This window comes from Lepidothrix coronata, unplaced genomic scaffold (genome assembly GCF_001604755.1).
Source record: "Lepidothrix coronata isolate B3197 unplaced genomic scaffold, Lepidothrix_coronata-1.0 Scaffold208, whole genome shotgun sequence".
Taxonomy (NCBI): domain Eukaryota; kingdom Metazoa; phylum Chordata; class Aves; order Passeriformes; family Pipridae; genus Lepidothrix; species Lepidothrix coronata.
The window spans coordinates 349,137-420,954 of record NW_016690388.1 but is presented as its reverse complement, the minus strand read 5'-3'; the positions used below and the strand labels follow the sequence as shown (position 1 = coordinate 420,954).

Here is a 71,818-nt window from a genome sequence, read left to right as displayed (position 1 = left end):
TATGGCCTTCTACTTTCTGCAGTGAAGTTGTATCTCAGACAAGCCTATTCTTACTGTGGCAAGTGCAACAGGTGGGCGCAAAAGTAGACGTGACAAACAAATGTCAGAAGGGAGACGAATGCCCTTACAAAATTGCAGCCCATACTTTAATACCTCTGTGAAAAGCACTTCTATTTGTAACCAAAAACAAACCAGAAGAGCTCTGTTAGTTTGTATTCAGAGACTGATCAATCTCTTGATTTCTGCAAAAGTGACATCACTGATTACTTCCGCATGTTTCTCTGTCAGCAGCACACAGCTCAAGTGCACCACTGCTCAGGTGTGAGCAGCAGCAACAGCCACAGAATAGGCAGAATCTCCTCATATTTTCTTTCTAAATGAAAATGGATTGTGGAAGAGACAACTCTGAGTGGCATGTCAAAGTGAGACAGTAAACCCTCCAGGCCCAGTTGCTCCTTAGTTCTGCTACAGGTCTCCCAAATCATTTTATCTCAGTGTGCTTCAGAGTACCCCTTTAAGATACTCCTTCATACAGCCACAGCAAGGAGGAAGCCATGAAGAGGAGGGAGGAAAGCTGTGGTAGAGACACAGCCACTCCATCAGCTCCCCACAATCAACACCATGAGAGAGCCTTTGAAAGGACAGGTCTACAGGCAGAAACATTCAGCATTGCCTACCAGCGTAGGTTTCACAATTAGTCCTTGGCATCCTTTTAGGGAAAGGAAAGTTCTTTCTGTATTTCTTTTTGTCCTGCAGCTCCTGTTTCTGAGCTGGTGGAATGTCTCCTTACCACATCTTGTTTGTAACCCTATGCTATGCACACACACATGCACGCAAACAAACACACACACACAAAACCACAAAGAAACTTCTTATTTGCTTTTGGGACACAGATTAAAGAGGGATTCTGTTCAAAAACTAGAGAGACCTGTGCTCCCAGGACAACAGTCTCTTCAGAGCACTAATTTCCTCCTCCTTCTTTTCCTATGTTTGTCAGCGGAAAAAATTAGCAAACCCTATTTACAAATATTTTTGCCTCTTGGCCCTCTGCCTGATGCTGTACTATTAAGGCTGTCGTTGTTCCACTAAACAATTGCAAATGTTTTTGCATGCATGCATTGGCTTGCTTTTGAGTTCAGATATTCTTATTCCACCAACTGCCACTGCCACCCTTTGCTTAATTCAAGATGAATGCTCTAGTCTTTGAGCTTGTCGGAAAATTTCCTCTTTATTACACCACCAAAATAAATAACAATTGTAAAAGTCCTCCATTAAGATGTTTCCTTGCAAATAGTTTTTCTGCCCCAGCCTCTCCTTTCATGATACAAAATGCTCTGCTGACATTGGAGCATTATGCCCCAAAGTCTTACACTTGCATCAGACAAGGTCAAAGAGGCTGTAGCCAGTGAAAGCTCAGGGGAATTTGGGCACCCAATTACAAAAACTGTGTCTTGGAGAGACATTTTCTCATCTGAAGCCTGATCCCAGAAACAAGTAATCTCCTTTTCTGCATGCCCAAAAATGTCTGAGCAGCTTGGTGTCTAAGCTGAGTTATGATCAAGGAATGAAATATTTCTCCTCCTCTTTTCCCTGAGTCTCCTGACCTATTAACCATTCTCAGAGCATATTTTCAGGATTCTCCTCCCTCCAAAAGGTCGTGGTGGCCAACACTTTCTTTTGAAGTGCAGAATGAAGTAGTAGACCTTGTTCACCTTCCTTTTTCTTTAACCCCCCTCCCCACATTGTTTAGAGAACTGGTCCAGAGAGGTGGGTACCTGCTTTCCCTTCTCCATCTGCTGGGACTCAGACTCTTGAGGATGCCCTTAAGGAGTATTTTCCACCCAGCTGGGGACCAGATGTCCAGATAGCCTTGTCCCTCATCACTCTTGCCAAACCTGGGCCAGCATTGCTTAGAAGACTATGTTACACATGCCCCATCATTGCCATAATGATTACTTCTTTCTGTGTGCTCTAGTTAGTGGAGAAGTCTCTCAGGTCTACTCCATGCCCATACAGGCCATTTTGGTTAGAGATTGATGCATTAGTGTCTGATGAGCAAATAGCAAATGTGGTGGTAATGATATGTGCTTCAACACAAGCTGTCCAAATACACAGCCCATGAATGGCCTTTCTTTTCTGCTGCACATCAGCTTGGTACTCAGACAAAATATGGACTATATACAAAATTATAACAAATCCATCCAAAAAAAAAGAAAATTCACAGATGCTCATTCAGTCTTTAATTTTTGTGCAAGTAAATTCATGCTTCCCTGTATGGTGTTTGGTCCCAAATGTGAGAATGATACAGTTTACTAGCTTTTCAACAGCAGCTGAAATAGCCAGTGATAAATGGATGTTGAAGAGCAGTCAAAGCAAGCAAGTTTCATATCTGTAATTGCAAATGGTAGCATGGGAAATGTGATTCTGAAACAACAAAAGAAAGATTTATGTCTCTAACGAAAACAGATCCAATGTCAGACCCAGCATAACTTTCCAGACAAGATAAAAACACAAGCATTATCTCCAGAAATTACTTAGTGAAATATTCTGAATAACAAGTGCAATTGACAAAATTGTTTGGGCAGTTTGCAAATAGGAAAAAAAAGGAGGATATAACAGATTTATTAATCATTATTGTTTATGCATCTAGCCTTGCTAGCAATGCAATATAGTAAATTAAAGCACAGTCAAGATTTCCCCACACCATTTGGTTATTGAACCTTCATCATAGTCTGAGGCACTGCTGCTTTTAGGCCTGTCCTGCCGAGGCCAGAAGTGTTTCTGGGATCATGACGTGCCAACGCATAAGATCTATGTGGTCTTCAGGAGGAGTATTCTAAGCACTGACCTTTGTCTTTGCACCTGAAAACTGATGGTATGGGAGACATAACTGCAAGTGCATAAAGGCTTGTCTGTATGGCCTAGCTTAGATAGTTTACAGTTAACCCTAAGAGGGAAGGGGAACCACACAGCTGTGAGTTCAGGTAGCAGCACAGTATTTTGAAGGACCACTGACTCTTATCTCAACCACATACCAAAGCCCAACACCCATCCGGTCCCTGGCTGGAGCATGTGGAAATCAGACCTCTTCCTTTGCTATGTGAAAGTGTTTTATATCATTGCCACCTTCTTGGCTCTCTGGTTTGTCAGCACATCCAACTATGCTGATTTAATCCTACTTCTGCCCTCAGGAGGGAGGGGACAAATTAAAATGTGCTCCTCCTTTTATTTGGCTGTTCAGTCATAGCAAACACGAAGTAACCGACCACACTTATCTAGACAAAGCCTTTCTCTTGGAGTTGGACAAAGATGTTTTTTCTCCTGAATTCCCTCACGCTCACTTGTCAAACATTTAAGTGAATACTCATCTTGACCAGAAGGATAACAAAGCTTTTTGTCCAGGTGTCAATACATCTGGTGGAAAGACTGCAACATGAAAAATTAGTTCTGATTCTTTCCATGCTGGGAAAATTCTAAGTGTCCACTTAAGGAACACCCATGCTGGGACAGGCTGTGAGGCAAAAGTTTGGAGACAGAGCCACAAGGACTATTGAATATCTTGGCCTTCACCATCCTGCCCATCTGTTCAAACTCTGCTCAGAACTGTGTCTTTAACTAAACAGTGACAACTTAAGACCAAAGTTTGTGATATTTAGATTCATATTAAGAAAATGTATGATTTGCAAGAAACAGGAATTGGGCAGGATTTAGATACTGATTCAGAGTCACATGAACACAGAGCCACCCAGAGACTCTTTTTATTGTGTTTCCAGACTGTGCCACAAAACATAAAGATGGAGAACACTTTCAGAATACAGACAAAATCTGCTTGAGTCTTGTATATCCCCTGTGAAAGAAACACAGTTATTCTCAGCAGGGATTAGAGTCAAACCTTATTCTGTAGCTAACTCTCCCAGTCTGGCCTGAGTTGCCCCGTTGTGACCAACTGTCCTTAATTAATGAAAAGGAGCAGGCAGATACCCACTTTGCCAGCTCCATCATTACCTCCTTTTTATGGATGCTGCCAGACTCTGCATGCATCTTAGGACAAGCCTCTGTCATGCCCAAGAAGTGGAATTTAACCTTCCTGGCATCACCACAAACGAGGCCTTATAGCTTAGTGCTCTAGGGCACTAAAGCCAACCAGCCAGCTCACCCTTTGCGTTCCATTTCTTTCAAAATGACACTGGTGTAATTGTCCTACCTGGAAATGGAGGTGATTTAATGCCTTAAGAACTGAGTAAAGCTCTGTAACCTTGCTCCAGCCCTATTCAAGCACTATTCCTAATTTACTGGAGTGAAGAGGACTGTGTGGGAGGTGCTTCAGTCCAGTTTGACAAAACAACTGTTAAATATCAACAGTAGTTAAAAACATGCAGCCAGTCAGCACCTGCTCCATCCTTGTTGCATCCTCCTGGACTCAGGCTGTGCACTACTTCAAGTCCCCCTTAGGGTTGCATCCCACCTTCCCCAGAACAAACATCAGTTATCTTTCTTGAAGAATTTGCATAATCTCTGTATTTTACGGCTGAGGCAGAGCCCAGAGACTGAAATCAGGCTGGGTGCTGAGAGCAGGGAGCTTAACAGAGCCTGCCCAGCACAGCTTGCAGTGTGGTGAAGCAAGGCAAAGGCAGATTGGCTGTACACCGGCAATGTGCCTAGGGTGCAAGTTAATGCTGTTATTAATTAAATCTTTCTCCTCCCTTGTGGAAACTCTCTGTCCAAGGATCCTCTGCAGTCCTCTTCAGCAGCTTTGTGAGAGACACCCCATCACGACATCCGTTTACAGCACTAGCTTTTAAAAATGATCCCAAATGCTTCTATCAGTTAAAAAACAGAACCTGAGATATTGTAAGTAAATCATATTAAGTAATTTCCTTTGCAGGAGAGGAAAGGGTAAAGCCTGAGGAATTTGCCCACAGCTTAAGCACTGGTATTGAGGTCTGTCATTTCTCTACCAACCTTTCACACTGCTCTTTTTCAGGTCTAAATCAATCCCAACCCTCTATTACCCTTCACAGATACATCATGTAGAGCCCAAAATGACAAACGGACATTCAGACTACCTTGCTGGGAACAATTTTAAAAGATTTTTTCCTCCTCCATCCCAGATTACGTATGCAGTAGCTGTATACACAGACCTCCACCATCAGCTATTAGCTGGCTGAGAAATGGGGTCACCCCATGATGCACCCCAGTAGCTACAGTTCAGTGATACAGCTCATCACTAAAGGAGAATTGTTGAGTGCCGGGTACACTTTAGCATATAAAACACTCCCCACCAAATTCAGCTCAAAAAAGGTAAAGTGAAATGAAAAGGGTACAAACGATCACGAGCGAAGCATTAAATCAGCTGGGGCTGGACTCCTTTTTCAACCTTATTGCAATGCAGCTTCTGGAATAAAAAGATTGCGTTGAATCAGTGCAAGTGGAAAACTGGTTCGACCCAAAAAAAAAACCAAACAAACAAACAAGAAAAGCAGAGGAAGGAGAGAGCTGTGTGGTGGGAAAGATTCTTTGAGTAATCTTGTTTTTCCTTAATTGGAGAATTGGAAAAGTAAATTAAGAGGTTGGCAAATTTTCATCAAAACATTTCAATAGTCAAAGCCTAAATTCTGGCTTGAGTTTTCTTTACAAATGACCATACCTTCTGAAGAAATGTCAATAATATGAGAAAAAGTTGATTTTGTTTTTATTTTCCACAAAAAAGCCACATCTTCAGTGCAACTCTCATTTCATTCTGTACCAATCACAAGCTCCATGGGCAGATATTTTCTCCCTCAAATAACTCCTCTCCATTAAAACTTTCTTGGGGAAGAAGGAATAAGACAAAGAAGGATAGTAATGGAGTCCCAATAAGGGGTAGGACAGAAGAAAAGAGGATGAAAGTACCCAGCAAATTGACGGAGAGAGAGAGTAGGAAGTGTGAAAGAAAGAACAGTGTTGTTTTTGTCTCCCCCTTTTCATCACCGTAAGTTTAATTTTCTTAATCCATTATAGAAAGCTCAACATGTTTATGGTTTTAAGTGGTAAAGACAAAGCCTGGGAAGGGAAACAGAGTAAAGTAAGTTGTATTAGGTCACAGTCTGTTTCATCTCCTGAATCCAAGTCCACACCTTTGCCTACAGTACTTTGGCTTTTACTGTCATTCACTGATCTGCTGCCCATTAGCTTTCTAAGCAGCCTGTAACAAGATAACAATATAGATACAGAGAGATATCTACAGCCCACACAACTTTTCAGTTAGCCAAAGGAGATCTAATATTTTGAAAACTCCTACCCACATACAATAGTTCAGAGCAATGCTGTTTGGGAACAGAGAGTTCAGGAACAGGGAAATGTTTTTGGTAAAAAATTTTCTCTTCTACATTTCTTTCAGAAGAAGACATTTTTACAGACAACCAAAATGGATTCATGCCCTGTTTTCTTTGCAAAACATTGTTTCTTCCCTGAAAATACATGTCAATTTTTGATATAGGCACTTAGCCTGTGCATAGTATTGACTACTTTTTCGTTAATACGCCTGCGCAATTTATCCCTCAAGATGTCCTTATCACAAAACCATCCAATCATGCAGGGTAACTGAAATACTACAAATGAAAACAAATATGAGAGTTTTTTCTGGGCCACCCCTTGCCCTGCAAAGCTCCCTTAATCCTGCCTGTGCAGATGGGAAGCAGTCTGACACTGCTGCCAAAAAAACTTTCAGAGCTGCTAGCAGAACTTGTTGGCTGTCAAAGACCTGGCTTCAACGCTACTGGACAAGTGGGCACAACAGGGCAGCACTGGGAGCACTCTAGGCACTGAGTATGCACCAATTTTTGGAGGGCAAAATAGTTATGAAACCTCATTGCTGCTTGGCTGCCCGGCTGATTCAGGTGCATCCCTGCAAGCTCTGGTGGCTTGTGAAGCACGTGGGTGAAATGTTTGCTTTGTCTTGACTTGGCCCCGTAAGCACATGGCAAACATCCCTAGTACACTGGGTTCCTCCTCGAAAGGGTACGTTCCATTCTCCTAAGAGCTTGGCAAGGAGCAGCAGTGAGCTGTGGGCATTTGTGCCCAGCTCAGCTGAGTGACGTGCCTGTGGTGCTGGTGCCCAAACCCATGGCTCGGGGAACAAATGAGGCAGCAAGCTCTGCTGGGGACACCATCACCCCGACAGCTGGGTGGCCTTTTATGCAGGGACAGCCCTGCTCAGAAACCAAGTGGTGAGCTTTTCTTTCAACCTTTGAACAGTCCTTTGGCAGAGAGCTGAGTGTTTCAGTATACAACTTCTGGAGTCTGGAAGTAGTTCAGATCTGGACTACAGCATGCAGAGACACTTTTAGAGTCATAGGGCATGGGGACTGTGCATGGTTTAAGCAGAAATCTTCTAAGCAAACTTGCTTCTGATTTAGTGGTTCCAGACTGCAAAACGTAAAAACATAAATCATCCAATTAGCCATAGAAAGAATTCTAGGAAATACCTTTCAATGTTTTACCAAAATCCTCTGTTATTTAACTGCATTTTCCTCCCTTTTTTTTCCCCCAAATATTGCAGATGAACATACATTTCCCAATAAGATTTCAACAGGTTTTTACAGAAAGTGAATTTACCACTCCTGGCTGTGGGTACTTTTGGTGAAAATCTCAGGGTTGCAGTCATGTAGCCATGGAAGAGAAATGATATTTTGACTATCTAAATGCTCATAGGCAAGCTACAAATAAATGATTATACACAGAAATTACAAGCAGCATTATTTCAAACAACAAACACATTCAAGAACATCCAGGCAGGCTCACAGATAGTTTGCAAACAGATAAAAGGCCAAACACTTCCATTCAGTAACTTGTTGTAGATTATTCACGCAGCTCTAATAACAGTCCCCTGTCTCCATGAGACTGCATCAGATGCAGTCCAAAACTGGGATGGTGGTGAAAGCTTCCACTCTATCAGTATGAAAACCCAGAGTCCAAGCTGGTTGTTTTACCCATTCATTTCTACAAAACAAAAGAAAAGGATGGGATTATCTTCCCAGAGTTTGGTTTGGAGTTGCTTCATTTCAGTGGTATGCAGATATTTTCCCTGTGGTTTCGCAGGGTGACCAGGAACACCTGTTAACTTTGAAAGAAAAACACAAAATCCCTGAAAAGCTGCAGTTTTGTTTGGTTAGGTACGATTTTTTTCATCCTATTTCTATTTTTTACGTTATGACAGCAAACACAGCTTGCAACGAACATTGTTTGGAAGCTGTAAAAAAACAGTAATTGCTGTTGATGGGTGGCTGGTTGCACAGCTATGACAAATGGCCTCCCAATGGCTACACTTAATGCAGCCACCAGGCTCTTGGCCAAACCCCCTCAGCAGCTCACTCCCCCTCACCAGCACTCCTCAGAGGTGGCATCCACCTCCCAGCTGTTCCCCTTTCCCCTGCTGATGCCATGAAATACTCCCACACCATGCCTGGGTCTCAGCCAGCTGGGATGCACACCACGAACATCCATCAAGCAAGAGCAGCGGGCACTCTCCCACAAGGTAGGGAGCTGAAAATGAGCCCTGCCAGCCTTTGGGGGGCTTCTTTCGCTAGAGGCAGTTGAGGATATTGATTTCCCTGGTTCAAGCCCGTCATCTTCATCCTTCGTGGTCAGTGTGGCTAAAGAAATTGTTTAGGTTGGTGGCATGCACTGCTATTCACCTTGAAATGCTCCTGTCTTTCTCCTGGACTTGTTGGTCACAGCTTCACATTTTCCATGAACCAGACAGTGATTTGACCTCCTTCAGCCTGGGGGTTTTTTAGCAGCAATTCATCTACATGACTGTCATATATGGGTCAATTTGGGAGCTGAATGACCATATTACCATAGCCCTGGACCCAAACTCACATCACTGGCTCTGCTCTTCACACCAAAGCAGTACAACTATAGTGCTTCTATACTGGCTCTGTTTAAAGCCTGGCCCACTCAGCAATGCTGACAGAGGCATTGCTTGAAGGATTTGCTAATAAACCTGAATTAAATGCTACACAAGCTTGTGGCTTTTTGCTACAAGACAAAAACTATGATGCATTTGAGCACTTAAACAATGCATCCGTGCTGCCAACCAGCCTGCCAACAGTGTCCAGGGGCCTGCCCCTCAGGGCAGGCATACGAGGGGATATGTAAGTCATCGGGGGTCAAGTCAAGGGTGCACATTTGTCCAAGTCAGTCATACAAAACTTAGCTTATTTTTTGGACTCAAATGGGTGAAACCCAAAGGCATCTTTTCACTGCATGTCAACTGGGCTGGTAGAAGAGCAGGAGAAGTGCAGGTGTGGGAAGGGCTGACAGAGATGTGTCCTGCCTCAGCCAGCTCCTCTGCTAAAGGAGCACGGCACATGCAAGGCACTTTGAAAAAAGGCTGTTTATCTAAGCAACTGTTCTGCATTTCCTCCATTTCTCATACCAGTGGATTCAATGACCTTACCTTACATGTAGTATGGGAGAAATCTATGGTAGTTCTCCACATCCAGGAAGAAATGCCATGAAGTCGTTATTGTCTGAGGGCTGAGCTGCCTGCCAGCCCAGGTAAGAGTGTCCATAAAGATTTTAGCCCATGGGCTCAGCCAGTTCAACTTAAGAGAGCTGCCATGGTCAGGTGAGGAGATCTAGAGTGCTTGCAGGGAAAATCAAATTGTATTACTCTAGAAGGGGCAGGGGCTTCAAGGTCCCTCTTTTCTCCCACTAGCATTTTGGAATACTTACTGTCCTCCCAGGACAATATTGTCCGAGATGGTCATGACTAACTTGCTCTGATCAAGGGTGAAACTTCTGCAAGGAGATCTATCCATCAAAGCAGCCACACTTGCATGGATGCCATTACCTAAGGGTGGAAACTGTCCTGTTCAATTAAGTCATACCTATATATGAGGCAGAGGCTCACAAGCTGCTCCTTGGGTCTATTGATTTGTGTTTCAGCAAAGACAGTCTCTGGTAACAGAGACTAGAAAGTGCCCCATGTGTTCCAGCAGAGCAGGCAGCACCATTAGAGAGCACAATTGCTTACTCTCCAGCAGGTCTTTGTAAAAACGATGAAGCAGGATGTGTTAAAAACATGTTAACTTGCTGAGATTGCTCTCAAGTTCCTGTTAGACCTAGACTTTTACCAGCTGGCCTGTTTTAAAGAGAATCAAATTACATGCCAAACTGTGTTTAAAATCTTAGGCAGGCCAATACTTTTTCTAAGCTGCATTAAGTCCCCTCCCTTCCTCAGCTCCAGAACTGAACACAAGGCTCCCTCTGCTGAATCTGCCACACAACTGATGTCTGCTGGATCCAGCATACTGAGGGAGTTTCTAAAACCCTCCTATCTCCTACACCTTCAACTCACTGCCTAGGCAGGCAGCAAGCCATGGAGGACCTCTAGCCCTTCCACAACTGGGGAAGAGCTGGAGGTGTAGAACAGGACAACACAACAAATTTTTCTCAGATAAATGTGTACGTGTGTATGTATATACCATGCCACGAACACTTACAAATCTCCAAATTCTATTAAAGATCATTGGTGCAGTTTCACTGAAGGATGCTCACTCAGTCAGCCTCAGTGTGTGGGCTGTGGAACTGCAAGCAACTGCTCTAACACTCCTCTGGTTAACTGCAGAGATGCTATTACCAAGACTGGGATAAAACAATCCCTAAGTTTTAAGGCAGATGTTGGAGACTCCTTTATCAGATGCAGAACAAGTGTTGTCCCAGCTAGAAGCTGAAACATGGTATGAACTGGCAATTTTATTTTGTGATTCTTCCATGTTACCCCGGGAAAATAAAAGAAAAAAATCACAGTTTAGAAAAAAGTAAGAATGACCTGCTGTATATGTAGAGCTCTTTTTTTCCTCACTGTTACATCACTCCTCACTTGGCTACACATCTTCTTCATAAATGTACTCTGCTGGTTTCAGAGCCTTACATTTCTACATATCCTTCACTTCCATCCCTCTCATGTCATGGTTCTTCAAAGCACAGTCCTTTTCCACCACTAAAAAAAAAGCACCTTACACTTCCCCAAGTACATTCTTATCTTGCCATACCCCACAGAAAAATTTGAAGTTACACTATCCATTCCCTGTTTCCTTCTTTAACCACGCCCAGGTCTTCTGGTTTCCGTTTCTACCAAATAATCTAGCTAATCTCTGTAAGAAAAATCTCATGCCTAAACTTGCTAGGAAATCCAATTGAGGCATTAAGCCCCGTATTAGATTCTTTCTCTCCTTAAGTCAAGCATTTGGTACCCACAAATTAAGTGGATTAATCACATGCCTTCTATAGGGTACCGTACAAAAGAGTAAAGTTCCAAAGTACTGTTGCCCATAAAAGCAGTGCTGCGGGACTCCAGATTTCTGTGACCTGTACTCATCCCTCATGCTCAGAAATGTCAAGATACATCTTCAGAAGGTGCTGTGGTTTTTTATTTTTTTATGAAGGCTATTTGAGCAGACGAGTGATTCATGGTATTCAAGCTTTCTGATACCTCTGTTCCTCAGCTCCAGACCTTCAGAGCTCAGTGCTGTAGCAGCAGACTGTCTGTAAGCTGAGCAGGTTTTCCCCTCAAAATCCATCCACACAGCTCCATAACCAGAGAGGAAGATTGGGAGCAACCTTTTTGCCCATTCCCTGCCCCCTAGCCAGGCTGAGTAAGTCTCCTCTGTCTCTAGCCCTCCCTCACTGTTTCCAAAACACACACTAGCTTAAAATGCCAGGTCTGGAAATTTAACAGTAAATAGTAATACCCTGCCCCTATATTTTGGCAACACGGTAACAAGATAGCAGACAATATCCCTGTCCTTGAGATATTTATACTGCCAGCATGGCTGCAAAGTATTCCTATCTGTATCTTAAAAAAGAGGGAGCTGAGGCACAGAAGGATTAAAGGCTATAGTTAGACCACCTACCAAGGCATCTGTAAGAGACGTATATTTTTGTGAGTCAAAAGACTGAAGGAGTGTTTAGACCTCCTGTTGCCAGGCCTTGGCTCCCTATAAGAAGTCATTAAAAAGAAGCAAGAGTTGTATTTGGTTCCCTTCTCTGAGTAACTTAGCACAATGCAACACACCACCTCATTCACCATATAAAAAGTTTGTCTCCTGCCTGGAGAGCAAGAGCTGAGAACCTCTCATTGCTCCTTTTAGCCCAGATCCTGGAGCTCATCTCCCAGCAGACACAGCTTGGCATGATTCACCACATGGCGAGTGCTGGTAGGAACAGATTTAAACCCCACTACCTCTAACTCGGTCCTTCACTGTCAGTGACATTTCATTAGCTTGCCACTTCAGGAACAGAGTTTTGCACAACACAACCCTGCTGCATGCAGCCACTTCCAGCCCAGAGCAGAGCAACTTGATTATACCTTCACCCATTCACTTACTTAGTCTAGATCTCGAAAGATAGTCACCATGGGTTTCACAGTTTGTTTATAAAAACAGCATTGCTCCTTAAATATACTTCCCAGCTGTCTTTCCAAGCCGGCAAAGTGGTCATTCTTGCAGGTCAGTCCAAAGAGGGTAAGAACACAGACACTAGACAAACATCCCCATCCCGGGGCTTATCTCTGCTCCTACTGCATTGTAATGGTTTGAATCAGGTGTAAGACAAGAAACGTGCTGTAGCCCTGGGACACCAGAGGGTGACTGTTACCAGCTTCATTTTACAGACGAAGCCAAGGCTTGTGACGTGAAGCTGTAATGGTTTCATTCAGGCCTTCCTGGAGACCAGCTTGTAACCAGGAAGGAACTAGGAAGGTGATCACGGAAGTATTCCATGCTATTCCTTTACGTAACTTGAGGTATAAATAAAGCCAACAGGAGAGACCTCCCTTTCTTCCTTTCCGGCGAGGTTCGAGAACGGTGGGTCCCTGTCTCGGTCTGGCTTATCTGAAGCTGAGGCCTGCAGTGACTGCTGTTATCTGCCACGCGTGAGGAGAGAGTGCTGGGCTGTGTCTAGCCATCCTGCTTGTTCAAAGGGAAGTAGTGAGATTTTGCTAATTTACCTTCAGTTGGCTGGTTGACTTGTTTGGTCTTTATCCCTTTTTGTCCTTTTCCCTTCTCCCTCCCCCTCTTCCCTTTTTGGGGAACTGTTTGGGATTTCTGGAGTTGTAGTGTATAGTATTCTCATTGTATATATCTGTCTCATATGTAAAATATATATATATTTTTGCTATAGCTTTAGCTGCTTAAGTCGTTTTGTTTTTTTTTCTCTTCCCTCTCTGGGAAGCGGGTCCTTGTTGTCGAGTTTCGGGGACTTGGCAGGAAGCCAGCCCGAAACTTGCACAGAAGCCATCTGCCCAAGGCAACAACATATTGGCAAAGCCAGGATGAGGTGAGTTTGTCTAAAACAGCTGGGGGAGATGTCTACAATGTTAAAGAAGTCAGGAGCTCAGTATGGTTTAACCAGTCACTAAACTCCCTCCTGCAGCTTTCCACAGTGCACAGCCCATATGTTGGTGAGGTTACTCAGACTCACCAAGGAAAAACACTCCAAACATCACTTCTCTCTGTCACAGTATTGTCCTTGTACTCCAACCTCCGCTCATTTGTTTGCCAAGTATTTCCTGTGGATCCCATTGTGATTTTTCCTTGCAGGATGCCCTGGGAGGAACAGCTGCAGCCTGCTGACGCCACCTGACTGATGCAAGGAATGCACAGGGGCTGGGGAAGGGAGCAGGGCCAGGAAGGGCCATGTTGTCCTGGGAAGCTCCAGAGTCTTCATCCTCAGAGAGATGGAAAACCTGACTGGGCATGGTCTTGGTCAGCCTGCCTGAGGTGGCCCTGCTTGAGCAGGGGATTGGACCTTCCAACCCCAACCAGTCTGTGACTGTGTGAAGAAATGAGGGAAGAAAGAAGGAAGTGAGGAAGCAGAGAAAGGACATGACTTCTGGCTGCCCGGGGACCAAGCAGAGTCAAATGATGTCAATGAGACATTTCCCACCTCTGAACTGATGAGAACCTCACATGTTCAGCCTCACAGGGTCCAAACTAAAACCCAGGCAGAGATCTCCTCCTCTCCTAGTCCCCCGTGGGTACCTCTGTTCTAGTCCTGTCCCTGTCACACCACTGTCCCACCACTGGTTATTTACCCTACAAGAGCCATTCCCTGCTCTCAGGCACTGCAGGCCAAAGACATCTTCCATAAGCCAGTGCATAAATGGGCCTGATTCAGCATCCCTGAAAGACAAAAGTGTTCTTGTACTTCATGCCTGAACAACCTGAAACACAGATTAAGTAGTACCAGGTGTTACAAAGACCATGTCTTTACATCAGCACTTGGGAGCCCTTCTCTCCTTGATTCTCAGCATTTTGGTAGCACAACACTTTGGGACCAATCTATTTGGAAGCACCAAAGACAAACCATTTTCAATCCCTTCCAATAAGATTATTCATCATTTCCATCTACAGAGACTCATATCTGATAGGCCATGAGCATATACACAGATTCCAGGCATATTGCCTAAAAAATGTACAATCTAGTGTAAATGGAAAGGTAAGATTTAACCTTAAATGAGCAGAACACTCATTCGGGTATAAGCAATACAACCCAGAGACAACTCTGATAAAAGGTAACCCCTTTCATCCCAAGAGACAGCTATGCACCAATATATGCCATAGCCAGGTGTGTTTTGCTAGCGAGCCAGAGCCCCACCTGCAAGCAGCTTAATCAGCTCTCCCTGCGTTAACTTGGGTCTCACACTGCCTTGGTGGTTTTCTTATCATTTCACTGCTGATATCCTGAGGCTGGTTTCGTTTTGAGAGGTAAGAAGAGAGCTTTTAGCTCTCTCAGGGTAGCAGCAAAATCCTGACCCAGGCATTTAGACTATGGTGGCAGAAAGGAAAAAAGGTGTAATTTGATACCCACCTTTTAATCCTTTTTGAGCCAAGTTCACAGTTCAAGGGAGGGCTGAGCACTTCGAATGAGTAAAGTCTGCAGTGTTAAATCTACAGTCTTCTTCCACGGGAAAAAAACAGTCACGTAATCTTCCTCATTTCACGAAAGAGCCCACTGAGGATACTTCCTCTCCTTTTCCCTGAAGTGCTCACATGCTAAATGACACACAGGACAGTATACAGGAAAAAAGGTCAGACGGTATTAACAACAGGGGAGACATCTATCTCGATTTTCCTTTCCTGAGAACTTAAAAATTCCCATAACTTCATTGCTACAGAGCACCATCCAGCAAAAACCAGTGCAGCACCACTGATTTCAGTGAAACTTTGGTTCATTCGGAAACCAGGACTGGTATCAGCAGAGTTTTTTTATTATGCTTATTTGGAAGAAGAGAAATAGCATCGTCATTGTGAAACGCATGCTGAATTTCATCAGAACATGCAGGCCCTGGAGGAAGAGGCAGCATAAGACCTGGGTTGTTGAGGTGAGAGAGAGAATTCATTTCATGCCCCAGCACAAGGTTGCCAGCAGTGAACTGGGGCCTTGTAGGTTTAAAGCCAGTATGCACGCACAGAGTATGCACAGCAGTTATGTGGCTAATGTGCCCTTTTTATTTCAAAGGTGGCAACCCAAAACTAGCCTTAAATATAACCTTAACTATATATAATATTATATATAATGCATTTTAATCTGCAACAAGTATGGTCCCTCAGCATGAACATATTTACATGCCTGGCCATTTCTCAGCGTAAGTAATACCTCACTTGGGCTTCATTTTTCCTCCTGTGAACTTCACATCTGATAAGCATTAAAATCCGGTCAAAAAACAGAAAAACTGCTCCTGCAAGAATAATCTTGTCCTCTGGAGAGACTCCTTGTGACTCTTGGCTCCCCTTCCCAACTACAAAGCTGGGGGACAGGCAGAGGTGAGAGATGATAAATTTTACCCTCAGATGTTGATGTCAGCAGGATTTGCATATGAGGACAGAAGTCAGCCTGGTGTCTTTCTGATCATGGCATTCAAGATGTCTCGAATCAGACAGGACTCTTGGTTCACCTGCTGCTCAGCTACAATAAGATCAATTATGATTATTTTATCTTGCTTATGAAAGCTCAAGTAGAGAAGAACTACATTGAAACAGGTAGGCATATGACAGTGTAAATGAGGGCAGAGACTGGGCCTCTTTTATAAAAGCAAACCCATAAATGCCCCTAAAATAGAGAAATGTGGTATGAGAAGCCAGACACAGAAATGCTACTAGAAAAGAGAAAGGTTGGTTGGAACTGTTGGATTTCACTCTGTCTTGACTGAAATTTTTATGAAACCCTTCATCTGCTGCACTTTTTCATGTAATTGCAAAGCCAATTTTGCTCTCCAATACAATGGAGTCAGTCTAAAGTTACTTTATTTATTTCAGAGTGGTTACTCCAAACTTAAATTTAGTACAGAATTTAGCCCAGTTTAGTGCACCACCACTGCCCTAATTTTCCAGCTGTCACCTAGCATAGCACATTTGTTTAATCTACAGCTGCTGTTGTCTCGACATTCCTTCACTAAAAACCCTCCCTCCCTGAAGTCTCATCATAGCAGTGCAGGCATCTCTGGTCCTCGGTGACCAGCAGACACAGGTCATTAGAAGTGACCTGGAGATTTTTAGTACAATGAATGTGGGTATATGTGTGAAATAGGGAATATAAATGAGACAGCAAGGCCGCTTGAAGAGCCACCACCTCCTCCATCCAGTCACTGGGAAGGCCTAAATATAAATAGGCAAATGCAGAAAAAAAATGGGATTCAGGGAAGTCTGGTTGTGGTTGGCACTATCATTACCCAGAGGCAGTGCAGGCACAGATGGCTGTTCAGGCTCCTGATTCTGCATTCACAGTCTTGAGTTTACCTCCTACTCAAGGAAAGAAGCATATTCCTCCAAAGGGCAATGTCCAACAACTCAGTTAAGCTGTTATCCTTCTTTGATTTACTAGGTGGGGCTTCAAACTCAGGTGTCAGAACAGGAGGAGGTGTGAAAAACCTCAGTGTGGAAAACCTATTGCCTAGTGGCTCTCTCTTCTCCCTCCGGAGCAGAGAAAACATGCGGGGAGGCTGACGGACATCTGGAGCATCCTCCTGGCACAGAGAGCCCGGGGCCGCGGGAGGGCAGCATTGATTTGCTTTCCGAAGCGCCGGGCGTAGGAGCACAAATAAGTCCATTCTTCAGGGAGCTTGTAAAATACTAACCGCGAAACTGCTGTGGGTTTTTGTCTTGGTGAACGTGTGAAAAGTTACAAAGGAGTGTCGCTAAGAAAGTGTAAGTACAGCCTTTGCAGATTTTTGCTGCATGAAGGCAGCACCTCTCTTCTGGTTTATAAACCATTCAAGTCAAATTTATGATGGTGAAGCCTTCTTGGCCAGGGGGCTGGGACAAGGAACAGATTCCTCTAAACATCACTGTCCCAAAGGCATATTAACTATAGACAGTAAATAGCAATAACCACCTGTGGCCACTGTTTTCTGTGTTTCTTTTGAATACATTTCTCTCTCATACAGTTTTATGCATATGAGAATTCTCTTTGTCATGACTGTGGGAAGATAGGGGAGAAGTGGAAGTCCCTGCAATGTGCACCCTTCTCTGTCCTTCCCCAGGGCAAGCTAAGAGCTGCCAGGGCTGCCAGGCCACACATCTCTGAGCTCTCCCAGCTGCCTTCAGAAAGCGACTCAAGAAGAAAAAACTGAAACCTGCCCCAGAAAGGATTAGTGAACTAAGTGCTCAACTGATGCTCAGAGAGGAATTATGGGGAGACATAGGTGTCTCCCCACCAAACCCATTTCAGGTTCTCCACAAGCAGAAGAGCCATCCTGGTATCACCACCTCCCAAAGCCTCATTGCCCCCCAGCCTCGTATAGGGGCAGAGCCGGTGTCCCCATGGTCGCTCCCACCTTCCTGCATCATCAGGATGAATCCCTTTGACACTGGGAATCACTGTGCAGCTACTACTTCACCCAGGGAAGAAAAAGTCCAGTAATGCCAGTGTTGACACTTCAGAAGGATGATTACTTTTAGGCTGTTCCCAGTGAGAGAGGATTCAAACTAAGGGCTTGAGGGTTTCACAAATAACTTCATTTTTTTGCACAGTGGGAGCAAAGATATTACTATATCCCTTCAAGTAAGAAAATCTGGTGTATAATAGACACATATAATAGTCTCGCAGCCATTTTTAAGAGCAAATTCAGAAGTAAGGGGAAACAACAGCCAATATGTGGCAAATCCTGGTGTCTGTTCTCAGGGCTTCTCCATCATTTGTAGTGTTTTTATTTGAAATAAGTGTGCCGTGTTCCTCCCCCCCTTTTTTTACAGTGGTTAAAGATCAGCCAGAAAAGAAGTTGGCTTTCCAATGACACATTGTTCTCCAGCCATGAGGCTTCCTGTCTTATATTCTCCCAGAAATACATTTCACAACTGAGGTAACATTTAATCCGAATGTTCCTCAGATCTCAAAAATTACTTTAGTTTCCAAATTTTTTGCACAGCTTTCTGACACAAAAGTTACTTGTTTTGCTAGTAGAGACTTATGACGATATGGCATTTATAAGTAGATCATAAAATGCTGATGGAAAGCATGTTGTGCCTATCAGCAACATTATCATGGGTGCTGTGAGAACATCAGTCAAGGATGTTTTATCAGTTGTGGTAAGAAACCCTTTGACCTTTGGGGCCCTGTAAGAATTGCCTCATCAGTTATTTATCTCGTAATAAGTTATTTGTGTAAGTAATTTTAAGACAAAGCCTGACCTTGTTTCCTTTGCATAACTCAAGCAGACAATTCCAGAGTGGGAAATAATTTCCCTATTGAAGTTGGTGGGAGTCTTTTTATTGATTTTAACGAGGCTGTCATCAGGCTCAAAGCAAACACATCTGTAGCACTTCTTGGGTATGTTTTCCTCATGATGCCATTTGAATGCATCTTTTGGAGGGAATAGATGGGCCTAATTTTCCAGCCATCATCATCAGCCAGGCTCGAGCAGAAGAGTGTGAACAAGGACAGCTGGATCACCAAGAACTCCTAGGCCCAAGGCCAAATTTGCTAAACAAGCTCCATCACAACACAGGCAAATGTCTAGTTGTTGAAAAAGGCAGCATGAGAAAGGAAGTGTATAAGATGAGAAGGTTATTGGGACCCCATATGGTTTCAAGCAGCATAAGGGAGTCACCAGCCCTCCTTCACTGAAGCAGAGACAAGGCAAGGATTTTCTTAAAAATATCTGAAAATAACCAATGTATTAAACATGAACATGTAAAAATGTTTACGTGAATTTTTATATGAAGAATCTTAGTGATTATTCAAAAGACTAAAATTTCAAAATCTAAAAAAGTCCTATTTCTTTTTCCCTAGGCCAAGTGAGAAGCATGCTTTCTATGTTACCTGATTGATAGGGGCAGTTCACAGCTCTACCATTTCACTTCCTTTTGCTTCTGTTTCCCAAGCATAAGACAGAGCTCATCAGTTTGACCCAGACTTTGGAAATTTATTTTATCATTACTCTTCTAAATACAGCAAGCCTCTCATCCCATTTTCAGGAGACACTTCAGCACCAAAGAGACTAATTACTTTACTGCCTGCCCATAAGGCTTTATCTCTTGAATGCCCACTTCATTCTTGGCTCACTGGGTGAAAGATGCCAAGGACTACATGCTACTGTTTGACAGGATGTGGCAGGATACTTCTATGGCTACAGCAGGTCTGTGTGTTATAAGAGACAGCTCTGTAGTAAGAAAGATTATGTGTTTAAATAACCCTTGAGTACTTGCCCACGGCACTGAACCAGGCAGAGCCTTGTGCTGCTGTGCTAAGCTGTAGCACACATTCAATGGTTGGACATGATCAGGCCAGCTCATATCACCAGTTCTGGTCTACGCAAGGCCCCCAGGCTACAATGACTGAGTCTGATCCATCCTGAGTTCTGTGGTCCTATCAGGAAAGTGAAATAGCTTTTGTTATGCAAAGCAGAAAGTAGCCGCCCTAACAACCAAAAAAGATCTCCCATTCAGTAATGTTCAACCAAGAGCCTATATCAGAATAAAATAATAAATTGTGACTATTTTTTCCTTGGCACTGGATTATCCATGCTTCCTGTGGTTGCCACAGCATCACCCCCTGATGCCATAGCTCCCTCCCTGTTTAAGATTCCCTGACCGGCATTGCCAGAAATCCTGTCTGTCCTAATCCTCTTGACCTTACTTGACATGATTGAAATTGTATCTGAGTAAGAGGTATGGTCAATGTCTCCAGGGAATAAGTTCCTCTTTAAAGCAGGTGCATATCTTACCACTGCTTCTTAATGAATGGTTCAGGATCGGTGCTTCTCTGTTTCAAATATAAGCATTAATTTAAGAGTGTAGGAGCTATGGCAGCCTCAGACACAGAAATCTGACTCATCCTAGCTGCACTCTGTGCATGTAGGTCATATGAAATGCCATCCATTAGAATGCACAATGCCGTATATTAATTTCAAGGGCCAGTGATTGCTGCTTTTCATGTATTGCCTGGGGATGAGACGAAGTAAACTAGTTCATAATAAGCTTTAATTAAACAGAAACCTAGACATTGCCCTACTTTTCCAAACACCAAGAAGAGTGAGTCATATTTCCTCCAGGCAAGTTACTATTTTCCACACCAAGTACATATAAGGTGTCTCCAGAGCTTGTTATCTCAGGATTTCACTTTCATGTCTGTGCTCAGACCTTACAGGGGCAAGGTCAGACCTTACAAAGGTCTGAGCACAGCTAAGAAAAGCTATGGTTTTAGCTCAGCCATGGGATATTTCTCAGTACTCTCTGAACCACTTTGGGATTTAAACAGGTGAAAACACAGTGAAACAAAACAAAAAAAACCCTTCTCTTGGTGGGCTACCCTTTAGTGGCACAGTTCACACTAGATCTAAAAGTCTTGAGGGATCCTGCCTGAGGGATACATAGTCACCTTGTCCATCCCTCAAACAAAACCAGCCTGAAATGTTGCGTTCTTAGAGAACATGGAATCATTCTCAAGGCCCTGTGCCAAATTCAGCCCTAGGACAAACAGTGAAGACATGTTTAACTGGTAAGTGGTTGGGCTCTGCCATGTGGCTTCAGTGGAGTCACTTTGAATTTAACCTGGTGCTCCTGAGCTGAATTTGATCCAGAGACGCCAAATGATGTATCCCAAACTGCATGTCTGAGACATCAAAAGAGGCAGGAATTTAAGACAGATGTTTTCTTGTGCAACCCCAGAGCTGCCTTCAGCCCTCCAGGGCTAGTGACCCTTGTGTACCAAACTCAAGAGACTGATCCCACTGAACAAAGTGGAAAAACTTATGATCATAGAATATCTCAAGTTGGAAGAGACCCACAAGGATGATCAAAGACAGATCAGAGTTTGACCCCATGCATAAATGACAATACTTTTCCCCTGCCTGGCCCTGCAAACACAGACTCCATATGCACCACAGGGAGTACCTCAGCCATAATGATCCCCACACACAGAAGGTGCAACACACCATATATTTCAATTTGCACTTATTACCTCTTATCTGTTCATATGATTTATTTTTCTGCTCCCCCTCCCCACAGCAAACTGTCTAGTGATGAGTACACAAAATGCCCTTTTCTCACCAGTCAGGTGTCAGTTGGAGTACCTGATCTGTCTACCTGGGTTTATCTCTGGATTCATAGGCAGGAATAAAAGCTTCTTTAATAGCAGGAACATGACAGGTGTAAAAGAATAATCTGAGATTTACTTCCAGCTTTGGTCAAACAAATGCACAATAAAAACAGACTGATGCTGAGTGAAAATTATTTGTCCTGCAAAAGTAGTTTCAAAATAATCAACAGCAACTATGGCTCTGGCAACAATTGATATCAGATTTGGAATAACACGGGTCATTCAGGACAAACTTGAGAAAATGCTTTGGTCTTGTCAGAGAAACAAGTCTCCAAATAATAAGGACCAATGTTTCAGGCTCTCTGGATATGCTGAATGAGGTGTACATCCTCATCCAGTTTATCAATACTGAAATTATCTACTTGGATTTTATTATTTATTGATTAATCCAGCGTGAGATCTAAGCTCACAAAAAACTAATATCGCTAAATATTTCAAGCCTTGATCCTCATGTCTATGTGGCAAGAAGGAGAAAGTGAACCCCCTTCTTCCAAAACATGATGCATTTACCACTGCCAAAGGCTCCATCCCTAAACTAGAGGAACTGAAGTATGAGTCAGTCCAGCAGTTTCCATCTCCCCGTGCAACACTTCATGAACACAAGTGTCAGGTAACTTTCCTTCACCCTCCTGCACTGTCAGGAAAACCATGGAAATAAGGTGAAAATTAAGGTTTTCTTTATCTAACACTGACAATCACAGGGCGGAAAACAGTGTGTGTGGGGGGAAGAAACTTGCTATTCAAAAATCAGCAAATTTTTGAAATAAACTATGTGAAATATCTGGAAATGTATGGTCAAGCTGCCATTACCATTGCCATTCTCTAACAGGGCAAGAGTATATTGTAAATGTATTTAGAAAGTTACATTCCCAGCCTAAACTTTATAAAATTATTGGTTTGGTTATAAAAATACCTTTCACTGAATCTCAGTACAATACTTTCTCTCCTGAGCTCAGACGATTTTCTGAAAGGAATGTGTTTTATTTGTTTAGAAAGTTTAGTTCTATTTAGCACTTTTCCAAACATTTGTTCAATCCCCCCTTAATTTCACATGGAATTATGCATCCACACCATCCTTTAGCAAGGAACCCCAGGAAGTTATACCCATACTGTCAGAAAATAACCACCCCTTCTGTGTGCTCTGAACCTTGTTCCTTCATCTGATGCTCCCTTCCAAGTTCTTCCATTGGAAGATCAACAGACAATCCCTATTGACACTCTCTATATCATGCACTCTATCAAATCTGCCCACACCTTACCTTTTGCTAACCTAGATCCTTCTTTGTGTAGAAGTTATTCTATGTTTCTAACTTGATTCCCAGGGTACCCGTTCCACTGCATGTAATGTAGCTTAAAAATTTAAAAATATAGGAAATTACATTATACTAGAGTAATTACCATTAAAAAAACCCCACATTGTTTATTTCAACGTTCTTCCTTGAGAGTAGTTTTCAATAAACAATTGTACTTTTTCTCCTCTGTCCTAAAGTCATCTAGTAAAATATTATAAAAATATACTTGGATTTGTACACTGAAAAATGAGGGGAAAATAAAGGAAAATACCAGTCCTTTGAACCAGCCTTTGTTGGTACAGTTTACCCATGTATTTCAAGTCAGAAATCCTGAAATAACAGAAATCCATACACCAAACAAATTTCTTGGTCAGTTCACAGGCAGAAAGTTTGTCAGGAATAAAATGGTATCTTCCTTCCTTAACCATACAGTGTAATATAATTTATGGAGCTGTTGTAAATCTGTAGGGAAAACATTTCTGAGAGACAACTGATTGAGATTTGAGGAGGGTTGTTACTATTCCGATTTGTTTAATAAAGTGTATGTGGCAGAGAACATAAGGAAGTGATGTCGGTGTCGTTCCCCACAAAATAAAAAAGGTGCCCAATTTTAAACAGGAGGACCAGGCATTTTGAGTTTCAGTATCCACACGGGAATATAAAAAAAAAAAAATTCCCAGAGGAAACTAATTAAATATTCTCTCCACCTCCTTCACCTTATTCATTCTCTCCGTTCCTTTCAATTGGCGGGGTCCCATGGCGACCATCGTGGGAGAGAAGCATCCTCTTCAGCCGCCGCTCCTCGCCATGGCAACAGGGACGTCAGCGCCGGCAGCCGAGCCCCGCCGCAGCCCCCGGGTGCCCTGCGCTGCTCCCCGGGGCCCTGCGGGGCTGGGGCCGGGGCCGGAGGGACAGCGGGCCGTGCCCGCCCGTCGGGGCGCGGGGCGCTGTCCGCGGTGCTGGGGAGTCCCGGCGCGCACGGATCCGACGGGGAGGCGGGAGGAGAGCCCCGGGCAGCCGGGTCCTGGTGGGGGGACAGACACATGATCGGCATCCCACATGACACAGAAAGGAACTGAGCGGCAGCCGACCTGCGAAACGTCATTTTTCCTCCGTTAAAGAAGAGGGGCAGGACACCCCATCTCTCCCCGCTCAAGCGGCTTTGCAAACATCTGGGCAGAGACAGCTACAGACGTGACGATACACCGTGGTTCACGGTATGACTGGGACCTTTCCAGAGCTGCCTTCACTTGGGATAACAGGTAGAGCACGGAGGAGACCAGCGCCTCTGGGACTATGCTTTGGAGCAGGTATGTGGATGGATGGGTGCTGTGCTGAACACTGCTGTAGCTAAAGGGATAGTTCTCCCCGTGGAGACAAATGAGATGATCTTTTCCAGCAATTTATCTTATGCATATTTACTTACACTCATTTAAAACCGTTGGGGTTTGGCAAGGAGGACTCATTCCTCAGGAGAAAATGCTCTGTGGGGCTTGAATTTTAAGCTTATTCTGCTGAAAGCAGAGAGATGTGTAGCATGACTGCAGAATAACTCCCTATATGTTCTGCACAAATCTACATTCTCCATATCTATATTCTTTATTTTTTCAATTATGCTACTTATTTGTTTAAAACAATCCCCTTACATCATCAGTTTAATGGAAGCAGAAAATTACTTTTACGGTAATGGAGAAAACCAATCTGCTCATCTGGTTTTTTCTGTCTCTAGATACATTCAAACAGCTTCTTCTTTCCTCTAAAACAGCTGGTTTTGTATTTTTCAGTCATTAATTTGAAATCATCCTTTCTGAAAACATTGTTTCCCTTTTTCTGTGTGGGTGCCTGGATGCAGCTACTTAGGGAAACACCACAGGCTCAGCAATCTTTGCTTATCTGTAGCCAGCACAGGAAAGGGACCTATTCTGGTTTTACTAGTTCAGACACATATTCTCTAAGAATCCATAGCAATATTTCTCATTTTTCCAGCTGGCTTCCAGTACATCAAACAGTATGTTGTCTCCACAGAGTAATGGAGAAGCAAAGCTGCCTTCTACTTTCAAAAGACCATTTGTGTATATGAGGCAGGATTCATAGCCAGTTCTTTCTGGCTAAGATTTTAAAATGTGATTCTTGAAGATCTGTTGTTAAAGTCACTGTTAATCACTTTAAAAAGTGTCTTGGTTTGCAGAAAAACTGGTTGCCAATCCAGAGGTGTCCTTAAAAGCTGATCTGTATTTGGGTGTCTAAATATGGATTTTTGGAAACTTGTGAGTAAGCTTGATTTATGATTTATTTTAAGCATGCTTGTCTCAGATGAGTCAGTAAAGGGAGGAATTTCTACACCTTAGACACGTTTGGGGAGCTCTGCTCCTTATCTTAAAGTAAGAGCTTGCAGACTCTTACTCCCCCACAGTTCTCCTGTGAAGCCTCTGTTTGCAAAGCTGTGCAGTGCAATTCCCCCATCCGGGCCACACCGTATGATCTCCATCTGCATTTTCCTTTGCAGCCCCACCAGGCATCCTGTCTCAGGTGTTTAACAATTTGGAGAGCAACTTCAATCAGACAATGCAGAACAAACCCCTAACATCCTCAAGTGGAGTCTACTCGCCCTACTCACCACAGACAGTTGTCCCAGTGCCAAAACATGAAACAGAGCTTGTGCACTTGGGATTTATTCATTCCAGCAGCTTCCATAATTCCCTAGACTTCCCCTCTGACAGGCAGCCAACACAGTTCTTGCAATTGGCATCCTGTCCATGAAGATATCTCCAGTTCAGGGCTTATCAGCAGGTTGACATCTTGCCTCAGTGGCTTGTCCTAGGCTGCTTTTGTCCTCCTTGAGTCTAGCTTAGCTGAGAAAACCCCTTCCCACAATCATCTCCACATCAGGCATTTCCAGATTAACTATAGGCTTTGCATGGCCTTCAGCCTCCCAGTTTCTCCAACAAAGCAACTATAGGCAGACTATGAAATGTTCTCACTAATCACCATGTTCTCTGGCAGAGACTCGTGGGAATGTTGTTCTATTGCTCATTCAGGTCTCCTCCTCTTATTCCTATCAGATAAGTCCTCCTGGAAGCATCTTAGGATCTCTGGCAGCCCTAATTATTAGCCACCACTGCCACCCCACTCTCTGTCACTGTGTCTGGCACAGGTGACCTGTGTCATGTGAGCACAGTTCCATGTTATTGAGAAGAGTCAAGAGACATATGACAAACAGTCTCACATCCCAACACAAATGTTTGAACCAGTGCAAAAATCCTGCTGCCATATTAACTTTTCGTGCGATGAGAAAGCAATTTTCACAAGATTTAATATCAAGAGTTCCTTTCTACATGACCTTTCCATACAAAAGCAACAAAAAAAACTCCTGAGGTTCTCCTGGGAGAAGAACTTGTGCTCAATGATAGCGAGAGGGTGCACTAAGCTGGTGAAGTCCTCCTGCTGGCACATTTTCCCTGTGGGGGAGAGGACACTCAGTGGGGAGAGGGTGAGAATTTCCAAGAGATGGGAATTAAAATCAGCCAAGAGCGAGATTCACCACTGCTTATCTGTCAGCACCCACCATGGCAAACCACCCCTGGTAAGCACTGTGTTCCTCACATCACACAGAAGAGTGTGCTGTGTTGTAGGCAGGGCCTGGCACTGCCAAAAATTAGTGCAAGCATGTGAGAGAGAGCATCTATTTTTTTACCTCTGAATCAGGAAAGGGTACAGCCTAGCCACATCCAAGGACAAAATCAATCCCCATTAAGGGGGACCAGAAGCCTCTAAAGTTTTATTTCAAGCTTCTCTACACTCTTCTTGGACAATTTCAGTAGGTGGAACCTATTCTGACAGGAGACTTGGAAATCAGGTTAGTCACTCTTCTCCACTTTTTCATGCTCCCACAGTCACACTGGGCACAGATCTGGGTTCTGCTCTCATTTTTAGAACAGTGCTAATCTGGAGTTTTGCATACTAGCCACAGCAGTAGGAAGGCAGAATAAAGCTTTGAGACATTTAAACCTGTGGGTCTTTCCTTCGGGGAAGAAGAGTTAAAACCTTTGGGTCTTTCCTTTGGGGAAGAACAGTTACTTCTATAACAGGAGACTCAAACCCTTGTGCACATGTTTGTAAACTGTGTTACACAGGTTTGCTCATGAGGTAGTAACCAGAGCACCGTTCTCTGTTTATCCCCTATGATTAGCCAGACTAGGCTGTGGACAAGAGCAGAGGAGACAGGTGGAAGGAACAGACAGTCCAAAGGTCTTGGCAAACCCAACAACTCTTTTGGCAGAGTCTGGGTCTGTGGAAGGATGGTTGTGTCCTGCCTGGGCCTTACAGAAAACCCTACCCTACAGCTATTGCAGGAATAACTTCTCACTGCAAGTGGCCCTGCCTAGCTCTCCAGAAGGGCCTCCTTTCTACAGATCTGAGTGTTGCCAACCTCATGTGTCCTTCAGCAGAGCCCTGGTTGAAGAGAGTTACACCTGTTACCTCACTCTAGTGAGGTGAGAGTCTGTGTCTGGGTAGTATTGAGCACAAATCTGGCTCATATTTTACCACTGTCTGTCCCTGAACCAGAGCATGATGTTGGGTATAAGTGGAATCTGCAGTTACTGTAAGGGCTCCTTCTCCCTACCAACAGAGAATAAACACCTTGGGGTTTAGGTGCACAAATAATTACTGGGTCTTAGCAGCTCATCTCAGGTTAATAGTCCTGCAGTGACTTCTGGTATGTCAGTTTTAACCCACAGAAAATACATGAGAAAAATTCATTGACTTCAGATGCAGGAAAATGCCATTGCTCCGAGAACCTTTAAGACCAGAATGAACTTCAAGACATGGCAACGTCTTTAAGGAGACTAAGCCAATATGCAGTGACTTGTGACTTATGAACGGGTTTGAGTCCTGCTTGTTCATCAAAGTCATGCCTCGTAGATTTGCCCTGAACCCAGTGCTACAAGCCTGCTGCCAGAGTAGTTACTCCAGATGTGAGCTAACAGATCCACAAGCAATAGATGGACCCTGTTCTTGTTCTAGTTTGTTACTGCATATCTCACCCATTACTAAGGTCAGTTAAAAGGGTGAAGCTGAAAAAGGATTCTTCCTCAAGCAGCCAGTACAAGAAATGTAAACTGATCCCAATCTCAGCAAGTGTTGCAGTATTATATCCTTGTCCTCAGTTTTAATACCTTATGAAAATAGTCAGAACTTGAAGAGTCAATGAAGGTTGATGGCAAAGAGGCTGCCTAGTTGCCCTTAATTTCCTTAAGCATAGAGCAAAAAAAGTCTTGTTTAGATTCATGCTTATGCAGTAGCCAATTATAACATATATTCTGTAGATGTGCTGGAAATTAGAACATTTCCTTCTTTTATTTGATTCCATCCATACTTCCTGCTCCCACGACCTCACCCCGCAATACAGGCTTGGCCCTCATATCCTGATACAAGATGCAGTAACACGTATCAGCTTACATAGTCAGTTCAGGTCAGAAGCTTTTACTGAAAGCTGAGCTGTGTCCACACCAGCACTGAAAGCTTCATCCATGAACCCATCCACACTTACATCATCTTTAGCTAGGCATGCTGCAGGATAAGAATCTCCAGCAGCTGGGTGAAGCTCAGGAGCAGACAGTAGCATATGAGATATGGGTATGGATCCCAAAAGTTTTACTGAATTCAAAACACTTTATTCTCCTGATAAAATAGGGGCAGATGTTTTCTATCCTCATGCATTAGAATGCAGAGAGTGAGGAAGAATACACTTCATCTGAAGAGATTTTAAGCTTTGCTCAGAAAAGCTGCCCAGAGAAAGGAAAAGCCTTCGTCAGAGGAACAGGGCAAATAGCTGAGCATTTTTACGAGCACTAGACCAGAGAAAAGAACTGGCAGGGAAATGGTGTACTTACAAAAGCATGTGTATCTGCATTCCTTCACTGGAAGCAGAAGTACTAAATGGCCTCAATATGCACACAGTCATCTCCACATAGCAAGACACTGAGAGAGACTGCGCTCTTCTATAAAGGGATTTTTACACTGACACAGTGAGCACACAGGGTAGGTAATTTGAATTTAGGCAGAGATGAGTGTCACCTTCTAGCATCTCACAGTCAGACAAAAGCCCTCTCTCCCCCATTCTGGTTCAACTTACTCACTTTTCTAATGTTGATTAAACTCGGTTAGATGAAGCATTTCTCTTCCAGTCTGGCAGTTATTCCCAAGATACTCTTCAGAGAGGGAAGTTTATGGAGTTAATGACCAGTTTAATGCTTTTGAAATAATTTTCTGGGCCAATGTTTGCCTGGTGTTTTGCAGTTATGATGCAGAGAGGCAAAATATGTTGAATAAAAAAGCCCCTCTGCTAGTGCTAGGTCAAGTAATGTGCTAGGATCAGTTTGTTTAGCTGCCTTTTTAATCCTGAAAACAGTAGTTGGCAAACAAAGTCTTTATTCTTTTGATTAATCATAAAAAGAACCCCAAAGCAACAAAACATTTATTGCATTCTTTTGTGAATCTCATTAGGTTTTGCTCTTCCAAATTGAGGTGGACACTGCACTTGTAGATAGGACAGTAAACATGCAAACACACAGTAACTATGCCATATGAGTTTTATGCAACAGCAAAGTATATGTGGTGGTAATTTCATGAAGTTCTTGTAGCTCAAATACTTAATCTCTAAGTAACAGATCTATTTTGGAGAGTTAGCTATCAACCCAAAGGGATAACCCTGAAAATGGAGAGATTTGGTTTCCAAACTGCAAATTAAGGTCAATAAAATGGAACTGTGGCACAAGGAAATCTCTCTTTGATAATTATGAGTCATTTCACACACCCTTTCTTTTGCCAAGCAAATGCGCATAAAGTAGGTTTTAAAACAGAAATACAGAAAGTCCTTGTATCAGTTTTAAAAGGATTCCCACTCTAAAATGTTTGAAAGACAAAGTGAGGGAAAATTATTCAAAACATTTTTGGTAACTAAAAATGTAATTACCCTCACATATTCACTATATGTAATTTTTACTTCTTGTGTTTCTAAATTTCTGCTTATTGACCTGCAAGGCAGAGGGAGGTGACAGAGCTCATCACTGTTTTTTACAGATCTGATATTCATGAGTCGAATGGCTCACTAACACTTAAAACATATTTCAGTAAACAGTGCAGCAAACAGGAACATGGGAATTGAGGATAAATAATGTAGCAAGTTACAGAATCTTCAGGTATTTGCATCCTAGACCATACAGAGTTGTGCATTTGCTGAGATTTCACGGTCATGGTTCCTTTTGGAACATTACTTATAATGCAGAAGTTCAAGTCTCCACTATAAAAAACAGGCTTTCCTACAGAAGAAAAATATATGTTGGGTCATAGATTCTAAGGTTCTTAGTGCTAAATCAGGGCATGATTCTGATCTCAGTGCCACCTAGGGAAAATAGGCTTGAATAGAGATCCTTTAATATAAAAGACATTAGCTTCTGATCCATTTGAAAGAAAAATTATCTATGACTAAGAATGCAGAAATCTCAGAGCACATTGGTTAATTAGATAGCATTTACTTTTTAAAAAAATAAAACAAATAATTGCTGTACAACGAGAGAAATCTTATGCTCAAGTTAGTTAAACTCCCTACAGTTACACCTGTACCTTGTGGGCAATGTGCTGAATGATCCTGAATTTTTCCAAGAAAGAAAGAATCACAAAATATAGTATTACTTGCACATGTGTTTGGTACCTCTTCTGTTTTACTCACAGTGAGGAAACTACCACCTCCAGAGTCGCATAACCAGATATTTTACCTCTCAACACAAGAATGATCTTTGGTGAAGGGTGGCACATGGAACGGGCTCTTCAGCTCATGTGTTGCTTCCTCTGCTAGCAAAGTTCTAGCACAAGACAGCTGGATACACCTCTTGCCATTCTCTCTCCTCTGTAGGCACCCACTGTTTAGCTCTCCATAAGTGTCTCTGTTCCCTGCTGAAGCTGCTGCATTCCTGTCTTCTCAAAGGCATGTTTGCAGGTAACCCACGTTCTCCAGTCAACAGTGGTTGGGCTGACTTTTAGGCAACATACATCAGGGAAAAAAGTACTATTTGAGTACTACAACCCTATAACTATTCTCGGTTTTACCCACCTGCATAACTAAATGTTTCAGGTCTGAACAGACACGCAGAGCAGATTTGCCCCACAAGGAGAAATATCATGAAAACAGTGTTAGCGAGTCTGCATATTTTAACAGCTTAAGAAGGTCATTGCATTCTTGTATCAGACTCTTCAGTACTGGTCAAGAAATTTTATCTGGTTATTCTTCTATGAAGCTTTATTTGTAGCTGGTTATTTTTAATGGCACATACTTCTGCACAGCAAGAAGGGAAATCAAAGAAGAAAATTAGCCTATAATGTTCTTTTCTATCTGGTTAAAAGGCTCCACATGTATTATTTTATGACAGATAATTCTAACACATAATTGAGTGGGTTGTACTGTCAATGCATCCTGCCACTCTGCCAAAGATAGCAGCCCAAATGCCCTGCCAACAGCTGATGACAGCAGGATATCTCCAGGGGAGCAGATCCACCTGACAGAGGATGGTGAAAGACAAGTAGGAACTCTTTGAGAAGTCAGGAATCATCTGCCAGGCAAAGCCAGCAAGAAAATGATGAAGGAAGGCAATTAAGGATGAGGGGGAAGGCAAGGCCAGGCTGGGCAGCACCCACAGCCCTCCAACAGAAGAGGGGACAAGGGGCAAAGTATGATCTGCTGATGGACCCCCTTGCAGTTGACAACTCAACCACCACTTCTCAGTCTCACTACTGATATCCCCCCAGTGTTATTCTGGCATGAGGGTGCCATGCAAATATTCTTTGTTTAACCAGCTCCACTGAAACAAACCCAGTTGTTACTACCCTCAAACCGTTTCAGCTACAAGTCATGCATGTCAAGATGATGACTGAAAGGACATCAGACTGCAGCAAGGTGCTTGTATACATATAGCCACTAAAATTTGCTGTTTTCCCATTTTGTCCTTGCAATAGGCTAAGACCAACCCAATCATCTGGCTAAATTCAAGACCGGAAATTCTGTCTGTTAATATATGCATTCTTGTCTCTTGCTCCTCGAAACAGGAGGTCATACCTATCACATTCTGTAGTGTGTCTGTCATGAAGGTACAGTAAAACATCTTCACACAGATAATGCACTCAGACAAACTTTAATTCTCAAGCAATGAGAGATTAACAGGTTCTAGGTTTGGTGTTACCAGTTGGGGATATTATTACTCCACAGACAAGACCAATGACCCAAAGTGTGCCTGTGCTCGCACACATGCTAAAGGCCTGTCCTTCTTCTGGGGGGATGGTGCTGGTAGTGAGGGAACTCAATCCCAGGAAGTCTCCTTTGATGGCATCCCAACCCTAAGGGAAGGGCTTCCCACCACAGACATGCTGCTCCAAGGAAAACCACACAAAAAAGGTGGTTTCCAGGGGGGTCTCATTTATAACCTGTTCCAGTCAGGGGTTGTGGGCATACATGGCGATGGTCCAGAACATTCTCCGGGCTGAGGCTTCTCGTTGCCTGGGGACTCCATGTGTTGACCAAGCAGTCCTGCCCTTCTCCTTCCCCCCACCAAGGCAGGGATGGGGTGGGGCTGTAAGGCACAAAAACAAGGACATGAAAGGCTGGCAGCCACTACATATCAGTGAGGGGGATAGGGTAGGGTGCTCCTTACACAAAGGACCAGCTACAATACGATCCCAGCAGCTGAATTTCAGTGTTAACTCAAAAATACAGAAGTCACATGAGCATCCACACAGTGTATATTTCTGCCAGTTTCTATGAAATTAAGGTATACTACTGAGAATTCTCCTGTGTTGCTTAAGGTGGGCTTTTCACACAGAGCTGTTGAAACCTTTTCTCTCCTCTCTTTTTGCAGCCTGAGCAAAAGACATGGCCGAGTTTGCCCAAAGCATGGATAACAGCAGCAGTCCTTTTCTTCTCCCTACCTTACTGCTCCTGCTGCAGAACACGAGCAACCCCGAAACCTCCATCCCTCCTGCTGGCTATGAGATGACAGAATCGTCACCCACAAGACCCGGCTCAAGCAGGAACCACACTCTCTTAGACTATGGACTGAGCCCGGGGGAAACTGCAGCAGCCAGCATGGCTTGGGGAGTGTTGTGGCTGGTTTCTATCTTGGGAAACTTCCTTGTCTGCTTAGTGATCCACAGGAGCAGGAGGACACAATCCACCACCAACTATTTTGTGGTCTCCATGGCTTGTGCAGACCTGCTCACCAGTGTTGTGAGTGCGCCCTTCCTGCTGCTCCAGTTGACCTACGGCAGGTGGATGCTGGGGAACGGGATGTGCAAGCTGGTGAGGTACATACAGTACCTCACCCCAGCAGTCCAGATCTACGTGCTCTTCTCCATAGGTGTGGATCGATTCTACACTATTGTCCATCCCCTGAGCTTCAAAGTGTCCAGGGAGAAAGCCAAGAAAATGATTCTGGCCTCTTGGCTCTGTGGTGCTCTGTTTGCATCACCAGCTTGTTTTCTCTACAGCTCCAACAGTGACCACCACTGCAACTTTTTTCTACCCAGTTCTTGGCAAGGAACTGTCTATAGTATCACCCACCTCTCGGTGGTGTTTTTGATCCCATCCCTCCTCATTATCCTCTTTTACAAGAGAGTAATTAAGTACATTTGGAGAATAGGCACAGATGGAATGACTGTCAGGAGGACAACAAATATTGTCCCAAGAACAAAAGTGAAAACCATCAAGATGTTCTTAATGTTAAACTCGATGTTTCTCCTGTCCTGTCTCCCTTTCTACATGGTACAGCTGTGGCACCCACAGGAAACAGACTACAGAAAGAGCTCCTTGGTTTTCCTGGCTATCACCTGGATCTCTTTTAGTTCCTCAGCCTCTAAGCCAACCCTCTACTCCATCTATAATGCAAACTTCAGAAGGGGGATGAAAGAAACTTTTTGCATGTCTGCCATGAAATGCTACAGAAGCAATGCATACACCATCACCACCAGTTCCAGGATAGCAAAAAAAAATCATGTTGGTATTGCAGATATTCCAGCGACGGCCAAAAGTGTCACCAAAGACTCCACCTATGATGCTTTTAACAGAGAAGCCAAGGAAAGAAAGCTTGCCTGGCCTATTCCATCCAATCCCCCAAATACATTTGTCTAGTGGACTTCATTGCTTTGAAAAGTTACCTTGTAACCCCAGAAGAAGTAGTCTTCTCTCCTTTTTGAACCAATGTATAGTTACATATTTTTAACACAGGTTTTAGGGGGGGGAAAAGAGATGTTTTATTTTATTAAATGCTTTGGGTTTGATGAATTTGTTCTATTTCATTTCAGTTATCATGTTCTGCTTTGGGGAACTCCTCTCCTGGAACCACGAGCAATGCTCTTCTACAAAACAAGAGTCTTTATACTCTCTATCTGTAGGGAAAAAAGGGAAAGAAAAAATACTGTTTATATTAATCCCCACACAAGATGGGCCGCAGTATATAAATACCTAAATTCACCCAAAGCCATCTAAACTTCCTTCCGTTATGTCTCTGTGAATAACATTGCACTGTGGTTGTCCCTCATGTTGAGACCCCACAGGTAAGATGTCCATATGTGGGCCCTGTTGGCCTCAGCCTGAGCCTACTGACCTCATCAGTGGCAAAATTCCCACTGCCCCAGCAGGGTCAGCATTGGGCCAGACCTGGATGCCTCTGCATCTCTGTCCTCGTGCCTCTCCAGAGGTCTCACAGTCCAAACTGCCCAAGAAAATTCCCCTCCTTGGTCTCGTCCTCCCCTCCTCCTCTCAAGTTGCTTCTGCACCCAGCCTGGTGCACCCACCCAGAAGCTGGGGCTGGGCACAGCCAGGGAGCAGACCTGCTGAACAAAAGGAGCCATGTGTGTGACAGGCACCCAGGGCCTTCTCACATCTGAAACTGTGTTCCCTGGCCTGCATCCCTTCTGCTGAGGCACAGCTGTGGCACTGCAGCAAAGAGTGGTCTTTCCCAAACACAAGCAGGAAAACGAGGTCTGTGGTCCCACACTTGCCTGACGGCATCCTCCACAGGGGTGTGTTCGAAGAGGTCCCTAATAGGTGTCCCAGAAGGGACAACCTGCCTGGGAGCTGTGGATGTAGGTGGAGGCAACTCCCACTGCTCATTCTCTGCCAGCACTGTCCCAGTGGGACTGGCTGGGGCTTCAGTCCTGCTGGGAAGAGGAACAACACCAGCTGTGAAAACTGGAGACCAGTGGAGAGAGGCAGGAGCTTCTTTGTACCACCCTGCCTGCCACAACAGTGACAAACTCACGAGAAATGGGCACATGCAGTGCTACAGGCTGGGGGAAGAGTGGCTGGAAAGTTGCCTGGTGGAAAAGGACCTGGTGGCCAGGACTAGGAAAAATTTCTTCAACCGAAGTAATTTATACTTCCTGAAACAGAGGGCATTTTTTTTCCTTTTTTCTTTCCCCCAGTTGTCAATCTCATTAATAGGAATTGCACTGAGTCTGTGTGGGGAATATTGATTTTTTTCCTCAGTTCTCACTGTGTTGCCCAGAAGTACAGTAGAACACCCTCAGAAAACACAGATAACTACATATCCACTAAATTAAGTCAGCACTGGCATCTGGTTGGTGAATTCCCCTTACTCTGTTGGATCCATGTGGTCCTGTGCGCTGTAGCCCTGGAAGGTTCAGCCCAGGCTGCCGCACCGCTCGCCTGCAAAGTTTTCCTTTCTCTCTTTTTGCAATATTGACAAGAGAGTCAATCAGACTGGAGGTCCATCCATCCTAGTATCCTGTTGTTTACTGTAGCCATCAGTGGGTGCTTGGAGAAAGCAGAGAGGCTACATAGAGGACTCCTGACACATCCTTCCAGCCTCCAGCAGTCACTGGTAGGAATTAATTCCCTTCATAGAGTAGATGCCAAAGAATGGTGCCATTCAGTAAACCCAGAGCAGGTGCAGAATGACCTAGTCACAAAGTCTGAAAGACAGGACTAACTGCCCCACTCTGCTTGCTCAGAACCCATCTGAGCAGATTTCAGGAGCTTTTTGCCTGAGAATCAAGGATTTGACCTCTTTTCAGCTGAGAGTCTCAAGTACTTTTTTCCTATTCTCTATTTTCTTCTCAACTAGCTCCAAAAAAGTTAGTACATGGTGAACAGTTGGTCCCCATCCACTCTCTCTGTGCCAGTCTCGGGTTTGTAAATCTCTGTCATGTATTCTCAGTTATTTCTCTCCTGAACTGAGGAGTCTCGTATTCTGTCATTTCTTGCCCAGAACCAGCTCCAGATCAGCCTCTCCTTGGAGCACCCTGATGTAGCTGGCAGGGCATGGCCAAACATCCTCAGGTCCAGGCTATCAGCAGGCATTTCACACTCAAGTCATCCTAAAAGCAGTATGGACACTTTGATTCCAAGTGCTAAACTAGGCAATAGAAGACAGTATGCAGGTGTCAGCTATCCCTCTACATACTCCTGTTTCAAAATTTCAAGTTCCCTGCTGTCTGTCTAAAAGAGACATCCCTTGTCACAACCTCCTCAGAGAAGGATTATTTTTTTCTTCTGCTTTCAGAGCAAAAGTGGCACACTTGGGGTCCTGTTCATGGCTGGAGCCTGAAAGTGCAGCAGTAGTAAAAGTTAATAGAACAAGAGCAGCAAGTACTACAGCATGTAATAAACATGCCTGAGTATCTCCCTTTTCCATCAGCAGGGAGCAGACGTATACGTGTGTTGGAGCCCCAAGCTGACATCCTCTAAAGAGTCTCTTGTGCTGGCAGTGTGGGAGTGAGGAAACCCCTTTGTTGAGAAATAATCCTACACATATGGTAGAAAACTTCCTTCCTCCTCTACAAGACAAAGTATGGTTGTAAGAATCCTCGCTGACCGCAGGAACACTTCCAGCATGTATTTCACAAATTCAGAAATCCCCATTAAATAAGGATCTGATATTTCTCGTAAAGCCATTAGCAAAAAAATTCCCATGAATTAGAAGATGAGAGGACCTTGAAAAGGTGTGGTTCATGTTCTGAGCAGGTCGTTTCTCCCTGAAACATGTGCTTAGTTTTTCTTTGCCATTTAATTGCCTCTGACACAGTAAAATTAGATCTCGGGCCAGGTCAACTTTGCAACATTACTTTTAATGTTGGAGAATGTATCAATCGTATGCAATGAGTCCTTGCTCAGTTGGACCCCAGAGATGTTCCAGTGGATGCTGCCTGTGCACAGCCAGCTTTTGGCCCTCAGATGTGAAGCAAGCCTCAGACCATTATGGATCCCAAAGGAAAATATTGCTGCAGCCACCACAACGTAGGGGCTGCTGCCTTCAGAATTGCTCCATTGCTGAAAAGGAACTAAGAGAGAGGCAGTCCATCCCTACAGCACTAGTTCCACATTGCAGACCCACAGCCTGCCAGGTGTCATTTTATGTACACAGATCAAAGAACTCACCAGTGGCTGTGAAACCAGAGACTTCGGAGCAACTTTCCCTCTTGTGAACTCAACCACATTTTCCTGCCTTCCAGAAGGTGTAAAACTACAGAAGGTGTCCAGGAAAAGTCCAGAATTGCCATGACACAACAGCTAGGGACATAATGTCCCCAGGCTGAAACAGCTGGTAGTTCTGCACTGAAATCATGGGCCTACCCGGCCCTGTGACCATGAGGGAAGTCTGGAGTTTGGCTCCCTTAAACCACCTTCCCGCATCAGTAAAAGCCCAGTCACAGTTGTCTCAGAGTGAGCATGACTCTGATTGCCATAACCAAAACTGCTACACTGTTCAAAACATATTCTCACCAACATAAGATGCTTTTGAACTTGGAGGAATGTGTCCCTGCAGCTGTGCCCTTATGCAGCTACACTGATAAACCGTCCTGATTTCTACTTGCAATACAATGCAGCTTTCAGCATGTTCCTCTCCATCCTCTATTCCATCAGCCATGGCTGCTGACCAGGCTCATGCTTTGGCAAACATCGTGCTTCTGGGAGAGGTGCCTGAAGGAAGAAAGGCTGCCTGAGTTGCCTTGGCAGCTCAGTGGCAGGTGACATCCAGCCACTGGAAGTTTGGTGCTGCTGTGTGAGAGCTGACAAAGACACCATGCTTACAGGTGCCGAAGATGGAAAATATCTGGCAGCTTGGCAGTTGAAATGTCAGCTACTCCATGCTTAGGGTTGACTTTGGACACCTGTAATGAAATGGATGGAGATTAAAAAGTGCTGACCTGGTGCTAGAGCAAGAAGAAATCCTTTTCGCTCCTTCTATCATTTTAGGACAGGTGATGGATGGGTTTGACAGCACCAATGCCAAGTACCTCCTGGTCTGCCAAGGCCCCAGAGGTGCCAGAGACAGGAGAAAAATCATGTTCCAGTGGATGCTGCCTGTGTGCAGACAGCTTTTGGCCTGCAGATGAGCAAATCTGCAGATCTAAGATCTAAGCAAGAAATAGAAAATGCTGCAGGATTTTTCTGATCAATATAAACATATGTCTTCACACTCCCTCACTGCCAACAGACTGTTTCAGTGATATATCCAACAGAACGATAAAGTTAATGAGGAAAATAACAGAAGATTGGCAAGGAAGTTTATAAAAACACTGAAGTGACCTGGAGCTGAGGTGTAGAAAAAACCATATATTATACTAATTGTTGTTTATCCTTGAGCGTTGGACAAGTAGAATATCTGTGATTTGATAACCCATGATAGAGTCAGCCTATTGAATATGCTTGAGATTCCCTCTGTGCTGTGAGAAAGATTGAAACACAGTGGTAAACTACCCTGCACGAATCCCTAAAATACAGGTGAGGTAACAAAAATAAATTTCATCCACAGTTTTGTGGTTGTTCCTGTGTCCAGCCTGTACTGGCTCACACAGAGGGGTGAGGAAACTTTAACACTAGACCAAACAATGCTACTCAGGTAAAGGCAGCTTGAAGAAACACATTTTAATGTGGGAATAGCCAGCAACTGCCTCTAGGGCTTCAAAGACCTCTTGGGACACCCCAGTAACCCATAAAGGTTGGCCAGGTGCCTGGGATGCCAATCACTGCTCCTGCATGGATAGGCATCCTTGTCCATGAGCTTTTGTGTAAGCGGAATGGAAACCAGCATGTAGACATGGACTGCAGCAGGCAGCAAGGCACTAGGACAGGTTTGGCAGTTGGCAAACAAAAACTTCCAGTTCACAAACACATCTCAGCCCCATTTGCAAAGGAGAAGCTCTAGGAGAGAGGACTCCTGGATCTCTAGCCCATCTGACCCTTGGTTTTAAATGTTTTCTGTGTGAGAACACAATACATGACAAACATTGAACAACTTTTTTTCCATTAAGCAGACACATGTTAAGTGGAAACTCCATCGCTGCCGCTTACTTTTGCTAATAAGTGGCTTGCAGTTGGGAATTACTATTACAAATTGTCAAATTACGTCGCTCCCTTTTTATTTCAGCAGAAAACTGGATTTTTCGTTAAACATCTTTTAAAAGCTTCCAGTTGAAGGGGTGGGGACTAATGAAAAACAGAGAAACATATTTTATCTATTTTTCCCCCAGCCTCCCAGAGGTGATACCAAAGTGGCTATCATCCATTACCAGACTTAAGAGTTTCCACATACCCACTTAAGAATCCCCTGAGTTTTTTTCAGTCTCCTCAACTCAATCTGTTTGACTTCAGAATTAACTGACATTGATTTAGGAGTTGGTTTTCCAAGGTGTTGAACACACGCCATTGATTTCAGCTGAAATTCTGAGTGCTCAGCCTTTCCCAACATCAGATCCCTCTCGTTTAAAAGAGCAAAAAGCAGATTTGAGGTTTATTAAAGCCAGACCCACATGCTAAAAGGAAGGGTTATTAACTCCCTAAGATGTTCTGTAAGTTAATATGTCTTTATTAATTGGCTCTCTTCAACCTAGCAAGTGTTGTGGAATAGACCATTACAAATTACATAAGCTTTACTTGAACTAGTATCTAGTAAAACATAACATACCTACTGGAAGATTGTTATATGTCACCTTCTGATGAGCAGCCTGGACTAAAACACAGACTTTTTTCTACACTACTGCTAACACACACAAAGTCTTCTTTCATTTTTTTCATGAAACTAGTCCCTGGATAAAATTCTAAGTGGCAAAGACAGCAGTAATTCCTTTGTGTTCAGCATCCCAACCATTTTACACCAGCTCTCGATTTGGTCCTACATTTTCAGGGGAATCAAAAAGGAAAAAAAGATTACATCACAAAATAATTTAATTTGTTCTTGTTTTATGCCTGGCCAGACACTAGCTTTTTCTCTGCATGGACAAGTAAAGGCAAGAGATGCTTTTGTTTCCATGGTTTGGGGAGAAGGCCTTGAATTTTTTTGAGGCCACATAGAATTAGACAGCAGAGACCACATACAGATGGGTGTAATTACCCATCTTATTTCCAAAGGCATCACAGCACTTCTCTTCAGCCCTGGAGACTTATACTATCTCCACTTCCATACAGACTTCACAGAGTCCCTTCCCGTATCAATCCAAATACAGGGAGGAAAACGATTAAATGATATCCAGAGTAAGCAAGATTTCAGATTAGTTACCAGTTAGCTGTAAATGCAGCAGGAGTACCCCGATTTCCTTATTAACTCAGCACTGCTGTGAGAGCTGATCTGCTGTCCAGCTTTTTACACACTCTGAAACAGTTACCTAGTTGTGTCTTCAAAGACTGCTTCCTGCTTGTTGATCATGTTAACTGTCAGAAGAAATTTCTATCCAGGTAACAAATCACTGGAGATTTGTCTTTAAGGGAAACATTACCTCTTTCCTCCACTAAAAAAAAAAAAAATCATACTAGTAAATACTTTCGAGTATTGTATTTCAGGTATTTGGTGCCGTCGTGGAGGTCTTGCTTGGGAAAGGAAATAGGAGGAATGTCTTTGATTGAAAATGACCCCTTTCAACGGTCTACCAAAACTCTCCACGGATTTGGTGCAGTTGCAAGGGTGTAAAGGATGTACATGTTGCAGTGGCTTTTGTAGTATAAGCAAAATGTGTGCATGGGATCTATGATACCACCAGCCTTGCACAGTTCCAGCTTGCACTGCATGTATGTAGGAGCAAATTCACAGCAACCTCATCAACACACAGAACGCTTCCTGGGAAGTGGCATCTCAGTTTAGTTTTCTCCACTAAACTGTTTGGTGAACAGAGAAACAGTGATCTGTACAGAGAAAAGCTCCTCGCAGAGCCAAACTACCCACCTGCCAAGTTGATCTAGAAATAAGAGGGTTTTTCATTTTTTACAGAGCACCCTCTATGACTTGTTCTTTACATCCAATATTTTCCCCTGTAATTGCTTTGTGATTGCAAGACCAGTAGCATTCTCACCTCAGTTCTCAGGAGATGGTTTTCTTCTAAATTTCCCTAAAAACATCCTTTATTTCTCTTTTAACTCCAAATAACAACCAGCTAGCTTAAAAGAAACATAGAGCATAATTTAGATTAGGACATCCTATTCACAAATATCCCTTAGGAAGTACCTGAACAGTGCCAAACCTTCTGTTGCACACTTGCAGCAGGAAAGTTCATATAAACAGGCTGCAATCTTCATTTAATTTATATTCTCATTTAATTATATACAGTCTTTGGTTGGTAAAAATCTGGCCTTTAAAACTGATAGCACATGATAAGAGTTTTCCAAATATTATAGGGGCAGAGACTGTGTAAGAAATTAGTAGCAATGCTCCTATTTCCAAGCCAAAGGCATAAAAAATGAATACTAGAGTTTCAAGCTCACCTGACTAGACTTTTATCAGTCATATATTCAGTTTTAGCTAATATTTTTTTCAGAAACCACTTCATCAGCTTAAGTATTCTATAGAAAACCTCAGAAGTGCCAATTGAGAAAATCACAGATTTTTCTTTTGTTGAGAAATTTATTACATGCCCTACATGTATAAAACTCCTTAAAGAAAGGCTTTTCAGCCACCAACATAAGAGAGATGTAAATTTTGAAATCCCAGTGTAAGCGAGCAGCTGATTTCAGCTTTACAGAGCAATCTCCAGACTCCTCAACCACTCTGAATACACAGAAGTTTTCTCTCTTAGATGGACTCTGGTCAAAATCAACCCAAAATGGAAAACTAGAACCAAGAATCTCTCAGACTTTTGGGTACACCAAGTTTATTTAGGGACTTGTTTATCACCAGCCTGGTTTTCTGGGGAACCAGGGCTTATGTAATTCTGTTTGGAGCCAGCCTGCATCAGCAATGTATGGATCCCTTTACCAATCCCAACTCAGTTTGAAAGGGAAGTCATAAAGCCAATGCAATTTGGACAATCAACAAATCTAGGGTTGAGTGGACTAACCTATCTACTTGCAGGGGAAAGCAAAAGAGACTCTTTTTGTACTCTGAGAGCAGCACACCAGCCAGACAGCATGTGTCCCTGCTTATCCACCAGTCAACTGCAAGTGTCCCTAAAGATCAGCCACAGCCTGGCTGTCTCCTACCCATAGCAGGGCTCAGGGAGTCAAAGAGGAAGGAAAAGTGGATACTGAGCAAAGGAAAAGGAAGAATAAGGCAAAGATCACAAGCTCAAAGGAAACCACACTGTTGGGACTTCACAAACTGATCAACTTGCTTTAGAGTGACACAGTCAGAATCCCTTCTCATGAGACTTTACCATGCAAACATTTCTCTAATTTCAGCGTATGAAAAGAGTACAACCAAATATATTAACAATATGAGACAAGAGGAAAAAAACAAGTGCACTACATTCTTCATCCAAATGTTGGTGCAAAAATAAAAACCACTAGTTACGCACTTCCGTATGATTTAAGTGTAAGGTTATAAGTGATTAAATTGAAGCAGTTTAAGAAGTTTCTGCCTTTCAGATGAAAAAAAACCCCTGACTCTAAATAGGTGCAGTCCAATCAAAGCCAAAGGAAAACAACCTTATGAAAACAGTGCTTCAGTGGCCCCAGCAATACCAGAAACACTCTCTGTTGAAGGCAACAGTATTTTAATCTTCAATGACTAAAATAGCAATTTAAAATGACAGTTCTGTCCCAAAAAACCTTGAATAGGAAAGCAAAGCTGGTATACAGGTAGGAGGAGAGCTTGGAATCTTGGATTAATTGTTTAATGAAAAGCAACTCAAGTTCCATTTTTCTCTGGAGGGCAGGAGTTTGCAGGGGTCCATGTCACTACCCACAGGACAAGCAATTGCTGCAATGGCAACCACAGTTCATTCTTTCTTGTAGCCTGATCACTGCAAGAGAAACTCTACTAAGTCTTCCCTGCCTTTTGCTATAGTAAAATTGTGTCCTCAAAAGCTCTCAATGCTCCTTGGAAGGCTAGCAGTCAGCACCCGACAACAGAAACAAAACTGGAGTGCATCAGTATTGATCCTCCATTCTACTCTTACTATCTCCATGTAGATCTCCAAACCAAGCATGATAGAAAAATGGCACACATGGAAGAAATTAGCACTTAAAAGCATCGCTGACAATCCCTGCACTTGTCTCCATCCTTTCTAATTAACTTGAAATTGCTACTTTATAAAATTCTCCCTGATGTCTGAAAACAGGTATATACTAATAAAGACGGGGAAAAGAAGTTTTACAGTAATAAAGACAATCATTTTAATCCATGTTAACAGGTGATAAAGTCACAGTTGGTAGTAGTATTTCTGACAGACTAAGACAAAGCTGTGTTAGTAACAGGCACATTTATTTTGTTTCTATGCCTTATTTCATACAAAGAACATGATTCAGAAAAAAAATGCAAGGTGAATGGCAAGAGGCCATTCATAATTCTGCCTACATTCTTTTTTTTTATTAATACATTCACAGAACTGCAACTGTGCTCATTTCACAAGTAGTCCCTGGCGGAGGGATTAAAACAGATAACCTTTATAATTGTTCTTCGGCTGTCAGTCAGCCTTTTTTTTTTTTTTATCTGTCAGCACGTGTAGACAATATCAGCTCCATTACAATGTGGCATGGGGGCCCCCTGGTGGTCTAGTGGTCAGGATGCGGCGCTCTCACCACCACTGCCTGGGTTCGATTCCCGGTCAGGGAACTCCTCCGGGCAGATGGAGCTCGTCAGCCCTGTAAGGCCATCCATCTAAGAGAAGGTCACTCTAAACAAACCTACGTCCTGAGGACCTCGCTGCCACCGTCCGAGCTTGCTCGGCCCCGGCAGATGAACCTCAGGATTAAAGGGTGGGCTCAGTTCAGCGCACACTGGGTCTCACCTAAAAAATCCACTGTGCAGGCTGGAAGGGTAAAGACCTTTCCCAAATCTTTGTTCACGAAGACTGGCCATGATGATGACAATGTGGCATTGGATTGAAATGATGACAACATTAAGAAGCTTCTGAAAAAAAAACATTTCGTAAATTCAAAAAATGGAAGTAGTTAATTGGCTGCTTCTCAAACACCCAGAGCAATCCTCTTCGGTTCCATTGGTTACTACTAATAAAAAAATTACTACTTTATTTCAGAAGGCAAGAAACCCTAAGAATAAAGTAATGAGAAACACACCTTGCTGAAGTGAGTGTTCACACTGATACATCCCTGACCGAGCCATCACCTTGAGAAGGTTTACACAAATACTCGTCACAAGAGTCAGCAGCTGATCAGAAAGCCAGGCAAACCTCCTTCCCCTTTTGCTATCCAAGATCGCAAGACAGGACCCCAGATTTAAATGGAAAACCAACACTGTTATTGTATTTACTTTGATGAAACCTTTTCTCAGTGATGTTCATGAGATAAAATCACTTTGGGCCAAAATTTTTAAAATTAATCCCCACCCCTAATTCCATAGGCTGTTTCAAGTGTGTAAACCTAAGCTAAACTCCCTTTGTTTGAAAGCACTGTCACTGCTGAAAATGCCGGGCAACCTAGAATTTTACAGAAATACAAGTAACAGAGTCATCTAAATCCCAGTGTTTCAAGTTAAAGACGACTTACCACTCTGGGAGGAGCAGAACTGTTTCCCAGCATCTACATGCTGGGAGAACACGCCCAGCATCTACAACTGAACAACATCACTACTGTCTGCTAATGCTGCTGCCTTCTTCCTGATCATACAGCTTATCAGAAAAACGCTTGAGCAAGCAAAAAACACTCTGGGGGGAGCTGATACCAGCTCTGCTTGCGCTCAGCTGAGAAACAAGAGGGTCCTGAGCTACAGAGGATGATGATATTATTAAGAGCTTGGAGTGCAGAAGGGGTATTTACACTGATGTTACTGAGAGCTTGAAATGTAGAAAGGGTACTCAGTATGAGTTGGTGGGTGTGGTACAGAGCGTGTGCAGAGGCAGAAACAGCAGAGTAACTCATGTTTTTATATAGCCCTCTGGAAAAGGAACCCCTGGCAGTTTTTGAAAATAGCTTCTTCTTTGGGGAAGAAAGGAGATTCACAGAATACCCTTTTCCTGTAGGAAAAAGGGAGTGCATACTGCAAAGCAGATTTCAAAGGGGAGAGGAAAGAAAAAGCCCAGAAATGCAAAACAGAAAACACTGACCTAGCAACACGGCCAGATCTGTGTTTGATATGGAGTAGGAAAGAATTGTTCTTACATCACCAGGCATTCACAGCATACCACATAAGGAGATGGTGAAGTTGGAGGCCACTGCTGGTATGCTCTACCACAAGAACATGGAGCATTGCTGTCGCCAGCACCGTAAAACTTGATCAAAATGTATTTTCTACATTGCCATGAGAAAGAAGGCGCGGAAACAAGTCACCCCTCATGGCAAGCTGTTTCTATTCACACTGAGTACAGTCTCATGAAAATGCATTTTATAACCCACTTGTAGTCTTTTATTCACAAATTTATTTCATCAACAGAACACCTATCAGCTGCAGCATAGTTAAGAATGTCACCAATACCCACCCAAACATATAGAGATCATACACAAGAATTGCTTGAAGCAGCAATCAATGTTACTAGCATTGATTAAGCCAGTTGTGAGTTAACGCAGACACCCAAAAAGCAGAGTTAGTCCTGTACTTTTTATAAAAGCAAAATTCTGCCTTCCAAGTGCTTTTTATGGAGGAAAAAAAGAAACTGAAAATCAGTTGGTTAGGTTCTTTTTTTTTATAATGAAGTCCTGACGAAAATCATTAGCTGAACAATGATAGCGTTTTCTAGTTGCAATTTAAATATTGCTCAGAGCCCCACCCAACCTGGTCTTCAACATATCCAGGGATGGGGCATCCACAACTTCTCTGACAACCTGTGCCAGTGCCTCATCACCTTTACAGTAAAGAATTTTTTCCTAATATCTAATCTAAACCTACCCTCTGTCAGTTTGAAGCCGTTCCCTCTTGTCTTGCCACCACAGGCCTTTGTAAATAGCCTTTCTCTATCTTTCTTGTAGGCTCCCTTCAGGTACTGGAAGGCCACAATATATCTACATACACAAATCTTTACTTTCTATAAATACAGCATCAGCTGAATTTTAGTTCCCCCATGTGCTATTCTGTATGTGATACCTCAGATTTTACTGTGGATTAGAATTTTTTTTTCTCTCACAAATTCACAACAGAGTCATATAAGAAACTCAGTTATTAACAGAGAAATTAATGCTCAATGGCACTAGCAGCAGTAACTCACAAACTGGTATTTTGCCTTGCTTGCCTGCAACAGGGATTTCTACATCAGCTGATCATCTGTCACTCATGCTGCAACTCATGAAGAGGACTACAGCTCTTATTTCAGCTTTGCCTCTGATTTCTCTGTATTTTGAGATTAGTCTCAAACATTTGGTTCTTATATTGACAGTAATTTTATAGGTAATTATAGAGATTACAATTTCTTGGACAGTAGGAACTGGAACTATGATCCCAAATCTTCTCCACCTCTTCATGGGATTCCAGGAAAAACTAGATTCATTATTGATGTAGATTAATCTTCACCCTAAAATGTAAAAAGGAAAAAAAAAAAACAGTTACAGGCACTTTCTCAAAGTTAGCCAGGTTTCAGCTGACAAGAAAAAGCTTTCTGAAATTTGTCTAATACATCAAAAAACCCAAACCTCTGATATAAGTTAAAATAGTCTTTGAAAAACACTTAACAGAATACCGATTTTTTGACAAACATTTATCAGATTATGAAAGCAGACTTTGATTTTTTTTTTTTTACACACAATTTCAAAATTTTCTCAGCTAAGTGACAAGTCAATTAAATGTATCCACTTCACTGTTCAGGATTCTGTGCACGAAGCATATAAAAAGAAGACTTAATGCATGTTTTTCTTGTGAAGCTGCCACTATCTAGTACATCCTTGGGTTATATTCCCCAAAAGGATTAGTGTAACTGTACAGTGCTTACTCCATCATCATCAACTGAGTTCAGTCTCATTACACTTAATTGTAATTACAGTTCTAGTGTTGTTGTAAACACCAAATAGTAGACAACCTTTTCTGGAGACTGCATAGTTTCTAAGAGATACCCACCTTTAGCTGGGCAAATGGCTCTAGCTGAGCATTAGATTTCCACAGGAAGTAGGAAAATGAAGCATTTCCAGGCTCATTTCCTTTCTTCAGTACATGTGAGAGAGAACCAGCTGTGCTCACTAACTGCAGCAGAAATGTGAGAAAGGCTGTGCCCATTTTGCACAAGGAGAGGATAAGACTATACCATCCTTCATTATTTAGGGTACTAGATGAGACTCCTAGTCAGAGGACTTGGTTGTATCACTTCGAGGAGCCACATCAATGTGGATGAAGACTGTAAGCATTAGAGTAGCAAACAAACATGAACCACAAACATTTGTTAGTTTTCAAGGGGAACTGCTAAACTTCAAGCTCTAAAATGAAGGGCTCCCGGAGATCCAGCTAAGGCCAAAAAATTTATAACACAGCACAATCTGTCACATGATGGAACTTCAATGATTGCTGCTAGGAATCCTACATTTTGTAATAAACTACAGCATCTAAGAGCAGATTGAAAAACTACAGTTAGAGCCTGCAACTATGTGTCTCATATTTTTGCATGGAGGACAAACAACAAAACCATTGAAGATGATGCAGGCTGTAACATGTCTCGAGTCCATCTGCATGAAGTACAAAAAACCTGTTAGAACATGGATGTGGCACTATCTGTGCCACAGAGCTGGACTCAGGCTTGCCAAACACAATCCTGTAATGTCAAATGCTGATTAAGCCAAGAAGTAGAAGCCATGATGCGGAACAGAAAAAAATTGTTGCCCATCACAATGAGAAATTCCGACTCACCGTCTCCTTCAGAAAATAAAACTTTCTGCTGAGAGGCTTCTTGTTTGGTGAAACACAGAAAGACGGAAGAAAACAAACAGGGTATTTCTGGCAAGATCAGAGCTGAGTCTGTCACATTACCTAGTGCTGAGTGGACCTGTTCTTGTCACATACTGTAACTCCCGTGCATGTTTTCTACATTCCTGATTCGGAAAGACACTTAAGCACACACATAACATTTGAAATATATGTTTAAGTACAATACATCGTTTACATCTGAAAGCAGACTGTGCAAGACTAACTCTAGCCCAAAGTAATACATTACACTTCTGGTATGATCATGTTACAAAATCCAGCTACAAGGTTCGCAGAGTATAGTTCTGAACATTTGGCCCAGGATTTTTCTTCCTCCAGAAAATGGACATGCAAGCATTCAATACAGACAAAAATCCCCAAACTTACATGCTGGCTTTATTGCTATCTTTCAGGACAAACTGCAGTTCCAAACTTCAAACACACGGGGTGGATGACCGGGGTCAGGACATGGACAACACAACCTGAACCCCCATATCCTCCCCATTCCTACTTCAGTATTACTTAACTTTTCATAATAGTTTCCTGTATCTGTGCAACATTTATAGCAATTGTTAACTAAGTGCATGCTTGGAGGGTCTAAAGAATAAACTTAAAACCATGCCTTAAGGTTCAATATGTAAGTGTTTAGAATGGAATTCTGAAAACAATTGTGCTGTACACTGAAATTATTTTCAGTGCTTTCAACTCATCTTGAATTGAGGTAACGCTAAACAGACCCAATTAGTTCAATAAAAAGAAGGCAACATTCAGTCTAGCAAAGTCATTCATTATAATATTTATTCTATGAAACAATGAAGAAAACATAAGATTAAAAAATGTTCCATGCATTTCATAAAATACAGAGAAAGACATTGCCATAAACAGAACAGAATAAGCAAGCCAAACCCCCACTGAAAATCCAGAGAGCTCCACTCTCCACGTTACATCATATGAATACAAAAAACATATCCAGGAGAAAGAGCAGTCTGAAGAAAGTGGCAGGTTATCTGTAAATAACCAGTATGAGTGAATCAGCCCACGAGAGTTTTGCCATTACCTTTCTTATCATAAAACTGATGCCACTTGGTTTCCTTGCTACCAGTTCTTGGCATTATCTTTGGCTGGGAAACCAGGACAACGCAGCAGAATCCATTTTAAGTTGCTGTCCAGGAAAGTACTAGGGCCCAAAATGTAGGGAGCTACAGAAAGATAGCAGGGCCCAATGGGTGAGAGGGAATGTCTGGAAGCAAGATGCAGGGACAAGCTTTGACTATCCTACCAGAAGCATGGGAGGTAGAAAATATATTCAGTGAAAGAAGTATGGGCAGAAGTAGGAAATATATCTAGTACCTCTCTTGAAGAATCCCTATCACATATAAAACATGCTGGATTACAGAAGGATGCTGAGAGCAACATCTTCATTTAGGTTACAAATTACATCGCTATAAACCTTCTTACTGAAAGCTTTTGATTCATTTCCTTCTCCCCGACCTACAGTACTCTGTTTGGCTTTAGCAAAGTTGTTATGAGATCCTTCTCTTGCTTTTACTTTACAGAACCTCCCAGACTCCCACAGTGGTTAAAAACCACATAACTACCAAAACCAAAACCAGTCTAATTCTGGGCTCTGATATAAAAGCAGCCCCCATTTCGTAACAGAAATTCCCAAAAGCTGCCATAGCTGTATTTGGGGAGGGTGGTGTAGCGAAAGAAAGAACAATGCTCCACTTACACAAACACCTACTACCCCAAAAGCCCCACTCCACACAGCCTTAGGAACACCACCAAAGAGTTTCATGTGGGGAGGAGCAAAGAGAAGACAGCGGACTGGGATCCTTGCCCCTGCATCTGGGGATGCATCCACTTCTCAGAACAGCATTCTTCTGCGAGCTACCGAGGTATCTCTGCTGCAGTGCGAAAGGTTCTGCATTGGCCTCCTGTCAGTGATGCATCACAGGGGAAGACTGTTGTGGTTAAAAATGTGATTTTCATGTTGATTCTTTCAAACATAAAGCTAGGAATTCCTATTTTTTAAAAAAATTCAGTAGAGTGTAATCTAGCCTGTAGCATGAAATATTACAAAATTAGAAGTAGTAAGATATCGAATTGCCCTTTGCTACATCTTAACTCTCTCCCTTTGCACATACATATTAGGAATATGACTTTATATCACATGATCTTTTCACCTTCCAATTCCTGGAATAACCTTATTTCATTCCCTGGACATGCACAAATGAGTCAGAAAGAAGACTCCATAGGAAACGCCAAGTCCAGCATTTCTCACTTCTGAGTGCTTATGGCCAGAATACTGATTTTTTGACGGAGTTTTTAAAATTCAATTATGCTTTATGTGCTCCATTCACCTCACATTAAGAAAACAGAAAATGCTGTAAAAGATTAAGGTCTCAGGTCTTCACGGGCCTTAGTGAAACAGAGATTGAGTCTTCTTTTAAAATAACTGCCCAGCTTCCTACCTAGTGTAGTATCTGTATTGTCCATGTAAACATTACAGAGTCTCTGTACCACCCACAAACCTCTTTGCTTCAATCAACTATTTGTGCCCAAAAGCACATCCTTATGTTTCTTCCTACACCACAGCCATCCTCCTACACCACAAAAGATGTAAAAAAACCAGGAATTAAGCATAGGCTGGATACTTACAGGGATTGCTGCTGTTTGCTTCCGTCTTCCCAGCCTTAGCAAATTTGGTTGAGTTCTGCTGTGCTTTGCCTTGCTCCTCTCCAGTTAGCAGGGCTTTTATTTCAGAGGGGATTTTCCCTTGGTCCATTGCCATGCACCACTGCTTGTACTGAAATACGCAAACACATTAGGCATTAGCAAACTGCCAGGATCACATTAGCAGACAAAACAGAGCTCTAATCTTTACCTTCCGGTATATTCATTTAAAGTCTGAATTTACTGAGCTGAAGCCTCTTATGAAACTGCAGAGCACTAATGAGCTAAGCACGTGTCCATGGTTGCATACCTGGCCTCAGCAAATCCTGTTTCAATCAATAAACTGCTACTCAGTGGCCATACTGGACAGAATCCTGTAATTATTAAACAACATGGAACACTTTGCGCAATTTCTTGCTGCTGACATGCAAGAATACCGTTCCAGTTCATGGCCTATTAAAAACAAATATTTCACATGACTGTGCAGCTGATGGACTATTAAGAGGTCCTTTCTGATTGTGCAAGGCACAGTTGCAGCACATGTGCCTTATTCCTAGCTCCCTCATCTTAAATTCTTCACTGCCAAACCCAGAAGCACATCAAAAAACCTGTGGGCAGCTGGCTGACTTTTCACCTGATCTTAAACCTATTCACTTGTGCTGATTAGCCCTGCCTACTCAAAAAAACCTAAAGCCAGGTCAAGGCAATACCCTCAGCTCCAGTGAAATTTCAATAGCACCTCAATACCACTGAGGAGCTGTGTCTGATTTCCAAATGAAACATTCTCTTTGGTTAATGCTGCTTATTTGGCCAAGACACCCATCTTACATGTGCTGGAAAACAGGACAGCTGTGCAACCATCGATACAGAGAACATGCTGCAAGAATCAACTTCCCCAACAGAGAAGCAATGACACACTGTGTATCTTCCCCCTTGATATATTAACACATCTCTTTCCACCACCTACCTGTTTCTACATCTGCCAAAGGTTATTCAAAACAAATATTTCAAAGACAACAGACTCAAATGCAATGGCACTTTCTTTACTTGCTTCCTGTTCAAAACCAGCAGATAACTTGTGACATGAAATTCATATTCTACACACCGAAGAAGGCAAACAGCTGGATGCATCTGATGTTTTGATACCTTCTGGCTAGCCAAATGCCACTGTCAGTCACCGTGATTTTGAGAAAAAATGTTCATGAGCACAGGTCCCAAATAATACTGAGGATTAGGTTCAATGATAGTTTCTTACCATTTCAAGCTCTTCTCTGAGAGCGCAGATGGCTCGCTCTCTGCTTGAAACCAGTTCCTCCAGGTACTGGTACCTCAGCTTCTTCCTGGCCCTGCACTCTCTTGCACTCTGACGACTTCTTTCAAGTTTTGCCTTCAGATCTATTTTGGCCGGTTTACGACCTCGTTTGCCTGGTTTCTTTACCTTGCCTCCAACCACCTGGAAAGGAAGGGCACAATAAAGATCCTGTTCTGCAAAGGTAATGCTGTTACCATGTGATTGCAACTCCTCGGTGTCTCAAGTATAAAATCTTGCATATACATTCACTGATTCTGGAGCAACAGAGAAAATATGAATGCTGATGTATGAAGTTTTCACTAACAGCATTAAAAACAAAAGAGAGGGATATGATTTCACAGTAAAGTGCTTAGGCAGTCCTGTTGTAAATGCTACTAATCTGATTTGGAGCTCCACAGGATGGCTGAGGTTGGCAAGGACCTCTGGAGGTCATCTGGACCAACCCCTCCAGCTTAAGCAGGGCCAGCTGGGGCTAGCTGCCCAGGACCATGTCCAGATGACTTTTAAATATCTCCAAGAAGGGAGACTCCACAATCCCTCTGGGCCACCCATGCCAGTGCTCAGTCATCCTCATAGTAAAAAAACCCAAACATTTCCTTATGTGCAGATGGACCCTCCTGTGTTGCAGTTTGTACCCACTGCCTCTGGTCCCACTTGTGTACCACTGAAGAAAGCCTGTCTCCACCTCCTTTATACCCTCCCTTTCAGGTATTTGTACACATTGATGAGATTCCCTGAGCCTTCTCCTCTCCAGGACAGATGGTCGTGGCCTTTTCAGCCTTTCTTCACAGGAGAGATGCTCCAGTCCCTTCATCATCTTAAAGGCCTTTTGCTGGACTCTCTCCAGTGTCTCCATTTCTCTCTTGTACAGGGGAGGCCAGAACTAGATACACTATTTCAGATATCTAGGAGGGTATCTGGGACATTGAGGAGGCATAGTCAACTTGTAGTGAAATCAAGTTTAATATCACCAACAACTCATGCTCTAGTACTTGCCAGAATTATTAGAAAAATTATATTATCTAGAAATATTATACTATGCAGTTTAACATTTTATTTTGGAAAGAAATATAATCAATGTAATCTAAAACTTAGTTCTGCTGCAATCAACAGTTTCAGCCTACTCCAAAGATGAAGCTTGCCAGAATTATTCACTAGCCATCTGAGCTTACTCAGGCCATGTTTCTTTCAGAGGAATCTTCTGAGGAGTTTTACTCAGTCACACCAGGTCCTACTTCTGCTGCCTCTGCTCCATCAGTACTGAACCACTCTGGCCATGATGGCCTTCAAAACATTATTACACAGCCTGGTGTGAGTCTCCTCATGCAACCTATCAGTGTTCAACTCTCCCTGAACCTAACTTAGATCTCCCTTCCAGAAATAGAACTCCCTAGTTTCTTGCCCTACGGAATGCAGATTTTGCAATCATTTTCCCCTCTTCTTTGTGTCTCCTTTTTAAGACATCTGAAAGCTTCTCTTGCTACAATTGAAATAAATTTTTTAAAAAAGGAATAGTTTCCTCTGTGTTTACTCTATGCTTCCCCACCCAAATATTTTACTCTTAGCACGGGAGTATGGCACAAGAAAGTTTTAAATAGGCTCTGAAGCTTACTTCACTGGTCATTGGGTAGTATCACCCTGTAAGCATTACATCAGCCACACACCCCAGGTCCCCTCCGAAGTGAGGATTTCTCTTTATTTGCATTCTGACCACACTGTTTGAATGAAGGGAGTGTGGAGAAACACAATTAACACACGCACACCTGCACAGAAGAATTTCACTGCTGCTTAGTATTTCACCATACTGTATACAGACAGGACTTCTTCTAATAGGCAGTATTCAAAATATCAGAGTTCAAAATAAAAAAAAAGGCACTTTTACTGTGTAATTCTACAAAATAAATAATTTGCAATATTCAAAGAAGTCACTTGTTCTACAAACTTAGCAGGCTGTAATAAAAACAATTCACTAGGGTGAATTGATGTGCTAGAATGAAGAGAAAAAAAAGGACTATACAATTCAGCCTATTCTTTCTTTGGAAAGTGAGACAACAATCACATGCCAACATAATCCTACCCTCTCTGTATTGCCTCTCCTAATTTATTCAGGAGTAGCTAGCTACCATAAGCAAATGAAGGAACAGAAAGTACTTAATGGACATCTATGATAATGAAACAAACACAATACATTCAGAAGAGCAAAGAAAACAAATCAAGCTCTTTTACACTATAACTGCTGAATACAGTTTGAATAATCCACTCACTCCACCAAGTACTTCAGTTCTTGAAGACTTTTAGCACCTGGGGCTTTTCTGTGCCAGTGCAAGGTAGTTCAAAGTAAATCTTTGAATTCAAGAGCTAGATAAGGTCTTGTAGAGAGGTACACTCCAGCTCTCTTAAAAAACCTTTGCCACTGAGTTCTGACCTTCTAGAAGTAGAGTGAACTAGCTTTTAAGGCTGGAGCCCCAGCACACCCCACACTGTTCTATGAACAAAATAACTCGAGTCTTAGTCCAGCACAGGAGCAGTCACGGCCATGCCCTTTCACCACAATGTCGGGCAGGTGAACAGTTCCCACCACCCTGTTTCTCACATACAGCAAGTTAAAGACTGCTTAGCACATTGCAAATGCATCCTGGATCCACCATTACCAATGAATTGCTTTCCCTTTAGTTACTCCAGAGAGCTTTCTACAGATTGGTGTACTAATTGCTCTCTCTCCAAGATCTTTTACCACTGCAGCAATCTTGCACACAAGCTCTCTTATGGCAGGAAAAAGGCTTGTACCTTTTGGGTTTTTGACCCTAATAATCTGACTTCACACCATCCCTAAAGAACTCATACTGTCTTTATGGCTCCTGGAGTTCACCATACAATTAAGCATCACACTGCAAAGTTGGTTTGGTAAGCCATTGTGATGGTTTCACTCAAATCCTGCATCATCATCACTTTTCCCTTATCAGTATTTAAAAGCTCCTGCTGTAACCTTAAGCAACCCAGTTGGGGAAAAAAAGGCCTGGGAAATCCTTTGTCCCCATCCAACATTACCATATCCCCCTGGCTTCCAAGTCATGTTTGCCTACTCAGTTGCTACGCTGATGTGACAGAAAGAAGACAAAGCAGAAGTGATAGTTGATGTTGAACATGGCAACAGACCAAGAAACAAGCAGGCAAACATTTTTTGTCCCTTTGTATTCCTCTGGAGTTTATAAAGGGATGTGATCTATTAGCATTCAGCAGTAGGAATCTGGGTTTTTTTCCACAGAGTCATGAGTCATAAGCAATCAAGACCCAGAAAAACATCAATTATAAAATTTGACATAGAAATATTAGTAATGACATGCATTAGTTAGATGTATGACCAAGCCCCACTTCACTTCGCTCAGACTTCAGAAAATGGAAAAACATAATTCTTTCCCCAAGGTACATGGCGTGATTCTTGGGGTGTCCTGCGCAGGGCCAGGAGTTGGACTGGATGATCTCAGTGGGTCTTTTCCAACTCAGCTTACTCTGTGATTCTAAGATTTTCTTTTTAATACAGTACCTAGATCATAACCTAATTCTTATCTGCCATCAGTGTTCAACCACAAAGTTATGTGACCTGGAATTGGAAATAGCTGCAATTACTTGACCTGACATAGAAAATCCCTCACATTTCTGGATTTTTTTATTAGAAGGATGCAGCACCTACAAAAGCACTTCCAGAATGCATGACAGAGAGTCCTCCTTAGGACGGAGATGCATACATAATACAGTTACTAGCACTCACAACCCTGAGGAACTGAGCCCTTCGGATCGAAGATTTTGATAAAGCAGCCTCATTGTGACATCTGCAGGTTTTAAACAATTCAGCAGATTAAAACAACACTATCTGAAGTGTCAAAGCAATGCTGATCACATTGACCAGTTCAGCATTTTCCAGCAGCTCGGAGTTCATTCACCAATAAATCAGCAGTTCTATCAAACAGTAGTTGAGATCCAGCTCAAAGAATCATCTTAAGTGGAATCTTCATTGCATTAGCAGCTGAAGGTACAGGTGTGCAGAATTTAACTTAACATGAAGCTGATGACCATATACAGAATTTACATAAAACTGTAGAAATTATTAGTAAGAAATAAAACCTAAGTGCTGCATTACAGTAGAGGGGAGAGGAATCTATTCACACTGGCAAACATTTTCTCAAAATCAGAAAGCAAATTAAGGTAGTCACAAGTCTGCTAATAAAGACGAAGTTTTCTGATCTTCCAATTCAAAGCATACCATTTACAGCAGCAGTACAAAACCCAGCTGGAAAGTATGCCTGTTATTCCTCCGTTGCATGACATTTTATGTGCTTAACATAGATTTAACTTTCACTAGCAGAGAAAATGCTTCCCATAACGATCCAAAAATGTAAGATACTATTTAGTGAGCAAACACTTTATGTCTTAAGCTGGTATGTCAATAGACATCTATCTTAAAACCCTAATGATACAAAGTGATTAACATACTAAGAATGTAATCTTTTGCACAAATGCATAAAGACTGACTTTGCTGCAATGTCTATTAAAAAAAGCATAAGCTAGGAATAAATATCAAGTGTTTTCATAAGGTGTTACACAGGCACCCAGAAGTCAAGATTAAGGTTCAGGGCAGCAATCAAACAGATACCACCTTCCTGCTCAAGAGGTGAGAGTCCTCCTCTTCCCCCAGGGAAGGACCTATGGCCTCACCCGTGGAAGCATGTCCACCAACGTGCTGTACACATTCTGCCAGTTCACACTAACAGAAGCCAGGCATTTCTTTAAACCTGTCTCTGTTAGAGCTCAGAACAGACACAGGGATGTCAGCTAACTCTACCACATATAGCCTCCTAGTTCACTGCAACAGTGAAATAAAACTGCTCTAGCTATCTTATAGGGTTTAAGCTCATCCATTTTACTCATTCATTGAAAATATGAGCAGACGTGCCATCTGAGCAATGCCAAGCAGCACCTTCTTAAAACATCTAATGACTTAAAATTGCTCATATAAAATTATAACCAAAGCTCCTCAGGTTTTATTTTGCCAAGCAAGCAGCAGTGAGAATGCTTTATATTCAGATATGATCCTGGGTGGAAAATTTCTCCAGCACATTGCAAATCTACATATTCTGAAAAAGCCCTGCAGGGTGAAAACTCAGTGGCCCACCTCCTTAACAACTGAAGTCACTCCACACTAGCTCTCAGTCCCTGCTGTGGCATTCAAAGCATAACCCAGAGTAGACTTCAGGATTGCCTGGGAGATCACTCTCTCTGTGATCCTTGTCACACACAACAGCAAGGGCCACAGGCAGACACCTGCTATAAGACATCTCATGGATGAAGACTCATCAGGCTCTCTATTTGAAGCACATCTGCCTTGCTCCCACACTTCCTCCAAGGGACATCTGTATCCCCATAATTATGGCTCAGGACCAGACAGGACTGAGTATTTGATGTTTCAAAGGTAGGCTTGTAGAAAGCAATGCAACTCCTTGTGTGCAGCCTTTTGCAGTGGACCTTCCCCTGCTCTAACACCAAGCACTCCCTTAAAATGGAAAAGCTGTATGAACACCAGAGCAAGGCATCAACAGATGCTCAATCCATAAATGTAAATGCCCCATATAAACAGTTTATCTGAGGGCTTGCTTTTTCAAACTCAGGTAACATCTAAAAACACGCTGAGCTTACCTATTTGAAGGCTTTTCTTTCACTTCACACATTGCAATTTTGTGGAAGTTTAGAAAAAGTCAGACTTCAAGACCAACATCCTTGCCCAAGCCCCTGGAACCAGCCTGATGAAGAGCAAACAATCTGAGCTGGAGACCTGGCTTTAAACAGCCACTGCCTCTTTTACAAGATTAAAGGAATTTGCTTCTTCATTTAGAGGATGCAGCAATTTATTTACAAGCAAAAGAAAGTCAACAACCAAGAGCCAATCCCTTCAAAGTTGAGAAGGTGAGATTGAGATCTGCTCTCTCAAAAATCTGAAGAATGGACCTGTCTATTGTCATCAGAACTGGGTAACAAAAGGTTTTCCTAAGCCTTCCTTTGTATGTCCAACACATGTTGAACTAACAAGGCATTTAAAAATACTGTTGGGTGCATTTCATTGAATTTTCATCCCCCTTCAAAAAAAGTAATCAGTTACTACACTCCACTGCTAATATTAAGAATGATGCACTATACATTTTTTTCCTCCCCAAATCCCACTTTAAATTAAAAAATAACATTTAAAATATATTTGTCTCCAAAATGCACTTTTTTCTTAAAGCTCAATCTAATCATTTGGTTCAGTTCAGTTTATTTTTGAGGAAAAATACATTTCATCTAAACTTTTTAAAAACTAAAGCTATCTTTTCCGTACAAGGCAAGAATATTTGTAATAATAGAGGGTAACCCCAATGGTTTTTGGTGGTGGTTTGGTTTTTGTTTGCTTGTTTTTAATTTCACTGGAATAACAAAAGTGATCTGATGTTAAAACCTTTTTTTTTTATCATTTCTAGCTATAAACTGAAAAGTTAATTACCCAAATAACTATTGCCAGAGCATTCCCTATAAAAACTTCCAAAATTAATACAAAAGATTGCAGTTAGCTATATAAAACTTTATTTTAATGGTTTCCAACTAGAGTTATCAGCTAACAAAAATATGCAAAATACTTCTTACCCTAGTTCAAACTCTCTGCTTCCCAATGTATATAATAAATAATAAGTTATATGTAGTCTTCCAAACTAACAAAGTAATTTCACCTATAAACATTGAAAGTACTATAAGAGTTCCTCCTTTTTCCTGTGTTTAAATACTTCAGAGGTGCACAAGTGTTGTTTTAACAGGAATTAATTGCCAAGGAACAGCTACATCACTAAACTCTTTCCCTTACACAATCAATAGCTCAAACCACAGCAAGAAGTGAGACCAGTACCTGAACAAGCCTTAGTTTCAAGTAAGGTCTACAGCAGAAAAGAAGGTCATATTTTGGGTTTGGTTTGGATTTTTTTTGTGTGCATAATTTAAGAAAATCCTTCAGAACTGAAACATGAAATTTTTCTAGATCCGATGTTCAGCTATTCTACCTCTCCCTTTCTTACTATTTCTTTCCAATTAAAGGAATATGTTAACCAGAACCATTTTTCTAATGCTCTCCTAAACCAGATAAGGGTAAATTAAAGTGCACAATGAATTAAGGAAAACATTACAGCATGCAAGCCCAATTCTAAATTAATTATGTCATGCAGACGAAGGAAAACACTGAACTTGGGTTCAGGCAGCTACAGAATGGTTACTTCACTACTAATGAAATTTAGTTGTCTCTGTTCTTACGGGGAAATTCCTTTCATAGTTGTTCAGTTCACAGACAACACTCCAATTAGGCAGGCCAACTCCCTCAATAAGGAGGAAAGCATGACTCAGTGGAATTTTTAGGAGATTTCAAGGACACGATGGCTCAAGGTGTAAGACCGCAGCAGCTACAAAATGAGGTATAAATACTGCTTACCTCATCCTGACACAGCAACCTGCAATGGGAAGAGCCCTCCCAAGAGAAATGGCATCTCGGATGGAGTCACCAAACCCTCGGGGCAACCTTTAGTCTCTCGACTTGCCCCTAGCCCACGTCTGGAGCTCTACGGAAACGCCAGAAGTAGCATCCAAGAGCTGCAAGCAAAGGAAAAGAAGGGGGCAACCCCTCCTTCCTGGCGGCTGCAGCGACCAGAGCCCTTCGAGAGGAGATTTCAGCAGGCTCCCTGCACCAAGAGCCTCGCCGGCTGCCCTCAGCTTCGGCTCCAAGGTGGGCCCCCCAGGCCCTTACCTTGCTGTCATCCATGTGTGCCGCCACGAGTCCGCCGCGCCGCAGACCGAGCCCGGCAGAACCGCCCGCCCGTCCGCAGCCCCGGCGGACAGACAGCCGACGCTCAGGACACCTCAGGGCCCCCCGCGGCCGCCGCCATCACTCGCCGCCCTGTTTGTTTACAGCCGACGGGCGCGAGGGCGCCGGCAGAGCGGTCGCGCTGGGAAATGTAGTCTTTTCCGGCCCCGCCGCCTTTGGCCACTGCTCTGCTGGGGGCGAGAAGAACCACAACTCCCAGCAGGCCCAGCGGGGGAGAGAAGCGGTGATTGGCCCTTGCCTATCTAAGCGGGGAACTACATTTCCCAGGAGGCCCCGCAGCAGCTTAATTTGTTGTTTCGTTAGTTTTTGGCCTTTTTTTGTAACGCGCCGTCCCACGGCAGCTCACCGGCCGCCTCAGTGGCTCTGTGTCGATGACCAGGGGCTGGTGGGGGCTGCCCGTCCGACCCTGCGCACGGGCTCTCAAGCTCTGAGCCCTAAATCGAACCCCAGTTTTGCTGCTCCTGTGATCGCCTCCAGAGCCTCCGTGTCCCCGCCGGCAGCTCTGCCCTCACCGGCCCCTGGTCAGCGTTACAGAGCCGCGGGCTTGGCAGCTGAGCAGCCGTATAATGGCTTGAGCATTAGATAAACAAAAAAAACCCCAAACCACAAAACAACAAATTAAGTTTTCTGCTATTGTTTGCCTAGCTTTACCCTAAGAGTTCCTGAAGACAGAACGAAGTCTTCCAAGCCCCCTGGACACTGCATGGTGTACTGAGCTCCTCAGCTACCGCAAGGCTGAAGCAGTCCCTGTAATCCTTTGAGAATACCCAGCTTCCTCTCATTTTCCTATCGACACATGGCAGAGAATGTTAATATTGAATGCTTGATGCAAAGCCAAGCCATGCATCGTCCTGCATCTGCCCTACCCCCCACATCCCTTGAAATTAGGCTTCTGCTTGCTCGAAAGACACATGTAGCCCAGTGAACAATTTCATAAACATGGTCAATGTTTCAAGTTGGCAGTGAAACCTGAAGCTAGGCATGTTTCATGTTGCTGCATGTTTCTTTTTATTCATGCAACTCTATTCACAGGAGTTTCCCATGACTTAATCTCTCTTACATGCAATTGTTAGGGCTAAAGGCTTTGTCATGGGATTTTCCCCCTGAATCACAGACCTTCCTCTTGGAAGGCTATGCTTTCTAGATGGCAGAGACAAAGACCTTTCAGAAGCTTTTTTTCTCTTATATGCTTTTCAGTTGTCAAAGACAAGGCAGTTTGCTCACTTTGTATTTGCCTGTCCAAAAACAATGAATCAGTTCTGGCAACTCCCCTCTGAAATAATAGTAATAAAAAAGCAGGGTTGATCAGTATGTTGAGCAGGAGGCGTCAGCTAATAAAGTAGCAGGAATAGCTCAATATGAGCTTGTCTAGGTTGCCTCCTGTGATCCCTCCCCTATCTTTGCCTTCAAATTCTTCAAGAAGGTGGTGAGGTGCCTCATACCGCCTTTGGCACTCTCCTGGGACCATAAAGCTGACTTTAAAAGTTAGTTGGGGGTTTCCCCGGTGAAGGGAAATATTGAGTGGCAAAGAGCCAACATAGCTCACTTTAGGCAACCCTCTGTTGCAACACGAGTGGAGGAAGGAGATTAGACAGAGCCCTGATGCTGATTCAGAAAGACCAGAATCCTTTTAACCAGCAAGTTACAGCTGCATCTTTTCTTTCCACTAGATTATCCCACACTACTCCTTCTGCTTTATATCACTTATGAAGCAGAGCTCTCAGCTTCAAAACAGGATAAGCACAAGTTCCCTGCCTAAGCACTTAAGAGCTTCTATATTTTAGCACAGAACAACTCAAAATAGGCATTTCAGTCTACTTTTCTACTATGGTTATGTTGTCCCCCTGGATAAATACGGACATGCTAGTTGAGTGGGAGTCTGTCAGGAAGAACAATTGTGAATGAAAACGAATATTATATATATGCACATATATATAGCACATAAGATTTGAAACTGATTTCAACAGCTAGAAGTAGTACTTCTTTACACAGCATATAGTGAACTCTTGGAGTTTACTGCCAACAGGACACTGTAAAGAAGAGAATATTGCAAGTTCATAAAAGGATTAGATATGTTTATGTCTCATAAAGAGGTACTAAGTGGATGTATTCTCTGTCATCCCTAATCTAACTGGGATACTGGGGATGTATGAGAGGAAGAGATGCATGAGAGAGCAGAAAAAGGCCAAGTTCACATATTCTCCCTAAAAGGTGTCTCCTCTTAAGGTCTGACTCAGCAGGTCTTTTTTTGTTGTTGTCTAACAGGTCACCATTTTGACCCCCAAAGACTCACAAATGATAAGATTTTTAAGTAAAACCTCCTTGGTTAAATGCAGTGTCACAAATCGTCTTATGTAATAACTATTGGCAGGTTCCTGCTGAAAATTAGTTATATTTTCTAAAAGAAGGGTTGTGCTTCTGAGATCCAGAGAGACTTTGAAGTATAAAAATAAAGTGAGTTCAGGCAATATGGTGGCAATCAGGGTATAGTTTAAATATCACTGCTTATGTCAGTGTGACTTAAAAAGATATATAACTCACAGGGTGATTTTGCACCATGTGCTCATATTTACAGTGATGTCAATGGATCCTTAAAGGGTGTTTATTCTTTCGAGAACTGGAAATGTTTTAATTTGGGCAATTCAAAATCTGTTCCTCTGAGAGCCTGCCTGAAACAAGAATAAATCTTGCAATGTTTTGGTATCAAGGCTCAGCATTTTACTGAAATTGCTCCTCTGTACATTTGTGGAGTCTTTAGAGATTCAGAGCCTTTGAGATTAGTTCATTTATAGATATAAAGGCAAAGATTAAGATATTTTCTTGTTTGTTTTCCAAATATACTGAGATGCTAATTGCTTTAATAGAGATGCTAACTCACTTGCCATGGGGCAAAGACTCCATGAACAGCTTGTCTGTTGGGATTTTGGAGGTCTTTTTGTAGAACTGATAGAGAAATTGCATTTTTCTACATCCTTTAATCTGACGTCCAAGAAACATTTCTGGAAATACAAGAAATTCTCTGTCTTTCAGTTTGTAGAGTCTGTTGATACTGAGACAGAGAACACCTTTAACTTTTCGTTTATACTCATCAGTAAAAGTATTTGTCACCAAGGAGTGACAAAAAATTTTTTTTTATTTACGTAATATTCTATATCTTAATTTTTTTAAATATAACTATGGTAAAAGTATACCAGTTTATTGGTTTGGATTTTTTTTTTTCATTAGAGAAATCAGCTATATAGTCTAAAGCTCAGGAAGACCTGGTAAACACATGAACAGCACATGCTCACAAGCACATTGATTGATCACCTCCATTGGTGATGATTAAAAGAAAATTCTGTTTAAAATAAAAGCTGTTTGAAAGTTGGCTTTTAAATCTAATCAGTGTTTGAAGGAAGCACAGCACATTGGAAACCTGATCTATGACTATTTCCTATACACTGTATAATTAAATGTTGATAAGGGGTTACTCTCATATTTGCTAAATGTTCTACTTTGTGACAAGATGAGGGCCTTCTGTGGTTGCAAATGCTTGAAGTCAGCTCTACAAGGGGAGTTCTTCCTATTTAGCTATTGCGAATGTACTTCTCAAGTAAAATGGACTCAAAATAAGATAATTTGGAATAATCAGCTTTTGTCCTGTGCATACACACACACAGAAAAGTTACAGCTTTATCTAACCAAACTAACTTTCCCACATAAGCAAAATCTTGAGACAGTGCTCATGATGCTTTTATATTGCTGACGGGATAGACTATGTGTAAATTAAAATATTGCATGAAAATGCTCATGCTGCAGTTGGAAAGGAGCTACATCATATTTTCTAGCTCTACTAGAAGGGAGAAAAAGAAGTCAGATGATCACACATATAATTGGTAGTTCTGAATATGATATGTGAGGAAAACCAGGAATGGTTCAAAAAGTTATTTGAAAAACATGGGGTTCATGCAGAATTTAAACTAAATATAAGAAACTGAGAACCATAGAGCAAGACAAACAAATCACTGATTAAGAAGATGACAAAGAGTGGGTTAAAGTTCAATGAGGTGCACAAGTGAATAAAATTTAATCTTGTTCCGAAACAACAAACAAACAGAGCAGCACAATATGCCACGTTCAGGAATGTGAGAGCCATGTTGTATCTGGCACTTGAACAACAGAGAATTATTGCTGCTGATATGGTAATTGCAGAGGTACAGAAAAAAAGTGGGTGGATCATGTGAAATTCATGAAATACTTGAGGTGAACTTACAGCAGGATTAGTCTTTTAATTGTGTACATTGATCTCTATGCACAACTGGTTTACTAAAAAGGCATATTGTTCATTCTCGAGAGGTTTAAAAATCCACTTCAGCTCGGTGTCTTATTTTTTTGGTTCATAAGATATTTTGCAACGTGCTCCTCCCCTTTGGCCTACACAAACAAATATGCCTGCATAGCCATACCTATTAGAGCCAGTCAAAATCTGCTCTTAGTAGCTGGCCATTCTGGTAAAAGCATTTCTGGTTGCCACAACACATAAAATAATTTTAAACAGTTTTGTCCAGATCCAGATTCTGTGGCATGGGCTGTGCTCACATGCAAAACATTTACTAATCTAAGTCTGATACTGTTGTCTTGTCCAAGGGCATAAACAAGGTTTCTGCATAGCTTAAACAAAAACTGAAGGACTTGTATGGCAAGCTGGATCTGCATTGTAACTGGGTCAGAGGACTTCCATGATGACCTTGACTACTTTCAGAAATGCCATTGTCCCTCATGTGAAGGTTTGGGTCATCAGATACAGAACTTTTCCCTGGTCTGCACTGCTCACCCCATCTTAAGTCAGCATCATATTGGCTAATTTCTCTTTTGCAACTGTATTTAAGAGTATTGGATTTCCTAGTATTGTTGTAACTGCTAATGAGTTGTGTATTTGTGTTTAATGAGATTTGTGTTTAATGAGACTGCTCAGGTGAACAGAAGTTATTTACAGGATCAAAAGCTACACCACAAAAAGTGTTGTATTAATTTGTAATAAATGTAAATGAGGAATGCACTCCTGGATAACACCCAGTTGTTCACAAGGCTATTTCAAGGAAACAGGCAAAATATGCAGCAGGTTATTGGGAGCTGGCAGGCTGCCTGCCTTGCCCATCCATACAGGGGAAATAAAAGTGTGTTGTTTCAGAAATACACAGCAAAAAGCACAGCTACTCTCCCAGTACCTAAAAGGGGCTACAAGAGAGCTGGAGAGAAACTTTTTACAAGGGCATATAGTGATAGGACAAGGGGGAATGGCTTTAAACTGACAGAGAGTAGGTTTAGATTAGATATTTGGAAGAAATTCTTTACTGTGAGGGTGGTGAGGCACTGGCAGAGGTTGCCCAGAGATGTTGTGGATGCCTCATCCCTGGAAGTGTTCAAGGTCATTGGATGGGGCCCTGCGCAACCCGGTCTACTTGCTCACTTTGGTCTTGACGTCAGTGGAAGAAATGGCATTTAAATTCTCAAGTCAGACGCTGGTTCACAAATGATCATATCAAAAATCTAACAATCAAGAGGATTGACTACAAATGCACATAAATATCCACTAGTTTTCTCATTCACATATCTATATATAAAATAACTGTAAGCTCAAAATTATCTCTGACTTGAAACCATAATTGATTTATGGCAACTGTTTGAAGATTTAGAGGATTAGCTGTAATTATAAGATAAAAATTAGAAAATATTGACTGGTTTGCAAAAAGCATTAAAGTACAAGATGAGGGCAGGGGTGGGCTGTGTGTGCATTCCCCCGTGTCTAAAAGGACCGTAATTAAAAAACTACACATTAAACGTTTATTTTTTTCTTTTAAATTTTACAATACTTTTAAACAAATTTCAGACAAGGCTGATCCAAGAGAAGAAGCAAATGGGCTTTGTGAAACACCAGCACAGAAATAGAGTTACCTGTTTTTTCTAAGCAAGTGGTCTTTTTTAACTTCTATCTCAGGATTTCCCTTTAGAATTTGGGGCCGAGGACTATACTGTCCCTCCAAAAGTAGGGACTAACACTAGAGTTTCAGACAACTGTACCAAATATCTTGCCTCCTGTACATCCCTGCTGTCTTGTGTTACAAACCACTCATGGTCAGACTGTACAGGGTAGTTCTGCACACAGCAGAAGCTGTCTGTGGCACTGTGCTCCTTTCCTACATGGTCCCTGGCAGGTTTGCTGTCAGACCCAGGAGCAGTACATTAAAGTTTACTAATTCCTGAATGGCTCCCCCTCTACAGGTCTCCATGAGAGACTACTAGTGGTTTCTATCTACTGAGGTATATCTCTACAAAAGTGCTAAATGATGCTATGAAGTAATTTAAGGGTAGTAAACCTATAGCAAGAGGAGCTTTCATCCTCTCCACAATACCTTGAGATCCACAGCTATGTGTTTACAAATAGGACATTCAGGAGTTTTCTCCAAGTATTTTCCGTGACTTTAAGGCCCAGGTTAAGCTACAGAAGAAAGCCTGACATACATATGTTGATGCCCATGTTAGGTGTTAGTCTGTTTGGTTTCAAAGGCATCTCCAGAAGCTGATTTGAAACATTTACATCAGTCTGCTGCTCAAAATCACTGAAACTTCGAGGTAAGTAGATAATTATAGATGTTGTGAACAGACCCGTCAGTAGTCATTTCATAGAACCAAGTGATGTCATACTACAGAATAGCTTTGCCATGTGTTTGACAGGCGTTTTACAAAAAGAAATGCAGGTGGGGGATTTTCATGTGTGTTTGTTGTAGATATTTTTTGGTTTTTACCATCTTCAGTTCTTCATGCAAATGACTTTTTTATTAAACAACTGCTACAATGTCAGGTATAAATACTAACCGAGGAAGCAATGAATCTATACAAAGATTGACAGCTGTTTGCTAAGTGTTCACTTTGGTTGCATATATATAGTCCTTAGCTTTCTAATACTTGTCCTATTGCAAGAAGCATCAGCCCCACTACCTCTGCCTTTGTTAACATCCTTTAAATTTCTAGCTATGTCAGGGAGAAAAGACCCTATTGCTGAATCTGAGTTGAGACTGCTATGGAAAATTTTCCCCTGACAGTGTCAGAAATGTTATTCAGAGTCCCACAGATAGCTACAGCATTCTTAAATGGAATACAACTCACACTTTTCCACCTTTAATGTGTTCAGCAGACAGGTGGCAACCCAACTGCTGGGAAGTTCCTAAGTATTTATATCCTTTAACTCTCAAATGATATGAACAACTAATAGGAAATGTCATGCACTGAGTATATGAGTAATGTTCCCATTAATCAATCTTCCAAAATAATCTGGATTATTATGTCTGTTTGTACTACACTGTAGCTACTTGCAGATAGATGTACTAAAAAAGCAAGCTTGATTCGTATCAGCTCCGTTCCATGTGGAGCTTTGCAGGCAGAATCTCTTACAAGTTCTTTCCTTTTCCAGATGTGCTTTGGCCAGGCACAAGAGAGACTCATAAATGTAGAATACCACCAAGATGCAATTGTCTGCTTTCTGGTGTCAGCATTTGACTCCCACTTAGACATAATTTTCAACTGAGTATAGAATCTGCGAGGAAATGAAAAATGAGATCTTTAGTTGCTCTGAACTAGCAATCAGACCAAGCATGTTTTGGAGACGAGTGGGATTTTGAAGTCCAAACAAAACAAACAACTTTTTAATCATTCATGAACAATTTAGATGGCTTTGTTGCTTAGTCTTCGTATGGTTTTGGCTTATATATTTCATAATCTGGCTGCACAACTGAGAAGAAATGAGTATAATACATCCCTTTTGCACCACTCTAGAATTGTTAAGAAACATTTAAACGGAAGTAAATATACCCTGTGCAGCTACACTGTCGACTTATGAACAGCTATGAAGAGTGAGGTATGTAATTCAGAATAAGACTCTGGATTTTTTTTAAAGATATATTTGCTTTTGCATTTGTTACTATGGATTTTTTGTTGTTGTTGAAGGATGTCATAACTTCATTCCTTAAATTACACATATATGGCCTTGACTCATTTTATTCCAGGGCCTTTTTTCACACCCCTACCTATGTGAAAGGACCTCTCTATGGATGTAAATGTGATTTGCTACCATAAAAATATCCAAATGCTAAGTACAAGAACAACTTTTATCAATCCAATAAAATCCAGCAGCCATGCTGCACCACAGGCATGGCACTGAGAGACAAAGTAGAGAGAGGATGAGTATGTTTTTACATCCACTGAGATTAATCAGTTAAAATACACTATGTATTATACATATTGCCGAGTCTCTCTTCAACATAAATTTAAGCTTGTTTGTAAACTTTATGTGTACATGTTACTTTAGTGATTTTTACAGTAAATTCATATTCAATAACCTAGCTTTAACATGTTTGGTTTAGTAACAATGAGATTAACCTTACAATAGCTGTATTTTTAAAGAACTGACTTCCTCCTGAAAAGCTCCTAAAAATGTAAACACATAAATTTATACACTGAAATTTCATAATAGTGACAGGACTATCTTAATGTTTGACAGATAAATTTTCAGCCAGGCATACTGATGCACTGAGAGTTCAGAATACCAGATACAGGAATCATAAATGCCCCCTCTATACCATATAATAAATTAGGTTGGAAGGGATCTCAGGAGGCCAGCTGGTCTAACTCCCTCTACACAGCAGAGCCAATCTCAACACTAAATCTAACTCCAAAGTTAGATCATGTTGATCAGAACCTTGTCTATTCCAGCACTTGACTATCTCCAAGGAGAGGAAAACCTCTCTAGGCATATCTTCCAGTGTTTGACCACTCTCAGTCTAAAGAGCTCTTTTCTGTTGTCAGATGGCAAATGTCAACCTAACGACTGTCAAAAAGAGTAGCTTGCTGTACTTCTGTTGGATTAGCAAGACACACTAACTCCTGTTGCATTATAACAATGCCAGATCCACAGCAAGGATCACAGTAAGAAGCAGAGGGTAGGAAACCGTGAGCTAGAGCATCACCTGATAGATGGGCTCAACCAAGGCATCTGTTTGCATCTTCTCAAGCTCTGTACACCCATGCCACTGACACATTGGTTCACTCTTTCTCTACCAATTGCTGTGCATCCTTGTTTCTATTTTGCCATCTCATCTTCAGTGGCTGAAGTCTTTGTTCATTCACACGCCGTTAACCAAACAGAAACCACACTCTTCTTTCAGTGACGTCCAGCTTACAGCATTTGTGCAACTGCATCCTGATCTCCTGCTGGCATATGGTAAGAAGGTATTTTAAATGAATCATCAGTTATAATAGCCATTTTTCTTAAACTGTAGCTGACATCATTTAATTGTAGGTACTAGTACAAAATAGCAGATGAATAAACATATAATTTCTGCAACTTAGTAATCAGACAGGCCCTTTGAACAGGGGCTTCTTTTTCCTTTTATATTCTGGAACTCGAATCTCATTTACCATTTTCCCATAACTGTCTCCACTTGACTGGCTCACAAAAGACTGCGTCCTCACATGTTCCTGTCTAGGAAGTTCTTCTGAGCTTTCACAGCTGCCGAGAAAAAATGTCTTGGAAAGTCATGTCCTCTACTTAAAACTCCACCTCTTAAAAAACTTTCTGCCCCCTCTGATTTCATAATACCCATTTAGATTTTAAATGGTCGTGAAGAGGCACATTCTTCAGCATAAATTTGTCTGGAACTCATCATCATTTGATCAATGGCTTGAAACAATTTTTAATGACTGGAGAGTCAACAAGCCAAATTTATATATATCTAAAGTAAGCATATGCAGCTTCGATTAAGTCATAAGAATTCTGAGGCAGACCTTTACAAAGAAAAAAAAATCGTATTTGCAGCCCTGTGCTTTACCCACATTGACTTTCTCCCCTTCTTTTTGCAGGCCAAACATAAACCAGGGTTTTAAATGTTTCTAATACATTAATGATTCTTCCCTGGCTAAAAGGAGAACAAGTGGCAAACTGCTTTGAGGCATAAATGTTCTTGCAAGATTTTCAACCCCTCCGTAGAGCTAAAAGAGTTGTACCCATACCTAATACACAGAAGACAGGTTGTTCCTAAGCATCAGAAGGGTAGTCAAGAAGGCAATATAAAAATAAACCAGCAGTCCTTCACCTCACCTCCACCTTGCATCTAAAAAAAGAAAAAAAAAGGAAGAAAAAAAAAGACATGCTCTGAGATTTTCTCTGCTCTCTGTTGTTGACAATTGGGCTAGTATCAGAGTGACAATTTTCTGACCAGTGCATTCAACAAAATAAGATACTGTTCCAAGTTAACAGTCTTTTTTCTGAAGAATCTATTTTTACTGTAAGGCCAAAATATTGATGTTCTGGGTGTTATCCACTTAAAAGTTTACATGAATGAAAGCTTGTAAATGCGGGTCATTGTGGTGCTATGTCCTTCTTTCCCACAGCATCAGCTAATAGTAATTAACTTGATTTTCTTTCCCATTTTAGAAATCAAGTTTATTTTTCATGTCCATTATGGGTTTGTCTGCCTTTTCCTTTTTTGATATTAGGCTCTTTTTATCTATTACGTACATTTTAATAATTCCATGGAATAAAAATCTATCTCTCTCACAATCCATTTGAATAACAATGTAGTTTCACTTGCATATTACTGCAACACCCAAACTGCATCTTAGAAATAAAATAAAAAGTAACCTCTCAAATCCACGATGTTTAGGTTACCTGTAGGTGTCAGAAGCTGTTAAAGGTACACAGAAGCAACAAAATGGATCAGGAGCAATGGTGAAGACTCTAAAACTGTCACAAAATTTTTTCTCCTGTGTACATATCTTGAAAAGAAAAATACTTTAAAACAAGTAAATATAAATAAACTGGTCTTCATTACCACAGGTTATACATTCTCTTTCTACATTCAGACTTTTAAACTATTTTCCTGACTGTGAACTTACTTTAGCATGCTGTCAGTACAGTAACTTTGTACTTACTGCTTTATATTGACCCAAATGACATTTCATGTATCACAACTTCTAAATATTTTATGAATGCTATCTTTTTTTTCTTGTATCCTTGGTACTCTTAGGAAAATACTTCACAAGAAATTTAAAATATATTAATATTTTTATATTAATATATTAATATTAATATTAATATAATTACTGGTAAATATGGTAATTACTATATCCCACTTCATCTAAAGTATTCAAACAGTTAAAAAGAAGGATATGAATAGTCAAAGACTTCATACATTTTATGTTGCCTTCATAATAAACACAAATACATTTTAATATTCTGATTCCTGATTGGCCACAAACAAAACATGAACATACAAAACTACTCTCCAGATAGTATGAATTAGCATAGCAACTGAAGTGTTAGTTGAGCAATGATGATTTACACCATCTGTGCTTACAGCCCATTACTAGTTGCTTTCAATAGAAGTATCCCAGCCTACAGACAAGTGACTAACAGTGAGTAAGAGCTAAAAGTAAGTGAGGTGGGTGTTTATTGTGACAACTATCTTAATTTCTGGAATGTGTTTGTGATTTTTTTTTTTTAACATATGAGCTTTTTTGTTGGCTTTATTTAAATATTTTCTCTTTAGATATACAGAAAAGTGAGAAATGTTACTGGTTAAGTTTTTCAGTTGCTGTAGATTTGTCTGAACTTGTTGTTTCTTGAAAGCAGTATTTCATCAATCTGTTTCCTGGTGACAACATGTTATTATGCTCCTTTTCTGTAAATAATATTTATTATGATCTCCAATTTCAAATGCCTCCTCAAAACTTAATCTTGCTGTTTTATTCAGAAGTGGCT

General features: G+C 41.9%; 2 protein-coding genes and 2 long non-coding RNA genes across 6 annotated transcripts; 1 reads left to right on the top strand and 3 right to left on the bottom strand.

Moving 5' to 3' along the window:
* Positions 1 to 14,684: 14,684 nt before the first annotated feature.
* LOC108506157 lies at positions 14,685 to 23,674 on the bottom strand. The gene is made up of 3 exons (XR_001877698.1): positions 23,594 to 23,674; positions 15,837 to 15,957; positions 14,685 to 15,044 (listed from the first exon to the last, which is right to left on the bottom strand). It is a non-coding gene; the product is annotated as an uncharacterized LOC108506157 (long non-coding RNA).
* Positions 23,675 to 23,823: 149 nt separating this feature from the next.
* Positions 23,824 to 34,630, top strand: LOC108506153 (probable G-protein coupled receptor 19). 2 transcript variants are annotated; one of them, XM_017832839.1, is made up of 3 exons: positions 23,824 to 24,187; positions 30,793 to 30,876; positions 32,786 to 34,629. In XM_017832839.1, the coding sequence occupies exon 3, from the start codon at positions 32,800 to 32,802 to the stop codon at positions 34,051 to 34,053; it is 1,254 nt and encodes a 417-aa protein (XP_017688328.1). In that variant the 5' UTR covers positions 23,824 to 24,187; positions 30,793 to 30,876; positions 32,786 to 32,799; the 3' UTR covers positions 34,054 to 34,629. The 2 variants fall into 2 exon arrangements, with proteins under 2 accessions (XP_017688328.1, XP_017688329.1); XM_017832840.1 differs by lacking the exon at positions 30,793 to 30,876 and having other exon boundaries at positions 32,786 to 34,630.
* Positions 34,631 to 48,306: 13,676 nt separating this feature from the next.
* On the bottom strand, positions 48,307 to 60,111 carry CREBL2 (cAMP responsive element binding protein like 2). 2 transcript variants are annotated; one of them, XM_017832870.1, is made up of 4 exons: positions 59,947 to 60,111; positions 52,080 to 52,277; positions 50,810 to 50,957; positions 48,307 to 50,112 (listed from the first exon to the last, which is right to left on the bottom strand). In XM_017832870.1, exons 1-4 carry the CDS (start codon positions 59,959 to 59,961, stop codon positions 50,039 to 50,041), a joined length of 435 nt encoding a protein of 144 aa, XP_017688359.1. In that variant the 5' UTR covers positions 59,962 to 60,111; the 3' UTR covers positions 48,307 to 50,038. The 2 variants fall into 2 exon arrangements, with proteins under 2 accessions (XP_017688359.1, XP_017688360.1); XM_017832871.1 differs by having other exon boundaries at positions 48,307 to 50,085; positions 59,947 to 60,107.
* Positions 60,112 to 69,003: 8,892 nt separating this feature from the next.
* Positions 69,004 to 70,899, bottom strand: LOC108506156. The gene is made up of 4 exons (XR_001877697.1): positions 70,727 to 70,899; positions 70,069 to 70,169; positions 69,478 to 69,568; positions 69,004 to 69,270 (listed from the first exon to the last, which is right to left on the bottom strand). It is a non-coding gene; the product is annotated as an uncharacterized LOC108506156 (long non-coding RNA).
* Between the last annotated feature and the right edge of the window lie 919 nt (positions 70,900 to 71,818).

Excerpts from the sequence above, each read along its gene's own strand:
- LOC108506153 (XM_017832840.1), top strand. The coding sequence starts at position 32,800 with ATGGCCGAGTTTGCCCAAAGCATGGATAACAGCAGCAGTCCTTTTCTT.
- CREBL2 (XM_017832870.1), bottom strand. Across the intron at positions 50,958-52,079 it reads TCAGAGAAGAGCTTGAAATG|TACAAGCAGTGGTGCATGGC; the intron begins GTAAGAAACTAT and ends TGCGTATTTCAG. Across the intron at positions 50,113-50,809 it reads AGCAAACAGCAGCAATCCCT|TCTTCCCCTGTGATGCATCA; the intron begins GTAAGTATCCAG and ends TAACCACAACAG.